Source organism: Musa acuminata, chromosome BXJ1-8 (assembly GCF_036884655.1).
Source record: "Musa acuminata AAA Group cultivar baxijiao chromosome BXJ1-8, Cavendish_Baxijiao_AAA, whole genome shotgun sequence".
NCBI classification, from domain to species: domain Eukaryota; kingdom Viridiplantae; phylum Streptophyta; class Magnoliopsida; order Zingiberales; family Musaceae; genus Musa; species Musa acuminata.
Window position 1 is genome coordinate 34,884,699 of NC_088334.1, and position 67,631 is coordinate 34,952,329.

Genomic DNA, 67,631 nt, shown 5'->3' on the forward strand with positions numbered 1-67,631 from the left:
GGAAGAGGAATCGGCGGAGTGGATGTAAGTCATGATGACCGAACCACTAAAAAATCTGGTTTGCATTTACTTATTGCAATTTACATTAACTGTAAATTGTTTTCAATACGTTTACGAACACAGCTTCAATCTAAGCATCTTTCCGAGATCGGTTTTAATCGTATGAAGTATTTTTCAAAATCGACGTTTTTACCACTACACTAATTCACTCCTCCCCCCCTCTCTTAGTGCCACTCTTGATCCTAACAATTGGTATCAGAGCCTCGTTTTCTCATTTAGTTTAACACCCAAAGGAAAATGACTCTTTTCGACTTTCAAGAGGGTCACTCTCTTATTCATCCTCCCTTTTTCAATGGGACGAACTACACTTATTGGAAAACTCGAATGAGAGTTTTCTTGCTTTCATTGAATCTCGATTTATGGCACATAGTCGAATTTGGTTTTCAAAGGTCTTCTCTTTCAATGAACCATTAGAATGATTTGGAGAAGAAGACTTTTTCTCTAAATACAAAGGCTATGAATGCCTTATTTTGCGCCTTAGACAAAAAGGAATTTAATCAAGTTTCTACATGTGAAACAACATTCGATATATGGCACATTCTTGAAACTACACATGAAGGCACTAGTAGATTAAAAGTTTCTAAAATAAATATTTTAATACATGATTTTGAATTTTTTCGAATGAAGCCGAGCAAAACCATTGTTGACATGTACACCCGTTTTACGGATATTGTTAATGGTTTAAAAGCTCTTGGCAAATGCTTTTCTAATTTTGAACTCATTAACAAGATTTTACGATCGCTTTCTAAGAATTGGGATTCGAAAATAACGGTTATACAAGAATAAAAAAATTTGAATACTTTTTTGATTGAAGAACTTATTGGGTCTCTAATGTCCTATGAAATGACGTGCAATGCACGTAAAGAATTTGAGAACAACCTTCCAAAGAACAGGAAGGATTTCGGACTAAGAACAATCAAAGATCACTCGAGCATAAGCTCAAGTGATGGTGGACATGAACTCCTCACTATGAAATTTAGAAAGTTCATGAAATAAGAGTTAAAGAACAAAAATAAACTTAAAAAGAACGCAACTACTTGCTATGAACGCAAGAAGAAGGAAGCTATTTGGGACGAATCAAGCTCATTCGAAGACGAGGAGAAAATCAATAAAGGCGAGGTGGCAAACTACACCTTAACGGCTTTTGACGATGAGGTAATCAAAATGCCCTTAGTTTACTTTGAAATTACATAATGCTTTTCATGAGTTATTTTTAATTTATTTTAGAATAATTATTTTTCTTGAAAATTACATGTTTAATGATGTAATGAAAATGTTAAAAGTTTTAGGATCATGCTTATCTTTCTAGTAATTTTGAAAATGATCATGAAAATTACATGTTTTATGATAAATGAACAAAAATGTTAGACTTAAATCTAATACTTAAGATAAATCCTATGTATGTTCTTAAGAAGCAATAATGTGTATCTTTATGATTTCTATGTAGCTTTTTATTTTGATTGAAAATGCTCTATGTTTAATGAAATCATGTTTAATGATTTAATGATATATAATACAAATGTTAAAAGTCTTGGTACCATGCTTGATGATTTTATACTATGCATGAGAATTTAAAACAATGATGATTTGAGATCATGCTTAAAGAGTTTATAGTTTGAAATTGTGCATGTTATACCTCAAAAACTTTGAAACTATGTTTTGATGTCATGCATAATGATCATGCTTAATAAGTTCATATTTCAAAATTATGCATGATGATTTCTGTGATTCATGGCTTATTGATCTTTGTTATAATGAAAGTTGCTCTTTCGATTTTAAATGATGATGCATGTTTTTATTTGACATAAAAAAGAAAATATATTATCATTGGAATTAAAATAATGAATCAATTTATGTTATGAATTTTGTGAACCATGAAATTGATTTTGATGGTTTGAATTTAATGGGTTTTATCCCCATCACGATCTTGATTTCTCAAGATTTATAAATTGAAATCTTTTTCTCCTATGTTTCCTTTTACAATTTACTAAAGAGAATATCTTTTTCAAAATTCATGACTTAAAATTTCATTTGAATATCTTTTGATCTCCTAAGATCTCTCTTTGAATATTTAAAGAGAATTTTCTAGATGAATCATGATTTTGATGATTAAAAATTTTATATGAATGAATTGAGATCTTGTTCTCCTACAAGATTAAATGAATTTTATCTATATCATGATCTCCTAAGAATTATTTTCATTAATTATTTAAGAGGAGATTTGTTAAAATGAATCATAGTTTCTCTTGATTTCTAAAACTTTAGACTTGATCTTTCTTTTTTGATGATTGAAATAATGATTGGAATATTGATACAATTATGAATGATGATTTGGTATTATGCATACTATACTTCAACTTATGATAATGATACTTGCAATACTTATACTTTTTATTATGATGATGTATGTGATGTGTTGCATATGATGATTGAAATTGCTTTGATTTGAATTCAAGGTTTATCTCAATTATGAAATTTTGAAAGAAGAATGAATTCTTTACCTTTGTCATGATTTGAAAATTATTGTAAAGGGAAAAGAATTACAACATTGTATTCTTCCACATTGCAAAAGAAGCAAACTTGCTAGCTTGCTCATCTCAAAAGAGAAGCAAGAAGTGCTATCTTGCAAATCTCAAGACACACAAATGCAAACTTTCAAATTTTGTAATTTTGCACATCTTTAAAATTTATGATGATTTGGTGATTATGTAGGTTCTAAAATGTTGTAAGATTCACTAGCTTGCATGATGTAGAACTTGCTATCTTGAACATCATCAAGAAGTGCTATCTTGCCTATCTCAAGAAGCAAAAAATGTTAACTTGCACATCTAGCAAAATTTACAAACTTGTATATTTTAAGAAGCAAGAGTTGCTTTCTTGAACATCTCAAAATTGCTATCTTGCATGTTTTAAAATGTTATGAAATTATTGCTAGCTTATATGATGATAAAACTAAAAATTATGTTTATTATGCAATAATTTGAACTTGTATTTCCAAATATTTGAAAATTACACTTCTCCTTTTTGTTGATTAACAAAGGAGGAAAAGTATGATCATGTTATGCATGATGACATGTTGCAAATATTCATGATGAAATTTAAAATGACTTGAATTCAGCTTGAATTCAAGGTTCTATCAATATGACATATTGATAGGGGGAGTTAAGGTTAACTCCGTCATTAATTGGTTGTTATCATCAAAAAGGGAGAGATTGTTGAATCTTGTATTTTGATGATAAAACCAATTGATAAGTGTTTATGATTTGATCTGCATTTTTAGTGATGCAAGATGCTTCGATCAGGATGAGACAATTAAAGCAGGAAGAATCATGTTAGGTCGATTGAACATGTCAGAAGATTGGATGTCGGGCTGGAGGATCGGTCGACGTATCGATAGAAGGCTTCAGGTCATGGATTTGGGCATCGGGCCAAGAAGAGCGAATATTGACCCAAGGATATCAGAGTTGCAGAGTCAACTGGACGATTGAGCAATACGCCGCAAGAGAGGACGATGCGCCGAAGAATCGGACAAAGCGTCGATGGACCAATGACATACCGAACAACATGATTCATGCTTAGTAATAATTGTTTAGATCGAAGTATATTTTATATGTGCATGATTAACTACGATAGCAAGGCATGAAGCAAAATGAAGTCCTAGAGTCAAGGATGTGATTTCGTTGGGAGTTCGAGAGTTCGTCGGAAGTCCAAACGTTCGTCGGAATTTCTACAAGAACCAGCCGAGAAGTCCAGGAGCTTACCGGAAGAAGCTCGTCGGAACTCGCCAAGAAGATCATCGTGAAGTCCAGGAGCTTGTCGAAGTCTGTCGGAACATTGCCGGGAGATCATCGGAAGTTCGCCGGAAGCTCACCGGAAGAAACCAAGACCTAGGGACTTGTTTAGCTTAAGTATGCTTTAGATTTCGTAGTTAGTATGTAATTGGGAATGGATTTGGGCTAACCCAATTAGGGGCCAATTGGGCCCATGTAAAGACTGTGTTGGGCCCAATGAAAGGCCAAAATAGTGACCCAAGAGGTGGCACCATCGTGGCATAATCTCTGAGACTATGTCAGGCAGTGGTACTACCCAGACACAGCCTCCGAGAGGCTATAGGCGATGGTCCCACCAGTCTGGGCAGTGATGCCACCCAGCATAGCCTCCCAAGTGGTGGTACCGCCAGACTAGGTGATGGTACCACCCAGTGTAGTGTCAGTGTCAGACTGACACAAGCGGTGGTACCACCTGAATCCAAGAAACCCAAGATGAGATATTTTTATGCTCCAAGTTTGAATCAACTTGAGGCTTATAAATACCCCTCTCATCCCTGGTTAAGATACACAAGCACAGAGAATTTAAAGAGGGAAAAACACTATTATAATCTCTTGCAAGAATCCTCCTCTTCTAATCTAAGTGTTAGAATAGTTTGAGAGAGGAGTGAGTGCTTGTAAGGTTGTCTCCTAAACCTGGTAAAAGGAGAAGAGGGGTGTAAGAAGGAGATTGATCTTCACCTATTAAAGGAAGATCGATAGTGGATGCTGGTGGCCTTAACGGAAGAGGAATCGGCGGAGTGGATGAAGTCACGATGACTGAACCACTATAAAATCTAGTTTGCATTTGCTTATTGCAATTTACATTAACTGCAAACTGTCTTCAATACATTTACAAACACGCTTTCAACCTAAGCATCTTTTCAAGATCGTTTTTAATTGTACGAAGTATTTTTCAGAACCGACGTTTTTACCGCTACACTAATTCACCCCCCCTCTTAGTGCCGCTCTTGATCCTAACAATTATAATATTTGAAAAAGTAGATAAAAAATTTATTGTTGACTTAGATTTTGGTTGTTGAATTTCATATTTTGATGATGAAATTAATTGATAAGTTTGTGATTTAATATGTGTTTTTGAGTAACGCGGGAGTAACTTCGATCATGGAGAGATAATTTGATTAAAGTATGAAGAATCAATGTTTAGCCATAGTGGAACATGTCAGAAGATTGTACATTGAGTCGAAGGATCGGTCGATGTGTCGGCAAAAGGCTTCATGCCATGAGTTCGGGCATCGAGCTAAGAAGATCAAACATTGCGCTAAGGAGATCGAATGTTACAGGAAGACAATATGCTAATTGGGCAATATGTCAAAGGAAAGGAAAATGCTCTGAAGGGTCGGACGAAGTGCTGGATAAACCAATAATATGTCGGACAACATGTGATTAATGCTTTATAATAATTATCTGGATTGAAGTAGTTTTGGATCTAATTAGATTGGTTTAGAATGTAATTAGGCCAACTCAATTAGAGGCCAACTAGGCCCGAATTGAGGCTATTTTGGGCCAAGTAGAAGGCTCTTTCAGTGACCTATAGCTGGTCTAAGCAGTGGTACCGCTAGACTGGATGTACTACCCAATGTTAGTGCTGTAGGTGATAGTACCGCCTAGTACAAGTAGTGGTTTCGCTGAGACTTGAGAAACCTGAGATGAGACTTTTTCTAGCTCTATTTTTGAAGTCATTTGGGGTCTATAAATACCCCACTCTTCCCTACTTGGGTAAGAAAAAAATAGTAGAAAGGAGGAAAAAATCCTTGACGAAAAAGAGTTAAAAAAGTGTCGAGTGTTCCCTCTACCTCTTAGAGTTTAGAGTTCATTCTAAGAGACTTGTGAAACTTATAAAGGTTCTCTCCTGAGCTTGTAAAAAGAAAAAAGATTTGTAAGTATAGTTGATCTTCGTCTGTTAGAAAGAAGATCGGTGGTGGAAGTGCTTCGAATGAAGAGGAATCGAGAGTGAACATAGGTCACAACGACCGAACCACTATAAATCGATTTGCTATTTCTATTATACTTTTCATTCTTATATTACTAACTGATTTACTTGTTCACTACTTTACGAATGTTTTAAGTTCAACTCTTTTCCAATATCGATTTTCATCGAATGAGAATTTTTAAACTAAGATTTTTACGTAAGTACTAATTCATCCCCCCTCTTAGTGTCAAAATGTTCCTAACATTTCCATAGCCCGAGAGAGATAATTAAGTTTGTACAAGATTTATTGTTCCCTCTAATAGATATGATGATATCATTTATAAATATGAGGTATGTGATTATTACTTCTCTAAAGTCAAAAGGAGTAATCTTATTTTAGGAGGATAATTTTTCAAGAAAAAAAGAAAGAAAGAACCTATTGGATCACGATGAAAGGTAGGGGATCTTTCATTGCCTAATACCCCCTCTATCCTTTGAACAAATAGAGAGTGACATCATTGATAAAACAAGAGGAGAGTTAATTTAAATAAACTTGAATCTAACATATGAATTTATAAGAGAAATTCATGAAGGTGATAACTTTGATGATGACTTTTCTTGAAATATGTTCAAAAGCTTTCTGAAAATTGATTTTGATTATAACGAGATGTTTTTTACATTTAGATTTATAAGGGCTGTGGACTTATTTATTAACAATCATATAAGTTTTGTCCTCAACAAAAGCAAATTGTATAGGTTGAATAAATTTGTCCAATAAAAGTCTTATAAATCACGTTGCATAATGATATGAGACAAAAATCAATTATCAAATGAGGATTCGGGTATTGGAGATAAAAACTAGGAACTTCACCCCAAGAATCTAGGAGTCAAGAGTAGTGATGAAACAAGATGAAAATTTTCATAGTATGACCTTTGACTATATCCCAATAACTAATGTAAAACTCAACAGAGAAGATGAAAACTTTCATAATGTGATATTTGACTATATCTCAATAGCTAATGTAAAACTCAATAGAGAATTCATCAAGCCTTGGGCTTTTACCCCAAGATATTGAGTTAAGAGTATTATGAATTCTCATAAGGGAGAAGTATTTGATCAACTTGCTATGGTTGTTGTCGATGAGGGAAGGCAAATCAGGTAAGAGGGGTAAGGAAGAGCCAACATAGTGATCCTTAGACTAAAGACTATAGTACCAAGCAGCAAAGGACTCAAGGATCAATAATAGTGTTATTATTATGCATCTTAAGGAATTTAACATTATTGTTCCATTCTCTTAAGGTTAACAAGTTTGTGAAAGTATCTTGTATTTTTGTCACTCTCTACTCTCTACCGACCATTGGGTTTTTACTATATTTTATAGTTTTTAGTGTTTTATCTATCTAATATGATAACCTTATGACAATCATGATCAAACAAAGCACCCAAGTCCTTTTTGGATTCAACTTTCTCAAGGTAATTCAGTAGGCATGTCAATAGTGGAATGAATCATATACTTGGTTTCAGGATAATTGTTCCAAAATGCTTCAAACTAAAAAGAGGGGTTTTTATTGCGAGATCTTGATAAGTAATCTAATGTGATGAAAAGAGGGCATCATCCAAAGTAACTTTAGAGAGATGTTTAACATAGGTATTGTGATGGTAGGAGACAAAATATTCATTGATTAAAACTAAAACATTTATTAGTCCAAGTAAAATTATTTTTATGAAAGCCCAAATACATTAGATGAATTGAAAAGATAAAATCATAAAAATATTATATAGCATATAGATAGGGGAGTTAATGTTAACTCCACCATCAATTGATTGTCATCATCAAGGAGATAATTGAATCTCGGATTTTGATGATGAAATCAATTGGTAAATTGTTTGATCTAATCTATATGTAGAGAAAAGTGTACAGAAAAAACAACCATAGTGGTAAGACATAAAGCAAATGTTGTGCCGAAGTCAAGATTGAGACTTCGTTGGGAGTTCGAAAGTTCGTCGGAAGTCCGGACGTTCGTCGGAAGTTCTGTCAGAATTAACTAAGAAGTCCAAGAGCTTGCCAAAGAAGCTCATTGGAACTCGCCAAGAAGATCGTCGTGAAGTCTAAGGGCTTACCGGAAGTCCGCCGAAACATTGCCGAGAGATCGTCGGAAGTTCACCGAAAGAACAATTGACGAACTGGAACAAGAATGCTTTGTTAAATATCTTAATTATTGTAGTTAGACCTTAAGTTGAGTTAGGATTGGGAGAAAATCTCACTAACTCAATTAGGGGCCAACTGGCCCTTAATAGGATTAAATTGGGCCGGATTGAACAGCTCATTCAACACTTGAAGTCACGGTCGGCGGTGGTACCACCGATAGTTAATGCTGCCAGGGGTGGTACTGCCCCTATCAAGCGGTGGTACCGCTAGAGCTCTGTCAGGTGGTGGTATTGCCAGACTAGGTGGTGGTACCACCTAGTGTCAGTCTATAGGCGGTGATACCGCTAGTACCCCGAAATTACGGAATTTGACACTTTTTGACTCTAATTATGAAGCCATTGGGGTCTATAAATACTCCACCTTTTTCTGCATGAAAGGGCATGAAAGTGTTAACATAATCTTGAATTCTTGGGGTGTTAAAGTGTTGTAAAAAAGCAAGAGTCCTCCTCCCCCCTTTCTAAGTGTTGAGATCATTCAAGAGAGGTGTGAGGCTTGTAAGGGTTATCTCCTAAACTTGTGAAAAGGAGAAAGTGCTATAAAGAGGTGATTAGTCTTTGCCTATTGAAGGAGGACCATTAGTGGATGCTGGTGACCTTGATAGAGGAGGAATCGGAAGTGGATGTAGGTCACAATGATCAAACCACTATAAATTCCAGTGTGTTCTTTCCTTACTGCAAATTCTCTTTACTGCATTCAACTTTACTACATTGCAAACTACCTAACCTTTTCTTCTCTACTTATTCAAAGTGAAACAAATGATTTGAGTCGAAACCGATTTTTATCGTATGAAGTTTCTCGAATCAATGAAATTTTTCTGCTATACCAATTCACCCCACCACCTCCCCCCCCCCCTCTTAGTATCGCTTTTGATCCTAACAATTAGTATCAGAGCAAGATCACTCTCATTTGGTTTGAAACTCAAGAGAGATGGTATTTGTCAATAACCAAAAGGGTCATTCAATTACACATCCACCAATGTTCAATGGGACGGATTATACATATTAGAAGACTAGAATGAGGATTTTTCTAATTTCAATAGATTTTAAGTTGTGGAATCTTATAGAAAATGGCTTTCAAAAGTCTTCTCTTCCAGTAAGCGAATGGAATAAGTTGGAGAAGAAGACTTTCGCTTTAAATGCCAAGGCTATGAATGCCTTGTTTTACGCTTTAGATAAAAATGAGTTCAATCGAGTGTCTATTTATGAAACGACTATTGATATTTAACACACACTTGAAATTACTCATAAAGGCACTAGTAGAGTAAAGGAGTCGAAGATAAATATTTTAGTTCATACTTATGAATTGTTTCGGATGAAGCCAAGTGAGACTATTGTCGATATGTATACCTATTTTACGAATGTCGTCAATAGTTTAAAAGCTCTTGGCAAGTATTTTTTGAACTTTGAACTTGTTAATAAAATCTTGAGATTCCTTCCAAAGAATTGAGACCCTAAAGTAACGACCATTCAAGAGACTAAGGATTTAAACAATTGTCCTCTCGAAGAACTAACCGGGTCACTAATGACATATGAGATGACTTGCAATGCTCATAAAGAGCTTAAGAACAACCTTCCAAAGAACATGAATGATATGACACTAAAAACTCAAGAAGACCACTTGAAAGAAAATTCAAGTGATGAGGACTATGATGATGACTTAGCACTCTTGACAAAAAAATTTAAAAAATTCATAAAAAGAAATAAATTTAAAATTAATACTAAAAATAAATTTGAACCCAAGAAAAAACAAGTTATATGTTATGAAAATAAGAAGCTGGGACATTTCAAAAGCGAATGTCCCCAAGCAAAGAAGAAGAAGGCTCTTAAAGCAACTTGGGACAACTCAAGTGCATCCAAAGAAGAGGAGCCAACCAACACAAAGCAAGTTGCTCACTACGCACTAATGGCTATCGGAGATGAGGTAAGCAATTCATTAGATATAAATTTATCTTTTGATGAACTTTTAAGTGCTTTTCATGAATTGTTTGATGAATATAGATCTTTGAGTAAAAAATATAACTCTTTGAAAAAGGATCATGCCATTTTAAATATTGAATTTAAAAAACTTAAGCATGATAATCCTTTTTTACCTCCATGTACTAAGTGTGAATACTTAGAGGCACTTGAGAAGGAAAACTTGCTACTCAAAGAAACCTTAGAAAAGTTTAAGATTGGTAGCAAGTCCTTGAACATGATCTTTGCCAATAAGAGTTAAGTTCATAGAAGATGAGGAATCGAATTTGTGAGTAGCTCTCATCAAAATCTAACCACCTTTGTTAAAAGCCCTACCTTGCATGTATATCCCCACACTAAATGTAACTTTTGTTGCAAACTAGGACATATTGTCTATAAATATCCACTTAAAAGATATAGTATACACAAATTGATTTGGGTTCCTAAAGGAACCATAAAGGACTATATGCAAAACGATAAGTTGAGTAGATCAATTTTTGAGGTACCCAAGGTCAATGACTACCTAAAAATCACTCTCTTTTGTAGAAATATTTACCATCAGAAGCTAGGAGCAAGGATGTTAGTTTGATAGTAGATGCTAAGGCTTATGACCGGAGATCCAAAATATTTCATAAAGCTCTCTAGCCAAAACAATAAAGGAAATATCATTGGAAGTAGAACTATTCGTAATAAAATAAATTTAAATGAAGATATTTTACATTCAATGAAATCATGCTTGATGATGTGATTTAAAATCATATGTTTTGAAATTATGTGCTGCTCATTTGACTTTTGTTTGGTTTTCGGATTTAAATGATGATGCACGATTCTTTTTAATACTGAAGCATACTTAGGAAACCATCTACATTGCCTCCATTGGGTTTCACAAAAAGTGATGGTGACTTTGGATTTGTTAAGACATGTCGAATGTATAAAATATTAAATAATCTACTTATTTTTCGAAGATATTCTTCAAAATTTGATTTTTTTCACCTTATTCTACCGTACTTTAACCAAGGAAAGGAGTTATACGAATAAACTATTTTTTTTATGTTTGTTTTTCGATATTTATGGTTTGTATGATTAAATCATTAATACACATGGATAGAAAAGTATTGGCATGCAAAAGTACTACAAAGCTTACACTTTCCTTAAGCACAAAATGATGATTGAAATACTAATTATAGCTGCTGCGTTGAAGGGTAAAAATTATAACTTGAAAATGGGCTGAAAATTATGCACCAGCAGTAGCACCGTTGGACTGGCGATGGCACCACCAGAGCACACTGCTAGTTGGCAGTAGCACCGCCCATAGCTCTACCCTATAAAAGGGCTTTTTAGGGTCGGTGGTAGAACCGCCCCTAAGCCTTCTTAGACCTCTTTCCCATACCTTAAAACCCTTCTCCACGTCTCATTCTCTTTGCTCATCCTCTAGAAACTCAAGAAAAACTTCGTCTCTTGTGAATCTAAAGATCAATCTCAACCTTTCAAGAGATCACTACAAATGTAATCCTAAAATATCTTTCTCTCAAGTTTTAGATCTTGCTTCTTATAGTTTTCTCATTAATAATATATGTAGTTCTATGACATTTAGAAGATCCTTAAGAGACAAGGGTAAAAGGAGAGTAGATGAAACCTATGACTCCACACTCTTTGATTCCCCCCAACATGCCCTTAAATATTTGAATATAGAAGTGTTCATAAGGGAAAATATGTAGATTTAGAAGAATTAGATAATTTAGAACCAAGTCAGTGGTTTGCCAATTTAGATGTCATTCCAATCCTCCAAATAAGTGAACCCATTTATCATGGACTTGTTCGGTTGTTTTACAATAACTTACAAGTAGATGAAAATGATAGGGTGTCCACTTCTCTATTAGGGCATCACATACCCATCACGGATAGTATAATTTGTAATTTTATAGAAATTCTTGAGAAAAGAAGATGTTGTTACTTTAGAAGGCTATGAGATGAAAAATCCATTGGGGTTATGTATTCTGAGGCATTAAGAACTATCTTTGGTAACCTAAATCTTTCCATTGTTCAAAAAAGTTATGAACATTTGCTACCCTTTAACACAAAATTGCTACATCATATAGTGATAAGTATCCTACTTCCAAAACAACACCATCGTGATGAAATTAGTCAAATGAAATTAAAAATGATATACTGGATTATGAAAGGACATGACAATTGTTTTGGTTACTTGATACAACAAAACATGATTAAACTACTGAAAAAAGATATGATGCTTCCATATGGTGGCTTGATCACTAGACTAATCCATACATATGACATAGTCATTCCACCTGACGAAGAAATCTTAAAATTAGATAGGTTTAATATCATAAATAGGAACCTGCTAAGGAGATTAAGATGCATAGTAAGAAATGGAATCTGGATTAGATTACCTAGGAGAACTGAACTTTCCCCATCAAAACCAGAACCAGAAACACCTATCTATAGGGAAAGTCATTCTCCTCCTACCAGTCCCCTTGAGGTAGCACCTCCAACAGAGCAAGCACCCTTTGTCGATCCAATAGTGACTCGACCGAATCAAATTGAACTACGTCAAGAGTAAATTGAACTACGTCAAGATTAAATCTTAACCGAGACGTCAGCAACTGAATACTTTGTTTAGGCATTTTGATTTACTACCCCTCTGAATAAGTTATGTATTTTTTTTTACTGATAAAAGGGGGTAGAGAACTAAAAGGTACCATGATGAGTTGTACTTTTTGATACACTATGCTTCTTATGACATACCCTTTGATGTTATGAATTTCTTGATGATGGCTCAATGCATGCATCACTCTAAGAATTAGACTTGATAAATCTTTTGAATGGATAATTTCCTTGATACATTCTTTGAACTTCTCAGTTTTCTTTTTTGAATCAAGAACGTTTTTCTTTTGATATTTACAAAAGAAAAGATTCGACTTTTGGTATTTATAACTTGATGTATTTACAGAGTTAGGGATGCTAAATTGTCCGAATGCATGAGTTTACTGTATTTCTTTTCCAAACTATCTTTCTCTTAATGTATTTCATGAATGGAGTTTTCATGAGTTTATTTCGTTTTTATCTTCCTTGATATCAAGTTTACTTCATATCCTTGCTTCATCACTTAATGATTTTTGATCCTTGAAAGATGAATTTTAGTATGCAATGATTACTAGCAAGAATGGCGATTTGATTTCACATATTTTGATTTAAATCACTTCATAAATTCAGTTCTTAATGAATTCCCTCCTTACCTTCCTTCCTCTTCTTCATGCAAAGTTTTGATGACAGGAGGGAGAATCTCTCGTTAATGTTAATAACTTTTTTATGTTAAGAACTTTTGAATGTTACCCCTGCAACAATGCAAAATAGATTGGATAAATTAGTGTGAAACTTGCTTGAATTTTTACCACACTTGCATTGTTGAATTATTCTCCTTTTTGTTGATGACAAAGGGGGAGAAATGATACCAAAATATGACAAAGTTGATGACCAATTGACATTGGCATTGTAATATATGTAATGTATCTTATCGTAAATGCTTGTATCTTATCATAAATGCTTAAAACATGATTGGTATCGTCAAATACAAATACTTGAAAAATATCAAATGTTTGCTTGAAATATACCGTAATGTGGCATGATTACTTATAAATATTTTATTCCTAGTATCATGCTTGATTTCGTATCAAAATGATAAATGTCTATCATTATGGTGAAAATTTGAAATTACCATGCTTTATTTCGTATTGGAATCATGCCTCAGAATGATGAATCGTCATTTTTTGTAATTTGAATCTTAGAAAGCTTCATCTATGAAATTTCTATCATATGAAAAAATGATGATTATTTATCATCTTTTTATATTGAACTTGAAAATGGATGCCATGCCTTGATATCATTTTTATTGATAAATGCATGGTATCGTATTTTAAAATCGATAAATCATGATAAGTATCATGATGTGCATGTTGATAAGTTTAAATGAATATAACTTATCGGTTTGATGCTTGAATTCAAAGGTATTGAATTTAAGAATGTCTTTTCTCAAGTATGGTATATAGATAGGAAGAGTTAAGGTTAACTCCGTCATCAATTGATTGTCATCATCAAAAAAGGAGAGATTGTTGAATCTCAGATTTTGATGATGAAATCAATTGGTAAATTATTTGATCTAATCTATATGTTGAGAAAAGTATGCAGGAATAACTACGATAGCGATAAGACATAAAGCAAATGTTATGCCAAAGTCAAGATCGAGACTTCGTTGGGAACTTAAGAGTTCGTCGGAAGTCTGGACGTTCATCAAAAGTTCTGTCGGAATTAACCAGGAAGTCCAGAAGTTTACCAAAGAAACTTATCGAAACTCGCCAAGAAGATCGTCATGAAGTCTAGAAGCTTGCTGAAAGTCCACCAGAACATTGCCGAGAGATCATCGGAAGTTTGCCGGAAGCTCACCGGAAGAATAATTGATGAACCAAAACAAGAATGCTTTATTAAATGTCTTAATTATTGTAGTTAGACCTTAAGTTGAGTTAGGATTGGGGGGAAATCTCACTATCTCATTTAAGGGCCAATTAGGCCCTTAACAAGACTAAATTGGGTCGAATTGAATAGCCCATTCAACATCTAAAGTCTTGGTCGACGGTGGCATCGCTTGATGACTCAGTCTCCCAAGTGGTTTGGGCGGTGGTACCGTCGGCAGTTAATGTTGCTAGTAATGGTACCGCCCCTATCAAGCAGTGGTATCACTAGAACTCAATCTTCGAGAGCTCTGTTAGGTGGTGGTACCGCTAGACTGGGTGGTGCTACCACCCAGTGTCAGTCTGCAAGCGGTAGTATTGTCCAATAATGACGGTGGTACCATTAGTACCCCAAAATCTAGGGATGTGACACTTTTTAGTTCCAATTTTGAAGCCATTAGGGCCTATAAATACCCCACCCTTTTCTACATAAAAGGGCATAAAAGTGTTAACAAATCTTGAATTCTTGGGGTGTTAAAGTGTTGTAAAAAAGCAAGAGTCCTCCTCCCTTTCTAAGTGTTGAAATCATTTAAGAGAGATGAGACTTGTAAGGGTTATCTTCTAAACCCGTAAAAAGTAAAAAGCGCTGTAAAGAGGTGGTTGGTCTTTACCTATTGAAGAATGACTATTAATGGATGCCGGTGATCTTGACGGAAGAGAAATCAGAAGTGGATGTAGGTCACAATGATCGAACCACTATAAATTCCGATGTGTTTTTCCCTTACTGCAAATTCTCTTTACTGTATTCAACATTATTATTTTGCAAATTGCCCAATCTTTTCTTTTCTACTTATTCAAAGTGAAACAAATAATTTGAGTCTAAATCGATTTTTATCATACAAAGTTGCTCAAATCAACAAAATTTTTTCGCTGCACTAATTCACCCCACTCTTAGTGTCGCTCTTGATCCTACCAAATATAAACTCTTGCAAACTTACCTTTTGCTATCTTTAAAAGTTTTAAAATAATTATTGCTATTTGGAATGATATATGAACTCAAGCGGGAGATGAAAATTATACCCAAGATTTAAAATAATTATTGCTATTTGGAATGATATATGGACTGAAGGGGGAGATGAAAATTATACCCAAGATTTAAAAAATTATACCCAAGATAAAAGTTTTAAAATAATTATTGCTAAAAATTGAAATTCCCAAAGATTATAGTTAAGGCCATCCCCTCAAAACTGTGCTTGTCAAATTAATGATAAGAACTTATCTTCTTCCTCCGATGAAAATTCAAAGTAAAATAATTAAAATGTTAGATAAATGATCTGGTAGTCAGAGTTTAAGCTTTATTTATTTAGTAGTTTTGTCGTCAAGAAATCAAGTCACAAAGAACACCCTAAATATTTACAATGAGGAGCAAATTGTCATTGTTCCTTAGCATCAACAATGTCTTAGGATTCTAACTTTAGCACATTTACGGAATAAATTTTAGATTCTTTGAACTTTTTCATATTCTTTAAAGCTTTCTAAGTCATAGTGATGTGCACTATGGAAGAGGCTTGCCTACATACTTAGGCCTTCATGAGATTCTCTCTACAGGATAATATATTTAAAAAATATAAGTCCAATGATATTATCGGCGAAAAATAAAATCACGACGAGAGCAAAAATGATAGAAGTTGGAGGGTTTACAAGTAAAAGGAGAAGAGTCACTTAAGGAGAGAGGAAGAGTTGATGAAGCCATCTCTTCAAAGAGGATATTTTATGATACGCTAGGAACTTATTTAATTTTTATTCTTAAATATCAAAATCAAATCGATCCAAATTTGATTTTCAAATCAAACTCTTATAAAAATCTGAATTAAAGGTCCAAACGTCCAAAAACAAAATGCTCGCTCATAAAATGTCAAAAAAAAAATCAATATCGGATAAATTCCTCGAATTTCTGAATTTTCTTTATCAATCTGCCGTTTACAATGACAATATTTTAATTATTTCGCCAGAGAAATCGTGGTCAAAGTCCGGTTGACAAGGATCGGTCGGTATTCTTTTGTCCGTCGATGACGTGTGCAGGTAACGATGACGGGCGTACTACCTCCGGTTGAATCCCACAGACGCTTGCTTCATCTTTTATCTCCATAAAATATCTCTCCCTCCGTCTCTGTTAGTCTCGTCCACAGAAGGCCTCATACTATCCACAGATGTAAACACCTTTAAACCTCCACAAAACCCTCTCTATCTCCCTCGGTAATGGCGAATCCGTCTTCTTCTCCATGCTTCTGAGCGCTGCTTAGCCGAGCCCCGTCAGTTGATTCATGGCTGCAGCGAGCGCCCCTCCGCCTCCAATCTCGACGCCGAAGCGCCTCTCCCTCCGCTACCCCTCTCGTTCCAGACTGGGATGGCTTCCGGCCCCCAAGTGCCCTCTCACAAGAGGGAATCCGCGATTGATCTTCTCGCTCAGGAACACCGCCTTCTACACCGAGGGGGCCGTTGCCCCCCGGTTAGAGAGGCCTGAGGCCGAGCCGGACGACATTGCTATCCTCAACGAGAGGATCCGAAGGGAACATAAGCGCAGGGAGGGAGCCAACAACGGAAGCTCGATGGACTCCGTCGAGGCCGATAAGTACATCAAGCTGGTGAAGGAGCAGCAGCAGAGGGGCTTGCAGAAGCTCAAGGGGGATAAACATGGCAATGTGGGCGGGTTCGGGTACCAGGTTGATCCCTACACGCTTCGGCCTGGGGATTATGTTGTGCATAAGAAGGTTGGGATTGGGAAGTTCGTCGCCATCAAGTTCGACGCGCCAAAGGACTCATCCTCGGGCCCCATTGAGTATGTCTTCATCGAGTATGCTGATGGTATGGCTAAGCTTCCTGTCAAGCAGGCATGCCGGATGCTGTACCGCTACAATCTGTGAGAATTTTCTCATCACATCAATATTATCTGGTTCTCTTTCACATTCTTAGTTGAGTTAATATCTTCCAGAATTTGAATTTATAACATTTGATATTTAAAAGAAAATTGAAGTAATGGAAGATAGAGATGAAAAGATTATGCACATCGAACCTCAGCGGCCGTTTGATACATATATAAGGGTTAAGGGAATAGGTGATGCTATCCCATAACTAAGTGCATTGTAATGACACATACCTTGTTGGGTTTGAAAATGCATCAAACTGTATCCTTATTTTCTTTCACCTAGACAACAAATGGTGCAAACAAAGGGAATAAGTTCTCTGATCGCTGGAATTGCATGTTCCACTAAAAAATGCATCCTTTGATTGTAGTAAGTAGGAAAGAGAGAAAGAGTAGTGGGACTATGATGGATGAGATATAAGATAATATTTGATCCTCACATAATTACAATTTTTCTCTACAATTTCTACACCATGAAGTTCCATTTATTTGTAGGGATTAGGAGACAAATCCTTTAAATTTGCAATCATTATCATGAACCTATGATAAGGTTCATGTACCTTTTCATAATGACCCTATTCAATATGACCTTCCATTTTCATATGCCTTTTGTTGGTGTCTCATCTCGACAAAAGACATAAGATAAATAGAATAAATTTATTTTCCAACATAATTCCTTAGTTTTCTTCAAACATGTATTCACAACAAGCTCTTTAATTTGAAAATTAATTTTGAACTAAGGGGCTTCTGAAAATATCGACATCCAGTTTGATGTAACTCGATATTGTCTCTTCTTTCTTAAATAACATCTTCTTTTATCTTTCTTCTTCTACATTCATCTTTTATTTCTTCATTTTATTCTCATCCAGTTTGACCACGTTTGTCAACCACTTCCTTGGCCTCTTCCATGTCCTTGACTTCTATCAAGACCACAATTATAAAGCCTTCATTTTTTTCTCATCCGCTTTGACCATGTTTGTAAACCACTTCTATGGCATCTACCATGCCCTTGATTTCTATCACGACCACAATTATAAAGCCTTCATCTTTCTCCTTTAAGGATGTTTAAAGAATTTGTTTCTTCATATCTGGACTCTTTTCAAGGTGTTTATAAGAGTTTGGAAGATACCTTTGAAAAGGTGTCATGACCTTATGATACCCTTTACGTAGGTCTTTTGGACATGCATCGAACCTTGCTCGTATGGAGAGAGCATTTTTCTAGCTGATGATGAGTTAGGAAGCATAGGAGTATGTGCAGATATGCGTCACATGTCAATATGACAAGGTGGAGGGACAAAAGCTAGTGGGTCAATTGGAGCCTTTGCTATCACATCCTTAGCCTAGCTTAGCTGGGATTGCCTAAGGCGTGTGACACTCAAGTGATATTCGTCCGCAAGGGTTAGCTTAGACCTTAACCTTGTACAATCCACAAAAACTATGCATAGAGAAGAAAAGTTTAGAAAGACGAACACACATATAATATGCTACTATCGTACATAAAGACAAAATAATTGGGATTGCAAGCAACACAAAGCAACTAGTTTTTATTAAGCACAAAAAACTCACTCAAATGGGCTGAATGATCATGTACAAAGGGGCTCGGAAGGTAGGTATAGGCCCAATATTTGCTTAATCTATCAGTTGAACATAAAACGAACATGCTAAAGATGTTGCACCATTCCTTAGACATATAACCAAGGTGCCATCCACAGGGTTTCAGGGTGCCGAGACAACTAACATTTCATGCCCATTCAGCCATAACACACAAGAATGTGGTTGTTTTGTCTGTTTCCCTTGTGTGCGAAGCTGCATAGCCAGAAGCGTTTCCAAGTTTTCTCAAGAAAAACAAAAAACAAAACACTTCCAATAAAGCAAAATAGGACTGGCAATGCTTCATGCCTGTACAATCTGCCTAAGAAAACACTTCAAAACACTTGGTGAAGTGGCAGAACCTTCCCACTTTAGAAATAAGTTGGGAGCTAGATAATGCTTTGAGGCATGAAGAATATATTATATTAACATTCAAGCACATGTCAACAAGGACATTGACAGTGTAAGTGGGAGGACATATCATGGATTGTAGCCACATCCTTTACTGCAGCAATAACAACTTTGGTTGCATGAGCAGTTTGCCACTTTCATTTTTGTTATGTTTTTTATACAGCATAAACTTGAGAGGCATACGGTAGGCTAGTATTGTCAATTTTGCTTGTATTTGAGTCCTTATAATAGAAAAGATTGTTGCGAGCTGAAACTTAATGAACAGGGTGCAACTGGGCCAATATAGCCCGCTTCCAAGACCGTCATAGGAGGTTTTTGGTGAGCAGAGCATTTAGCAAAATGTTAGCCTTCTCAGCCCCAAGGAACTCTCTAGGTGGAATAAGGGTTTGATGTGCTACTCAAGGGGCAAGAAGACATATTAAGTGAGCCTTACATGTTGCTTTGTTTGATCACCATGTGTGTTTGGCATTCATTTTGCTCCTCTCTACCTTTGGGCCCTTCACAGCATTCATTCAAGCTTGTCGACTGTCCCTTGTTGCTTGATAAAACTTTTCTTTGCCTTTTGTTGCTTGTTCAATCTATATCGAGTGCCTTGTAAATAGCTGTGCATGCACTTATTGATTTACTTTCTGTTTTCTCTCTTCCAAGTGCTGCCTTGCCATGCAAGGTTAAAAGTTGGCTGGCTCCTTGCTAATAGGTCCAGCACAAGAGTTCAGCACAAGTTAAGGCAAATCATTAAGTTAGTTCCAAGTGCCAAGCATATCAGGTGGTGAGCTTGGTATTGGACTAGACGTTGCAGAATTGTCTTGTCCATGTATCGATCAGTTGTTAGACCAGTCAATACCAGACCATATGAGTGGTATGGTTGAGATTTGAATCGATTTCTGAGAGTAAATATTTGTTGCATGTGGACTTGCATATGCAATTAGGTTTCATATCATGGAAGTCTATCGTAGAATATACTCAAGTTTGCTTCAAATATTCATAATTTTCCTTGCATTTCTGAAGAAAAGAACTACATGCTTCTATCTACCAATCCTTTCTGTAGCATATGATGTAATTTTCTCTGTAGCATACAGGGTATTCCTAAATTTATTTGTTAAGTTTGCATCACACTCACCTATTATCAAATATTCTTTTGAATCCTCACTGTACCTTTTTGATAGTCATTTTTAGTTTTTACATTGCATGTCTCATTCCATCAGATCATGCTGCAGTTGATTTAGGATATACATTTATGAGCATTAACTTGACCCTGAGATCAACTGAGTATTTTGTTCTTAGGGATATATATTAAACATTTCTTCAGCTTATTCCTTTTGCAGTCCAAATGAAACAAAAAAGCCACGAGCATTGAGCAAGCTGAGTGACCCTACTACATGGCAAAGGAGAAGGATAAAAGGGAAGATTGCTGTTCAGAAAATGATTGTTGACTTGATGGAACTATACTTGCATAGGCTGAAACAGAAAAGGCCACCATATCCAAAGAGCCCATCCATGGCTGAATTTGCAGCTCACTTTCCTTATAAGCCTACCCCAGACCAAAAACAGGTTCGTCTATTCTCACTACAGTTATGAATCTCGTAGCACTGGTTTTGGGGATTCCTATTTGTGGTGCCATATCCTGAGCCTCAATTGTAGTGCTTTACAGTTTATGATCTACTAGGTGAGCAGATTTTGCTAACTTCTGATGGTTCAACCTTCTTTTCGTGTTTAGAGCAATAAAAAATGCTATAGAACTAGTCTGCAGAGTCATGTGATAGATGTCTTCAAAATAAGTGTTCATAGATTATAACTGAAGATTTCAGGCAACAAAACCAGATAGGTTCATAACAAAATTTTGTTCTATTAGGCTATTAGTGCCCATCATCTTGGTGATGTTTGACACATCACATGCTGTTTGCACAGTCCATATGCCTTTGCACTGACATGGGCTTTTTAGTGACAACAAATAGGAGAAAAAAAAGAACAAAGAAACAAAGAGAGGCAAGTAAAGACTCATTCAATGTAGGGAATAACAATAGCTGCAATACCATGTGCATTTCTTTCGTATTGCTGTTCAATAATGGGTCATGGGAGAAGCAGGCATCACTGGTCAAAGTACCGAGTGATCAGGTAGGTAAAAGAGCAGTATTGTTATGAAACCACAGCAAAACCCATGAGCCTTTTAAGATTAGATAACTCAGGCTTTCTTAGGCTGACTTGAGTGAGTCTTTGGTTTGGTGTTTAGGCCTGCAGTATAACTAAATCCATAAGCTGGCTTATTAATGAATAATGATGATAACATCCTTCTGAATCCAGAGCCAAATAATGCTCCATCTCTTTGACTTATTTCTATTTTTCATCTGAGGGAGCACCAACCTGGAAGACTTTAAAAGGTATCATGCGTGTGCCTGTTGTTCATTGACTTGCTTTTCTGTTTTGGTTAAGATTGAGTGGCATTATAATGCTTGCTTCCTTATCCTTTTTCTTTAACTTTTTTTTGAATTGTGGAGTGTATCTAGTGTGGAAAGGTGGATGATTTCTTTCTTCTATTTCATCTGTGCACTTAATCTAGCTGAAATCTAGCATGCTTTTTTTTTTTTTGTCATTACAGCATGGAAATAGACTTGAGCTTTCTTGGATGACTCTGTGCATTTTTATTACTTACAGGCATTTATTGATGTTGAAAGAGATTTGACAGAAAGAGAAACTCCAATGGACAGGTTGATCTGTGGAGATGTTGGCTTTGGTAAAACAGAAGTAGCATTGCGTGCTATTTTCTGTGTTGTCTCTGCCGGAAAACAAGCTATGGTTCTCACACCAACTATTGTTTTAGCCAAACAACACTTTGTTGTAATTTCTGAGAGGTTTTCTCCGTATCCTCATATAAAGGTTGGGCTGCTGAGCAGATTTCAGGTATGCTAGTCTTTAGGAGGTTTAAATGTGTTCTATATCAATTTTACTGTTTATCTTTTTCTTTTTCTTTTTTTCAAAATCTTGATTTACTGTTCTACACCTTCAGTTATTTTCTTGTCTTTATTGTTGTGTATGCATGAAGGAAGGACTGTCGGTCTGATTTTAATAGTGAAAACTTCTACTTGTTGAGATCATTTGAAGAGTACATTATGAAGATTGTTGAATTCTATGGTGCTGAGAACATGGAAAACATACCTAAATATTGGTTTACAGGTGTACCAGACCCACTTACCAATTTGACAAGTTTTTGAAGATGTCAACTCGAGTAGCTGGGAAAAATCTTGACCGTTGATAGCAAGGTCGTAAGATCAGATTCTGTGTTCACTACTTACCTTCTGCTATATGATTTGGCAATAACTGAAAATTGACACAAATCTGAGATCTAGTTTGTAATTACCAGCTTAAGGTTTTCTTGTTAGAACTTGCATATACATCTCAATTTTGCCCCCTTTGAAGCTTAAGGGCATCTCCTTGATGTAGGCCATATAGTCCAAGGCTTGTACCACTACATAATATAGCTTGTAGGAAAATTTCGAGAAGAAATCTCTGAAGTTGGAGATCTGAGTCCAATAAATCTTAGATAAGAAGACAGATCTTTGTAGTTGATAATCTGATGGCTTGTTCACTTTCGAACTCAAACCGATACATATCTGAAATAGCACATATGTGCATGACCTTATAACTAATCTGAAAAGAACCTTCACAATAATGATGAAAAATAGCCCTTGGCACTATAATAAGATTTGAGTAGTGGAAGAGTCTGCATCTAGCAGAAGGGTTGTGTGTGCCTGAACCATACACTTGATTTTAGATAGAATATTAGGGATCAATATTAAGCCAATATGAGTCTTCCCAAGGAACCCAGAGTGGCTGTAGCTGAAGGACTACATCAGTTTAGTTCATTCTCTTCCTTGTGAGCTTCTAATTGTTCTTCAAGTGTTTGATCAGCTATTGGAACCTCAGGATCTATTTACTTGAACTAATTCTGACTTTTGCTTGATCTTCACTAATTTGCAACTTTGATGATTTTTTTCCAGCTACCTTTATATGATGGATCTTGGTTGGAAGAGTTTGCATCCTTGAATTTATAAACTTGGGAAGAAAAACATAGCCGGTAAATCATGGTTGTTATGTACCCATCAGGTGTATCCTTGAACCATGATTTTCAGCATACCATTAATGTATTTTATGGATTACCCTAGAATACTTCAAGTCCTAGAAAGATTAGGCGTTTTTCCACTAATAACCCTAAAAATAGAAAATGGATATAAGCCTCTATGACTATGTCTTGAACTTTGGTTACCTTTTGTGCACTGATTTTAGTATAATTAAGACCTTTCTCTCGTTTTCATTCTTGGAGAATTTATTCTCAAATTTCCTGAGTTGGAGATTACCCTGATAGGAGAGTCATATCCTATCTATCAGTATGTTGGTCTACAAGACTTAATGGTTATCATCAATAATTTGGGAGGTCATGTATTACGACCTGTTATATCCAAGTTATTGAGCAGTGGTGTGCCAAACTAGGTATTGACATTTATTATTTATTCCTTGACTTGTCTCTTCACCAACATCATTTTTAAGTTGTAATCCTTTAGCATTGGAACTTTGGAAATAACATGGCTTTTTGGTTTTTCTCTTATAGTAGAATTTAACTGATAGTGATCTCCAACTGTATGCTTTAGTTTATTATGATGCCAATTCTCATGACTCCTAATCCTTCATACAGTTCACACTTTGTCTTGCATTCTTTGTCACCATCAGTGAGGGTTGGTTCTATCAATGTTATGAATACCGTACGATGTATCGGTGTACTGAGCTTTGCTCAGTATGGTACAACATACCAAACGATATGCCTAAATTAGGCGTAAATCTCTCCGAAAATATCTGAAAAATAGAAAAAAAGTTAGGATAGGATTTTTAAGTTATAAATAAATATATATTAAGTATAGTTTTAGTAAAAATAATGTAAATTAAGAATAGTGCCATATATCTTTTTCGGGCTTTGAAGAGTAGCCTTGTGTAAGGTTCGTAATTTTGGATTGTCCTTCCGTTAATATTGAATTATCAGAAAAAATATTTAAATTGTTAGATTATTTTTTATACAACTTAAATTTTAAGATTCAAATGAACTAACTAGTCACATGTGTAGATATACCTGATTCTACCATCAAAACGAAAAATGGGCCTCCACGGGTGGTGGATCAGGGTCCTTGATTCTATGTATATATATATCAATATGATATGTTTGTCGGACCCAATCCTGAAATTGATCTTATGACATAGTGTATTGATACACTTTATGTCATTGGTACATCAATGTGGTGATGGTCGTAGGTTGATCGTCATGAATCAGGTGTTCGAGGCGGCTCCTAAGGCATGTATTGGTGAATGTCAGAACTTCTACTTTCACTACTGATCTGTTGCTCCATATCATACTATTGATCGGAGAAGTATAACTAATTATCACCATACTATTGTTGGCCATAAGATTCTCCATAATACGATGACTGTGAATACGTTGAGCTTCGTTCTGTTTCTACGTCGTGTAGGCTCTCTGGCATCTGCTCAAAATCAACCATTATTTTTCCCTTCTCCTTCCGTGCATAAACTTGACTAGTATCTCGTCGATTTTCATGATTTGAATCTTCGATGACATGTGTAAAATGTTGTTGCTCAGTCCATGCACCACCCTCAAATTATGTAGACGGGACCAACGACTCCTCGACGTCGCCACCATCATGGGTCGAGGCATTGCTGCCCACGTCGCTGCCATGTTTATGGACCGAGTGAGTTGCTGAATGTGTCTCGTCGCTTGACTCGATTCTTTCCAACGGTGCAGTTGATGCTACTGCTTTTCCATTTGCCTTTGCCTTTGTATGTTGGGCGGACGACTGTGACAATTGGGTGTTTATAATTCCTAGAGTAGTTTGACTCGATCTTGTTTGGCTCCTTCCGCCACGTTTTGACCGAGGGGGATTTTCTTCTTGCTAGGGATGTGCTTCCTCTTCTTCTATTGCTTGGGTGATAAAACGCGAAGGATATTAAGGATCTCCCACCTCATTAAGTAGAGGATCCTCTTGGTTCTCTGTCACTTCGACCCACTCTAACATCGACTTTGAATCTTCGTTGTAGAAATGGAGGTCGATGGTATCAATCTCTGGTTCCTCTGGCTCCTTGTTTAGCTCGACACACCACAATCTTAGCTGCATGTTATAGTGGACATATATCAGCTTCTCCAATCGTCTATACGGTAGTCTGTTGCGGACCTTCGTGTGAATCAATGCGAACATTGACCAATTATGTTCGCAGCCACAAGATGTTATCGTCTGTGAAAGCACACGAACAACAATCTTCCTTAAATTTGGTGCATCCCCTTCAAATTGTAGTCACCACTTGACTGCAAAAAGATATAAATAACACTTTATTAGCATAACAAATAATTAATATCATATATAGTTGATAATCAATATGTGTAACTTTTTCTCACTAGGATCCATAGTGTAACGACACGATACAACTACAACATCGGAGAATGAACCAATTGTAGCTCGGAAGAATCGACCCTCCATAGTAGCATCAGCTGCATCAACAGTGTTTAACAAGAGTCGATATATAATCAACTATATATGATATTAATTATTGTGTCATTAGTAAATCATTTTGCATTCCAAGAGTATACTGATATTGAATTGTCGAGTTTAGATAATTAGCTGCAAGACATAATTTTGTTAGCAAAAATTTTTTATATAATAAAAAAATTATGAATTAAATTAAACTGAATATAAATTTACCTGCATTATGGATATCTTGATCTATATGAACTTCAGTCCTACGATCAATGATTTGCAAGTATTGGTCAACCTTAAAATCATCTTTGAATACTTTCCAGACCTTTTCTCTTGCTGTAATCAGCATATGTTTAAGATAAGACATCTGTGGATGCTTATCCATATCGACCTTATGGAGGACAACATAAAGTGGTTCCACACTTTCTATGATTTCAATCACGGTCTCCCAAAATCTAAAGGAAAGAATGGCCTTTTCCATCTTCTTTTGATCGCTCAATCTCGAATGCCTGGAATTAGACCATTCCTGTGAGGTGACCATTGCCTTGAGGCCCTGCCTCTTTTGTTGTAATGACTTTAATGCAATGAAATTGATAACAAATTGAGTGACTCCAGGTCAGAGTATCTCACACCATTTACATACGTTTACATTAAAGAGTGGATCCAATGATGATTATATATAAACTGTAATTGACTGTGCTCGAGCTGCACACTTGCTGATAACTGAAAGCTCGCCAATATCCTTCAATATTAGATCTATGCAATGAGCTGCACATGGAGTCCAAAACAATATTTTTCTTTTTCCATTAATTGTAAACCGACCTTCTTGAAATTTGGTCCATTGTCGGTGACTATTTGGATAATGTATTGTGGTCCAATCTCCTCTATTACAGTGTCCATCAAGCTCTCAATATAGATTGCATCTTGGATCTTGTCAAAAGCATTAACTAACTTATGAAACACCACCCGTCTATTGCAATAAACAAGAAAGTTGATGATACTCATTCTTGTTGGCCCTGTCCAATTGCCACACATCAATATCACCCCATATTCTTCCCATTGCCTCTTGAAGGATTTGATCCAATCCTTCAGTTCTACTACCTCCTAATTTAAATACACATCGTGAATCTCCCTCAGTGTTGGAGGTTAGATCCTCGTGCCAAACTTAGAGGTGACTATGCTTTGATAATATGGACCTTGGGCTGTGTTTGCTAGAATCTTATAGAAGTTAAACTATTTTGAAATTGTCTTCTTAATATCTCGCTTTTCTTTTATATGTGTATCGTCAATCCGTGTATGTTTTACTGTTTGTGGAGGATAGACTTGTAAATCAATATCAACAATATCTGGTGCGGACCTCCTGCTAAGACCTCTCATAAAACCACGGAGTCCACCATGCCTCATGCTACTAGTTCGGCCTAACTGAGGAGGGGCAATTGGTTACCTCATCCTAGTCGACCTCTGGATTTCATTGCCACCACCGTGCTCCCATTGTGAGTCAGGTTATCGATGCCTCAATGCTTCGTCGTACATATACTGATGCTCCAGTGATGAACGAATATCAGTTGTGAAATTCAGGTCGATTTCATCGCCGGGGCCCTCATACTTGTCATAAACTGGTTCTTGCGTAGTCCTACAATATTCTTCCTCAGCTCTTGCCTTCTTTTTTATTGTATCTTCTCTTGTTTATTGTAACTTGTTTTGAAATGATTTACGAACCTCGGTCGGAACCTCCTTGCATTTTGCAACATCGGGATATCCACCAGTCAAATACATCTTTACCTAATAATTCCTCTAACCTTGCCAATGTAGTCACAATAAATATATTGCCAATAATGACGGTTCCCCTCCATCTTTCGGGCATGAGCCCATGCGTCATCATATGACTGTTCTTTTGGTGTTATATTCTTACCAAATTTAAATCAAATAAGCTATACACACGTAAAGCACGTTAATAGGTATTAAAGACATTGAATTGACCCAATATCGATCAAATTTTGATTAAATCATCATTAAATTCACTAATCGAAGTATTAAATAACTTTATTAAAACCTAATTAAACCTATTTTGCCATCATAAATATGTTAAACACATAAAAGAAATATTAAATACATAATTTTGATGGTCAAATTACGATGAAATCATCATTAGATATATTAATCACACTATTTACATAGTTAATTGCCCACTAATTACTTCTTTTTCAACATTTTAAAATGTCGAACACCCTAATAGATATTAAAGGCATTTAATTTACCAAATATCATTCAAATTATAATTAAATCATTTATTAAAATCACTAATCATAGTATTAAATAACTTTATTTAAACCTAATTAAATATATTTTACTACCATAAATATGTTAAACACATAAAAGAAGAATTAAATATGCAATTTTGATCCAATATAGGTCGAATTACGATGAAATCATCATTAGATACACTAATCACACTAGTAACATAGTTAATTACTCACTAATTATTTCTCTTTTAACACTCTAAAAATGTCAAACACCTTAATAGGTATTAAAGACATTTAATTTATCCAGTATCGATCAAATTTCGATTGAAGCATTATTAAATTCACTAATCGTAGCATTAAATAATTTTGTTAAAATCTAATTAAACTTATTTTACCATCGTAAATATGTTAAACACATAAAAGAAGCATTAAATACATAATTTTGATCCAATATAAGTCAAATTATGATGAAATCATCATTAGATTCACTACTCACACTATTAACATTGTTAATTACCCACTAATTACTTCTCTTTCAACACTCTAAACATGTCAAACATCCTAATAGGTATTAAAGACATTGAATTGACCTAATATCGATCAAATTTTGATTAAATCACCATTAAAATCACTAATCACAACATTAAATAACTTTATTAAAACCTAATTAAACCTATTATACCATCACAAACACATGATCCAATACTTAATATGCATGAAATATAAACATTTGACCTATTAACAGTCTAATTTTGAATAAATCAATATTAAACAGACTAATCACAATATTAAAGATCTTAATTACTCTATAATTAATATTATTCTTCCATCAAAAACATGTCAAACAATATATTAGACAATAAATCATATATCATTTAAAATAAGCTTAATCATCTCATAAATAAAAAAAAATCTAGAAAGAGAATACATACCTCTTGATTAAAAGGTTCTTCCTTTTAATCCTTTCAAATTAGCCTCATAAATTTGATTCAATCCATAAATCGTTGCTTTGTTGAGTTTAGGAGAGTGAAAATGTGAGAAAAAATAAGTTTAAGAGAGTGTGAAAGTGAAATAGATTGAAATAGAGGGGAGAAAAAGGTTTAAAAACCTTTAAGGAATGCGCCAGCGGTTAAATTGACCATTGGAGCACTGTTACCATTCGGTAATGGTTGATTTCAACTGGGCGGTAACGGTCGAAATCGACCAGTACCAGCCAATACAGGTTGGTAACGGTCAAAATTTTGACCGTTACTACCCGGTACAGCCCTGTATCGCCCGATACGGGGCCAAATGCCTGATACTGCCCGGTAGCGGGCGGTCTGTGTGCTAGTCTGCTGGCTAACCAGTATGTACCACCCGTACCGAGCGGTACGGTACGATAATGCAAACATTGGGTTCTATGGTGTTATTGCTTTTGTATCTTGTCCTAACTTCACACTGGGTGCAGCTGGCTTCAGTTGAGATCAATTAGAGATTTAACTAAAACTTGTGGTGTGGGCAATCAGATATTCTGGTACTTGTGATCAAATTCCACAAGTAAAATATAGGTGGACTTAATGAGATAGGAGAGAGAATTACTTGTTCCTCTTATCGCATATAAGTTCATTCTTCCAATTGTCAGTTTCAAATTGTGAAACTGAGAATATGAAAGACATTAATTCCATTAGGACTGATATAACAGAAAAAAATTCATTAATTCCTTTCAAATTGTGAAATTAGAAGCAAGATTATCTAGGAATAATGATGAAAATCTGAGAATATGAAAGACTTATCTAGACATGCAGTTCTTATTCCTAAACCTGGTGTGACTTCATCTGGGCCTAACTATACCTGATTGACAATTAGATTGTTTCGTTGATTACAATAGTTTGCTCTGAATCTATTGAATGGTACATTAAAAAGAGCATCAAACTCAACCATAATATATTATTCAGCAGCTTATCAATATATCTATTGTTCTTTGATTTTTTTTTCATCAACTTTCACAGGTTTTTCTAATTCACTTTTAAATGCCCACAGAGAATCTCTTCTTTCAGTCTATTTAGACTTATCTACGATGGTGTAAGATTGTTTGTGTAATACAAGAAAAAAAATTTAATAGTTAGAATTATTCTTAAATGCTCTCTTGGATTGCTTAGCTAAATCACTTTGGCTGTAGAAAATTATCACATTTTAAGGCTGTTAGTTTCAGATGCATTTTTTCTGACTTGAAGTTTAATTAACTTCTAGTGGTTCATTGAAGACATTTCAAAGTTTGCTTTTCCTAGGTTGCACTAATTATGAAGTTTTGATTAATTGTGCAGACTAAGGCAGAGAAAGAAGAGTATATTTCAATGATTAAAAGTGGACATTTGGATATTATTGTTGGAACCCATGCACTTCTCGGGAACCGTGTGGTCTACAACAATCTGGGCCTGCTTGTTGTTGATGAGGAACAGGTGAAATCCCTATCTTTGTGTAAATTTGATTGGATATTGTCTCTTCTAAGTTATAAGAATATCTTGTATTATACTTTGGACTAGAGAATATATGGGTGGCAAGAACATGATATCTTGCTTCCTTGTCTTGGGCCTTTGCAGTATATTGGTTATTGGTTCTGCATCGAAGTCGAGAAAATTAATGTTCTAGCATTTGTTTAGATTAAAAAATTCATAGAATACCTTTTCTTTTTTATCGTAACGAAATGCTAAAAACAACAATGATTCATGAATTTGCAGCCAAGGTTTTCAAATCTTGGTTGAGTGCCAACATTGATCTTCCATTGGGTTGGTAAAATACTGACATCATACCAAACTGACACTCTATATAGGTTGGTACTAGTTGACATTGGCCGGACTTTCTGTGCCTACTTCCAAACCCATCCAGACCATCTTAAACATAGTTTTGCATATATATTTGCCTCAATAAATGAATAGAAAACCTGTTATGTAATATATATCAAAATACATAAGTAAAAGAACTTCAGAAACTGTTAAAATTAATGCACGATATAGGGATCTAGGCTATCTTTGCATTGATATAACCTAGATCTAGATAGAGATAGCCTAGATATGCATCAATCTTGGCTGGCTCTGTGTGGATGTAGCCTAGATCTATGCAAATCTAGGTAGAATTTGATCATATTTAGCATATATTTATGCTAGATTAGTCTATATTTGCTTGAATGTAGACTGTATGACACAATTCCTACTTGGATCCCATGGATCTGAGTTGGATTTTCATGAATCTAACAGGGATCTATGCTGCATATATCTGCATAGACCTGGTGTAGCTTTCGATAGATCTACAATGCATCATATGAATATAAAATGCAAGGAAAATGATATACTAATCTAGAGAAAAAGATAAATAAGCATGAGTTTGAGCACAAATAGACATAAATCAAGGCATTCATAAGTCAAATAAGCAAAATACCTTGATTATTGATTGGGGATAATCTCAACATCACTCAACCAGACTGGCCAACCCTTATTAATGGGCCTCTTAAAGCCTCAAAGCCCTATTTGGCCAAGCAAAGCCCATATCACAACAGCTTAAGTACCTCAATCCAAGTCATACTAGGACTAGGATTAGGGTAGCCCTCACCCAAATAGGGGCAGCCACAAGGAAGGAGTGGCACCAAGGATTAGGACTTTCTAAGTTTTAAAAAGTATTAGGACTCTCTAAGTCCTAACTATATTAGGACCAAGGATTTTAATTTCGAATGATACCGCCCTTACCGGGCAGTACCTACCGGTCCGCTAACAGATTGGTACATGGACTGCTCGCTATCGGGCGGTATCAATTTGCCTATAGCCTGGTTGCGACGAGGGAAAAAGATACGTCGAGGGAGAAGAGGGAGAAGGCGCTCTAAGAAGAGGGAGAATTAGGAGAACCTTGACGCTTCCCGATCCGGCGTCGCCTTCCCTTGACGATCCCGATCCGAGAGGTAACGGAGAGGCGGTAGCTCGGCTTCTTTGCTGCGTTCTTCGCCGAAGGCTGGAGATGCCTGCGACCTTCGCCGCGTTCTTCGCCGAAGGTTGAAGACGTCTGTGGCCTTCGATCTCTTCGCCAAACGCTACAGATGAGGAGAAGAAAAGGGAAGTGACGTCGCCGAGGCAACGTACGCCTCTTTTTTTATTATATATATATATATATATATATATATATATATATATATATATATATATATATATATATATATATATATATATATATATATATATATATACCGAATGATACACCCTGGCATACCGCTTGGTATGCCTGTACTGTATCGTATCAAGCAAAGCTCGAAACTCCGGTACGGTACGAAATTACGAACCTTGATTAGGACTCTCCGAGTCCTAACCTAGTTAAGACTCCACACCTTCTTTAGCTATAAAAGGAGGAGGAGAGCCCATCTAAAGCATCCCAAAGCAATCTAAGTCGTGTCCCCTCTCAACAAGCCAATCGGCCCTAAGCTGAGAAGAGATGAGAGAAGAGAAAGAGGACCACAACAACACCCTTCTTCCTTCTATCCAACCTGCCACCCGATCTAGGACAGCTTCCTAGCCGAGAGTAGCAGCAGAAGAAAAAGAGAAGAGGAAGAAAGCCTCAACAACTCATCTCTAATAGCAGTCGAAATCAGCAAGCAAGGAATCCTCTTCTTTTAGATTGCAGTAGAATTCTGTAGCAGAGAACTGTCGCAAAACCTGCAGCTTCATCTTCATCCTCGACATCCAAAGATGCAGCAATAGCTACAACATATTCTGCCCCTTTCATGGTGCCAAAGAGAGGTGCATTCGATTGGTGAGAGGAGGGAAGAAGGGGAGAATTGATGAAGCAACCTATGTTCTGCTGAGAGCAATCTGTCCATGCTTGTCGCGCGAGAACTTCTGAGCGATCTGTCACGGACTTAGCTGGAATTACCTAAGCCATGAGGCACCCTTGCGGCCAAGTCGCGAACTTATCTTGAGTTGCCTAAGTCGCGAAGTATCCTTGCGCCAACTTCTCGGACTTAGCTGGGATTGCCTAAGTCGTGATGCGCCCTTGCGTTATGCGTCCGCAAAGGGTCAGCCAGTTTGCAACCTCACTCGGGTTCCGAAGGACCTGTAAAAGAGAAAGTTGATTAGTTCGAAGAACGAGCGGCGTACAAGTCCCGACGTCTCGCGGAAAGGGGAAGCTTTACAAGCAATTCAGCAAGCAAGTTGAGTGCAAGAGAGAAAAGAGAGGAAGGAGAAAACAAGGACTTTAGAAGGTAGAACGAACAGTTGCAAGTCCACAAACAACTGCTCACCGGGTGCCGCGCGCGAAGGCAAGTTCCCATCAAGTTAACATGCGAACTTGTGAAGATTTTTCAACGCCCGACGATATACCGAAGCCCCATCCAACCCTGTGCCACCCGGGGGGTTCCAGGTTGCTGAGATGGCTGACGTTTTGAGTGCTGTAGCGGGCTGCAGAAAATAGCCCGCGACATACGAAAACGGAGCCATTTTGGGGCTTTTTGGCTCGGCGCGATGAGCGATCGCATTGTAGCGTTGTAACCTGTTCGAACATGCATTTCTACAAGCAAAAGCACACAAAACCAAGGCAAAACTGGCTACCATGTCTCTGTACAAGCATGCAAAAGCGACGAACGGTTCGTTGAACAAAGTTGTTGCGAGTGCGCGATGATCGTTCGTGACAGATCGTCGCTTGAGAACTCTTTGCTTTTCCCTATTTGAAGCACTTTTAATTCACAACAAGAGTAGATTAATTCCTTTTTTAACTTGTGTTTATTGTAGCAAAAGTGCAACTCCTCCGCCAAAATTTTCATCCGAAAATTGGTATTGAGTCGATGGATCGTTGAGCTCGAACCCCATACTGTCACAGATTGTTGGCATTCACACGCAACACTTTCATCAATGAATTGTTCGTCACTTTAGTTTGCTTGTACAAATGCTTGGTAGCGTGTTTTGCCTTGTTTTTGTGTGTTTTTGCTTGAAACTATGAGCAAGAACAGTTTGCTGTATTGCAGAGCGATCACTCACCAGAATGAGCAAATCTGTCTCAAAATGGCTTAGTTTCGCTTGTCATGGCCTATTTTCTACAGGTTGCGGTGCGGAACAAAACGTTAGCCATATTAGCACCCTAGAACCACTCAGGTGGCACAAGGCTGATTGTGAGTTTGGGGTAGTGTTGGAGTTGATTGGATTTATAAGTTCGCACGTTAAGCCTACGGGAACTTGCCAATGCGCCTGACACCCGATGAGCAGTTGTTTGTGGACTTGCTACTGTTCATTTTCCTTCTAAAGTCCTTGTTTTCTCTCTCCTCTCTTGCACACCAAACGTTTGCTGAATTGCTTGTAAAGCTGCTCTCTTTGCAAGATGTCGGAACTTGGCCACCGCTTGTTTTCAGAACTAATCAATTTGCTCTTTTACAAGTCCTTCAGGACTTGAGCAAGGTTGCAACTAGGCTGACTATTTGTGGATGAATAACATAAGGATGCCTCATAACTTAGGCAATTCCAGCTAAGTTCGTGATAATACGGATAAATTATAAGCTCATATTACCTTGGTTACGTAGAAAAGCCTCTTTTCCTTGAGATTGAGGCATTATTCGTATCAGATCTTGAGAAAGAAAGTTAGAAGTAGTTGTTATTGAAACGGTTTGCTAGTGCTTGAATGAAAGATATAATCGAGAAGGGGTTGCTTACCATCTTGTCACGGACTTAGCTGGTTTTGCCTAAGTCGTGCGGCACCTATGCGTGTCTGTACGCAAAGGTCAACCTCCCCGAAACCTCCTATGGTCCCTTAGGACCTACAAAAGAGAAAACGGGTTAGAGAAAGCGCCTCACTCGGGATCCACAAGCAAACCCTTCAGGAAACACTTCATAAACAATGCAAATTACAAACAGACTTTACAAGTTCTGAACGGTTGCACAACAAAGGGTCAAAATGGTCCACTACAGACCGATTATCTCTCACAAGTGTCCACATGATATAACATTTATTTACAAGCCTTAGAAGGCCACCAAACCCAACTAAAATAGGGTTGTTAAGCCTTCGACCATTCCTTTACATGCTGTGCAAAGCATGAACAAACAGAAAGACACGGACATACATAAGTATTACATCAAACATCCTATTTAGAACTTTGTCCATGACATTCTCCCCCACTTATTCCTTCGAGGTCCTCGTCGAAGCCTTTGTCGACACTGCAACTCATCGCCTTTGTTGAGTCTTCAATCTTCTACTTCAGTTGCAATGCGCCTCTTGGCTCCCAGTTGCTCTCCGCTGCTGTTTTTGAGTAGTCGAACCTTTGATCCGCCATGCCGCTTCAACTCGCCAATGACTTTGACTCTAGTGTGGGGTTGGTTGAGTTGTGTTGATCCCTGTTGGTTCCTGCGGATCCTCTAGGTGAAGGAAAAGATCATCCTTATTATGCGCCAATCTCTCAAATGCCTCATGTTGCTTGAACTGGGTAGATGCTTGTTGGAGTTTTAACGAGCATCGCTTCACAAACTTCTAAAGTTTTGGGTCCTTCCTCCACAAAATTTGTCCATCGACTTTTCTTTCACTTAGTTATCACTTCCAAGTATATTCGCATCACTTCCGCTTTCGAGTAGCATTCTGTTGGGAAATAAAGCGGATAATCTACTCTCAGTAGCACTGATCACCATTTGTGAGGATTTGACAACTATTGTCTTCTAATATCTTCGAAAGGTCTTTGAACCTGTGCAGAGCTCCTCTGCTGGATAGATAAGAGAATTGGGGTACTCGATTTCGCCCATTCTCTTAAGAGTTGAGAAGGCAATGGTTAGTTGACTTCGCTCGCCTCCTCAAGGGTTGTACTCCATGCATCAAGCTGGTTACTAACCTTCGCCTGCTCTTTGCTCACACTTCTGAAGCACTCGAAGTGTTTGCACTCCTAGCATTGAGTTAGTTACTGTGATTCACCTTTTCAATGCCATCGAACTTCTGGAATGCAATAAGTTTTCACCCCAACTTAGGGTAAGTCTCTAATAGTTTTGGTCGCTTTTGGGATTGTACCGTCTTCTCCATCAACCCGACTGCCTACTCCACTGAGTAGCAAAGGTATAGGCGTACTACTTGCTTCGTTCCTTGGTCGTGCACTCTTGTATGATCTGAAGTCCTTCACTTTCGGCTATCTTGATGAGAAGCTTGTTGACACCGATCTTACTGTAATTCACCTTTTCAATGCCATCGAATTTTTGGAATGCAGGAAGTTTTCACCCCAACTTAGAGTAAGTCTAATAGTTTTGGTCGCTTTTGGGATTGTACCGTCTTCTCCATCAACCCGACTGCCTACTCCACTGAGTAGCAAAAGTATAGGTGTACTGCTTGCTTCGTTCCTTGGTCGTGCACTCTTGCATGACCCAAAGTCCTTCACTTTCGGCTATCTTGATAAGAAGCTCATTGACACCGGTCTTACGAAGTTCTTTGGCCTCTACCCTTCAGCCTTGTCTCGATACTTGGAGTTTGCCTCTGCATGCTCTACCTCTTTGGCCCCTTTCACGACCAAGTGCTCTCCCTTCATGAGAGCAAGGGATCAATGACTTTCGTGGAAATCCCGCCTCTATGGTACCATAGCGCTGCCATGTCTATGGCCCTACTATCCGTCGCCTCGCATCTGCATCCCTTTTCTTTACGATCAGTAGATATGTCTCTGTGGCACTCCTCCGAGTCCACCTCCATTCTGACCGATACTTGATTTTGGTTAGCTAAGTCCCTCTAGACTCGTCGTCACTTCCTCGCCCCTTTCGACCCCTTACTTCAACACCTCTATGTTCTCTAAGCAGCTCCCTTTGGTCGATGGAAAGACAGACTGCAAATTCCTTCAGCCTTGTCTCGATACTTGGAGTTTGCCTCTGCATGCTCTACCTCTTCGGCCCCTTTCATGACTAAGTGCTCTCCCTTCATGAGAGCAAGGGATCAATGACTTTCGCGGAAGTCCCGCCTCTACGGTACCATAGCGCTGCCATGTTCATGGCCCTACTATCCGTCGCCTCGCATCTGCATCCCTTTTCTTTACGATCAGTAGATATGTCTCTGTGGCACTCCTCCGAGTCCACCTTCATTCTAACCGATACTTGATTTTGGGTAGCTAAGTCCCTCTAGACTCGTCGTCGCTTCCTCGACCCTTTCGACCCCCTACTTCAATACCTCTATGTTCTCTAAGCAGCTCCCTTTGGTCGATGGAAAGACAGATTGCAAATTCCATGTATGGCCTCTGCCATCATGTTGTAGGGTTTGGACCGATTCTGTTCTCCTTAGCTTCCTTGGTAGCAATGTTCGCTTACTCGACCTTGTCCTCTGACTTGCCGAGCTCCCTTAAGCGAATATGGGCTCTAGAGCAATCCAACTCTCCAGTTGCTTCGATCATACCTCTGCTTGATCAAGTCCCTCCCATGGGTCTCACTAGTACTTGCATTCGAACTTTTCCCTCGGTGGTACACAACCCCCATATGCTAATGACCAAGGCTTTCATCCGATGCAAAATTCAATGCACGCACGGAAGACCCGCCTCTACGGTACCATGGCCTTCACTCCTTAAATCGATAGCCCTTCTTGCTGTCGTGTTGTTCACCGAAGTGGAGCTCCCAATAGCTCCTAATCATACCTCCATATGATATAGTCCCTCACGGGACAATGTCGTGTGTATCGCATTTCCACGAACTGTTCCACCATGATCCGCTGCACCATGTTGCCTCCTAGTGACATCTTTATTGCATTCTGATCCTTGTGGGATGAACTCGAATTGTGATCCCTCCATGTGTGGCCTCTGCCAATACATTGCAGGGTCTCTTCCACCTTCGATTTTGTTCGCTCCTTTGGCAATCGACCTTCATCCACCCACTCTTGGGTCACACCTAGATGAAGCACCGCTCTAGGATAGTCCGTCACCTAGTAGCTCCCGAAGTCCACCGACGTCGCTGCAATTAGTGTACCATTGTCTGGATCCTGGGCCTCTGCCCCTACTAGCACAATCTCCGTTGCGCACCGCTTCCTTCATGGCAACTTGAATGGCAACACTGTGGCATATTCTTCAAGAGTACCCGCCTTCGCGTCCTCTTGCCCCATGCCAAGGCCTTCTGAACCTAACTTCGCCTCCGCAAGTTGAGTCGCCTTAGTTCCTTCATCAAATGCTTCTCCGAGATAAGGTGCATGTAAGCTCCCTTCGTCTTTGGCACCATGCAAGATAAGTCCGCTCCATCCGAATGAAGGACCCATGAAACGACATGATCCCGCTCTTGCCTCTGCAAGAGTTCATGTCCTTGACCCTTGTCCAAGGAAAGCTCTGTGTCTCCACTCCATGTTCCATCTTCTATGTCGGCTCTCTTCATGCGGCTTGGGTACTTCGTCAAGTTACACCCAAGTTGCTCTGCTCCTTGTTTTGCATTGAGTTGATGGTGGCCCTCGCGCCCACCATTCCACGGGTCAGCCCTTCCTTGAGTCTGATCTCTATATCGACTCCAAGTGTGCCTTCATTTGTTTGTGTTGCTTTAGGTCGCTCCCCCACCTGATCTCGCAATGCATCCACCAATACATTCTCTCAAGCAAGATCATACGACGACTCCTCGTCGCTCGTTCGGTCTATTGAGCTTCGTGGAGTTGTTGTTTTTGAGGTACTCCTCCTCAACATGTGCGATCTGTTGCACATGATTCTCCCTCTGGAGAACCGGGACCTATCCCTCCTGGATATCTGTCTCGTTGGAGCAACATCTCTCTTTGCTTCTCTCTCTGAAAGTTTCAGAGACCACCATCCCCTTTGGACTACTCCGATTTGCTGAACAAACTATGTATTGTTCTGCCTCCTGCAAACGCACTTGCTAGATTGCGACTCCACGTCAATACAGCCCCCGCTACACCACTCAAGGCCTAGAAACATGCTGAACTCGCTGCACACTTCAGCCTCCTACAAACGTATTTTTCACATACCGAAGAGAAAGTTTCAATGCTCAATGGCGTCGAGTTTCGGTCGCTTTGGAATGGTCGCGAACATTCCATCGTCCGCATACAAGCCCATGCATGAGTACCAAATTCTTCGAGTTAGCAATTCCCCTCACCTCTATGAGTTTTGCACAACTCTTTTAGTCGCTGAGCAACTCATACCACCTCACATGGTCTCATCCTTTACCAAGCGCCTCGCTTGCCTTAAGCACCATCAAGTGTTGTTATCAACGTCAAGCCGTAGCTCGAACTCAACCATTCCAATCTTTGTGCGCTACGCATTCTTCCAAGCTTGTTTGTTCTCGTAGTGCCTCTTGCGCGAAGGGTTGGCCATTCCTCTGAATGCCAATCTCAGATGCCTGCTCCTCCGAGCGACTCCTTTTCCCTACATCTCCATGCCCATTTTTCCCCCAAACGGTCGTGCGTGCTGACTGCTCTCAACGCAGTCTCGCTAGGTCCCCTACGTTTGCACGTCAAGTGTTTCTATGAGTGCTTGTCCCGCTTTGATACTATCTGTCACGGACTTAGCTGGTTTTGCCTAAGTCGTGTGGCACTTATGCGCGTCCGTCCGCAAATGTCAGCCTCCCCGAAACCTCCCATGGTCCTTTAGGACCTACAAAAGAGAAAACGAATTAGAGAAAGCATCTCACTCGGCATCCACAAGCAAACATTTCAGAAAACACTTCATAGACAATGCAAATTACAAACAGACTTTACAAGTTCTGAACGGTTGCACAACAAAGGGTCAAAATGGTCCACTACAGACCGATTATCTCTCACAAGTGTCCACATAACACAACATTTATTTACAAGCCTTAGAAGACCATCAAACCCAACTAAAATGGGGCTGTTAAGCCTTCGACCGTTCCTCTACATACTGTGCAAAGCATGAACAAACAAAAAGACACGGATATACATAAGTATTATGTCAAACATCCTGTTTAGAACTTTGTCCGTGACAATCTAGTACCTGAAGTTTATTGGACAAAAGCCTCATTCATGCCTTATTGGGCAGCATGCCTAGTATAAACTGATACCACCAGGTAAGGGCTGGTCTGTGTGTCAATTTAGGCTCATACCAGTAAACATCAATTGGCATAGACATTTAGCAATGGTATTTTAAACTTTGGTTGCAGCTAGTTGAGTGGTTACATGGATCTTTTCCCACCATCTCTTAAGGCCAATATAACTAGTCACAGAAAGAGCTAATGAATCTATTCCAATGTTTTCTAATACAGTTTTCTTAGATGTTCCTTGCTGCTTCTCTTGCCACTAATTAACAGCAACTCACCTTGGTCTAACCAGTGAATCTCCTTTGGAAATGCACAAACCACCTTAAATAATATTTCCTCATTTTTTCTTAATTGGAACTTAATTGTTCGTGTATATATTTTTTATTGTACTCTTTTAGTACCCTTATCATCACATCTTAGGTGTACTAAATTATTGGTTATATTATTCCCTAATCATCCAACAATTTGATCCATATTTATATTGAGCATAAAATTGTTACATAAAAATTTGGAACTTTTGATTAAGTGCATGCTAGAAGTTAATGTTTGATCCAAGGTATACAATACCGTACTATACCAGTGTTTCGAGGTTGGCTCGGTACGGTACGGTACCAACATACTGAGCGGTACATCAGGGTGTACCGAACGGTACACCAGAGCTTACCGAACGATTTTCTCTTACCGTAGCAACTGTAGCACTGTCCGTCCGGTAACAGGCGGAGTGCTACAGTGTATTACTGTAGCACGGTCCGTCCGGTAGCGGGCAGTCCGCATATCGGTATACAGTTGGACTGGTACATATCACCCGTATCGGGCGGTACCATTCGAAATTGCATACCATGGTTTGATCTATAGTATACTTGTTTTATCCACTTATTGTAAGCTTGACTTGTATGGTTTGATATGGTTTCTATCATAGATTGAACACTCAGTATTTATTTGTCCAACAAAATTTAAGTCATGGACTGTGCAAAATCATCTTGTAGGTAACTTCCCAGTTCAGTTCGATATTGCACATATTGCTCGGAGAGGTAACCGGTACCGAGCTATACTAGCATGGGTATCAATTCTACATTATATGCTTATAAACGTAAGCCCTTGAGGAGTCTATCAACAGTCCCCATTATCATTCAACATTGTAGACATTTATGAACCCTCAAACCCCAAGCAATTATTTTGCAGCTTCTCTTCTCCTCTCTCTCCTTAGCCTCCGCTGTCGCCATAGCCTTCTTCACCTCTGCCCCTACCTCTGCATGTGCTTCCTCTGTTGCTGTTGCCTTCTGTTCCTTTGGTATAAGTTAATGTGGCCATTGCCTCATATTGCTGTCTCCAAATGTCATTATCACTTTAGTGTCATGGACTTACCTAGAATTGCAGGAGTCGTGAGGGACCGAAGTGAAAATCCAACAAGGTTAGCCTAAGTTTCAATTTTGTGTAGTGCTAAATGACCTGCAAAGAAGAAAAGGGTTAGTCAAAGAAGTAATGACAAAAAAAATGCCACTATTGCCTATAAAGCACACGAAACAAAAAATTAAAAGCAATGGGGAAGTTAATTAGCCTAAAAGAAGACAAGTGCAGTTTCGAACACTAATCAGAGAACTTGATGGAGTCTCATGCTGAGACGGCTGATGTTTTCTCCACCAACTAGTACACTGAAAACCAGCTGTGGCACGCACAAAAAAGTCTTTTTTGGCTGCTTTAGCCTCGGATTGCTAATGATCGACAAAATAGTCTATAAACTGCATATACAACAAAAAAAGTAAATTACAAGCCCAAATGAGGATGTTGGTCTACCACATGCCTTGTTATTTATAATTGTACATGGAAAAGGGTAACAGCAAACAGAAGATGGATTGCACGGTTGCGGGCTTGCTATGGTTGTCCATGATCTTCTTCTCCATTTAATTCATTGACCCCCTCGTCAATGTTCTTTGGAAGCATCTGATGATCTGTTCTTCATGGGGTAGAGCATCTTCTAATTGACAATTGGCCTTTATCTTGGGAGGCACTTCAACAAGTCAATTTGGTTCGTTCCCGAGGGAATTTTATGCCTACAATATGCCAATATGGCTTCAACTCAACGTTTGTATAACATATGTGAGGGGATGACGAGTGAGATGCTTCTTGATGGGTTCTAAAGAAGTTTTGCATTTTAAACCATGTTGAGAGTTGTGCTCCATATAAGACATTGCCTGTCCTTCCTGTGATTCAAAGTAGTTCAAACTCGGTAAAGTAATTGAAGATCTAGTTGACCATCCATATCGGGAATCAATTCCGAAGTGGGAGAATCTCTTAGACCTCTCAAATAATTTGTTGGATGACAGATTGTTTCAGACCTTGTTTTTTGTAACCTGGTTCTTCCGAGGTGTCACGAACGGTCGTCGCTCACCCGCAACAACTCCGTTCAACGAACCGTTCGTCGCTCACACCTGCATGTACAGCTGCTTGACAGCATGTTTTCTCTTGGTTTTGGGTCATTTTGCTTGTAAAAATGTAAGTTCGAACAAGCTGCAGCGTTGCAAAGTGACCGCTCACCGAACCGAGCAAAACAGCCCCAAAACAGCTTCGTTTTCGCGTGCCGTGGGAGGGTTGCGGTAATCTGCCTCCGCTCACCAAAATGTCAGCCATCTCAGCCCCTTTGAACCCCCCGGGTGGCACAGGGCTGGATGGGGCTTCGGTTATATACCGGGCGTTGAACTCTCTTTCGCAAGTTCGCACGTGGCCTTTACGGGAACTTGTCTTCGCGCTCGGGACTAGGTGAGCGGTTGTTTGTGGGCTTGCAGCTGTTCGTTCATCCTTCTAAAACCTTGTTTTCTCCCTCTCCCTCTTTTCTCTTGTGCACGCAAGGTGCTCGCTGAATTGCTTGTAAAGCTTCCCCTTTTCGCGAGACTTCGGGACTTGTCCGTTGCTCGTTCTTTCGAACTAACCAACTTTCTCTTTTACAGGTCCTTCGGGACCTACGAGAGGTTACAAGTGGGCTGATTCTTACGGAGCAATATCGCAAGGGCAAAGCGCGACTTAGGCAACGCAAGCTAAGTTCGCGTCTTTGCCGCAAGGGTGACTCGCGACTTAGGCAACGCAAGCTAAGTTCGCGCCTTTGGCCGCAAGGGTGCCTCACGCCTTAGGCAATTCCAGCTAAGGCCGTGACATTGTGGTATCAGAGCGGGAAAGCACTTCGAGCGAGCAGCGAACGAACTTCGCAACTTCGCCATGGCAAAGCATCGTGGCGAATCAAGCAAGACGGGGCAAGCTGGACCCTTGCCCCAAGCAGCCGCAGGTGGGCTGCATGTGCACACTCGCTCTCATGCTGTTGGAGCCGCTCAAGAGGAGCGCGGCAGTGAACAGGATGAGCGAGAAGTTGGCTACTCTCCGCGAGCGGAGGAAGCGCAATCTGGAGCGCTAACTGGGAAAAAGAGTCACAAGGAGAGACTCACAACGGCGGAAACCCGCCTGGATGTTCTTGAAGCGAGCATGGAGGAACTCTACCATGGCCAACAAAGGCTTGTTGGGGTAGAGAGCTCGCAAGAGGAAGCGGAGTCCAGGATCGACAAGGTCGAGGCCCTAGTCGACCGACTGTCTGATGACACCAAAGACTCCGTGCAACACTTACAGGATGTTGTGGCGGAACTCACTGCAAAGGTGGCCATGCTCACAAGAACACTAAATGCGGGAGGAAGCAACACCCGTGTTGCACCGCCACAAAATTTGAGGGCACCTGAGCCTCATTGATATGGAGGGGCCAGAGATGCCAAAGAGCTCGAGAACTTTCTGTTCGACATGGAACAATACTTCCGAGCTACGAGGCCCGATTCTGAAGATACCAAAGTTTCTATAGCAACAGTGTATCTGAACGGAGATGCGAAACTTTGGTGGCGATCTCGTTGGGAGGAGATCCAACAAGGTCGGTGTCGAGTCGACACATGGGAGGACTTGAAGCGGGAGTTGAGAACTTAGTTCCTACCGGAGAACACTGAGTTCGTCGCAAGAAGGAAGTTGAGACAACTCCGCCAAAGTACCACCATCAGAGACTATGTGAAACAATTTTCTGCACTAATGCTGGACATACAGGACATGTCCAAGAAGGACAAGTTGTTCAGCTTCCTCGATGGTTTGAAACCATGGGCTCAACAGGAGCTAAATCGAAGGAATGTTACCGATGTGGTCGGGGCAATTGCTGCTGCAGAAAGGCTCACCGACTTTGTTTCCTCTGAAGACCCAGCAAGAAGGAAACAATCTTCAAGCAATCGCCCTCCAAAACATTCTCGAGGGAAGGAGCTCGGGGGCGAACAAAAGAAGAAGAGCTCCCACAAAGGGCCGAACCCGAAAGGCAAGGCCTCAAAACCTGGAGGATGCTTCTTGTGTGGAGGACCGCACATGGTAAGGGAGTGCCCACAAAATCAGGCACTCAATGCTCTAACGGCTTCCATCCACCCCCCCCCCCCCCCCCCCCCCCCCCTTATCGGACAAGGGCAAAGCTGTTGCTCTTAGTTCGAGCAGTTTTGAATCCAGCAGCGACGACGAGGAGTCGCAAGGACCCCGAATGGGAGCAATGCGTTTGTTGAACGCTATTCGGGGTCAAGTGGGGGAGAACATGAAGACAAAGGTACAAAAAGCAGGGAGTAGTGAGCTAATGTATGTGGACATCAAGCTAAATGGCCAAACGACCCGTGCAATGGTGGACACGGGCGCTACCCACAACTTCATAGCCGATCGTGAAGCACAGCGACTTGGGTTGACCTTGGAGAAGAGCCCAAGCCGAATGAAGGTGGTGAACTTGGAGGCCAGGCGAATCTCCGGGTTGGGAAGGGAGTTCCCATCAAAATCGGGACTTGGAGCGGAAACACCAACATGATGGTCGTGCCACTGGACGACTTCCAAGTGATTCTTGGAATGGAGTTTATGCACGCGACGAAGTTGGTGCCGATGCCGTTCTTGAACTCCCTATGTATGATGGGAGGCAATGACCCCCGCGTGGTTCCCGTCTCTCGGAGAGGAACGAAGGAGCCCCAACACATTTCGGCATTACAACTGAAGAAAGGGGTGCGAAAAGGCGAATTGACATTCGTGGCTGCTATGAAGCTAGAGCCACTCAATAAGGAGGCCATTCAAGAACCTGCTGTGGTGGCGAACGTCCTAAAAGAGTTCAAAGACGTTATGCCACCCGAGTTGCCGAAGACTCTTCCACCACGCAGAGGCGTGGATCACAGCATCGAGCTGGAGCCAGGAGTGAAGCCTCCAGCGAGACCACCCTACCGCATGCCCCTGCCAGAGTTGGCAGAACTCAGGAAGCAGTTAGGTGAACTACTAAGCGGTGGTCTCATCCGCAACTCTAAAGCACCTTTCGGAGCTCTAGTTCTCTTCCAGAAGAAACAAGATGGGAGCCTCCGATTATGCGTCGACTACCGAGCCCTCAACAAAGTAACAGTGAAGAACAGGTATCCCATCCCGCTCATTGCGGACTTGTTCGACCAATTGGGCAAGGCCAAGTATTTCTCAAAACTCGACCTTCGGTCGGGGTATTGGCAGGTGCGCATTGCTGAAGGCGACAAAGCGAAGACTACCTGTGTGACCAGGTATGGAGCGTTTGAGTTCTTGGTGATGCCTTTCGGCTTAACCAACGCTCCAGCCACATTCTGCACTCTCATGAACCAGCTATTCAAGGAGTATTTTGATAAGTTCGTGGTCGTCTACCTGGACGATATCGTCGTCTACAGTCAAACGCTCGAGGAGCACGTCAAGCACCTTCGGACGATTTTCAAGGTTCTCAGGGAGAACACTTTGTTCGTGAAAAGGGAGAAATGCTACTTTGCTCAAACTGAGATCTTATTCTTGGGGCATCGAATCGGTGATGGCTCTATTCAGATGGATAAGTCGAAGGTGCAAGCAGTTGCGGAATGGCGAACTCCAAAGAAGGTGCCAGAGTTGAGATCCTTCCTTGGTTTCGTCAACTACTATCGACGCTTCATAGCGGGATATTCGAAGCGGGTAACCCCACTAACGGAGTTGCTGAAGAAGGAGCAGCCTTGGAAGTGGTCTGACAAATGTGAGATAGCATTCCAAGATCTGAAGGCTGCTGTTCTAGAAGAACCGGTGCTCAAATTGTCGAACTATGGAGAGCCCTTTGAAGTCCATACAGATGCTTCGGACTTCGCTATTGGGGGGTACTCATGCAGGAAGGTCATCGGTGGCCTACGAGAGTCGCAAACTCAACGAGACCGAGCGGCGGTATCCAGTGCATGAGAAGGAGATGACAACAGTGATCCACTGTTTACGAGTTTGGCGACACTACCTCCTTAGGACGCGATTTGTGCTGAGGACGGACAACATCGCCCTGAGCTATTTCCAAACTCAGAAGAAGCTCTCCCCAAAGCAGGCGCGATGGCAGGACTTCCTGGTTGAATTTGATATGGCAATGGAGTACAAGCCCGGGAAGGCGAATGTCATGGCCGATGCGCTGAGTCGGAAAGTGGAATGCGTGAATGCTGCACAACTGGAGGGCAGAGGCCAAGCAAGTCGGTTGCACTCCAACTTCCTTTCCCGAATCAGGGATGGACTGTATAGTGATCCCCAGGCAGTTATCCTGATGCAGCTCATCAAAGAAGGCAAGGCACGACGATTTTGGGTCCAGGAGGGACTTGTTTACACAAAAGGGAATAGGGTTTATGTTCCCCGAGTGGACAATTTAAGGCGTGAGCTCTTAAAAGAGTGTCACGATTCCCTTTGGGCTGGACACCCAAGCATTCACAGAACGTTGGCTCTCGTGGAGAGGGTCTTCTACTGGTCGAAGATGGGGATTGATGTGGAGGAATATGTTCGAACATGCCTTACTTGCCAACAAGACAAGGTGGAGCAACGGAAGCCGGTGGGACTTTTGGAGTCGTTGCCCGTACCAGAAAGGCCGTGGGAGAGCATTTCCTTGGATTTCATATCAAGCTTGCCACCTGTAGGGGGACTCGGATCGATACTCGTGGTGGTCGATCGGTTTTCAAAGTATGCAACTTTCATTGCTGCTCCCCTACACTGTTCAGTAGAGGAGGCGGCCAAGCTGATGATGAAGAATGTAGTGAAGTATTGGGGAGTCCCGCACAATATCATTAGCGATCGAGACGCTCGGTTTCTGGGACGATTCTGGACCGAGCTGTTCAAATTGTTGGGGTCGAAGTTATACTTCTCTACAAGCCTCCACCCCCAGACGGATGGCCAGACTGAAAGGATAAACTCGCTCTTGGAGCAATATCTCCGGCACTACGTGAGTGCCAATCAACGAGATTGGGTGAAGCTGTTGGACATTGTCCAATTCTCCTACAACTTGCAGCGGAGCTCTGCATCCAACAAGAGCCCCTTCGAGATTATCACAGGACAACAACTGTCGACTCCGCACACCATGGCAATTGGGTATACTGGGAGTAGTCCATCAGCCTATCATTTCGCAAAGGAGTGGCATCGAAATGCAGATATTGCGCGGGCTTACTCGGAGAAGGCAGCAAAAAGGATGAAGAAGTGGGCAGACTTGGGAAGGCGACCGCAAGAGTTCAAAGTTGGCGATTTGGTGTTGGTAAAGCTCCAACCAGCATCACTCCAATTCTTTAGGAACAGAGTCCACAAAGGATTGGTGCGCAAGTATGAAGGGCCCTTCCCAATTATCAGCAGGGTAGGCAATGTCTCTTACAAGTTGCAGCTGCCGGCGTGGTTCAAAATTCACAACGTTCTTCACGCCAGCAACCTAAAAGCCTACCACTCGGATCCGCGAGATGCTTCCCGAAGTGTTCCAACTCGGCTACCTCCCATCACAGCCTCCTACGAGAAGCGAGTGGAAACCATTCTGGCGGACCGCAAGATAAAGCTACCCAACGGAGCTAAGCAGACAGAGTACTTGGTGAAGTGGCGAAAGCTTTCCCGAACTGAAGCCAGTTGGGAGCCTGAAGACGCCCTGCGACATGAAGAAGAAGTCATCAACAACTACCAACAAGCGTCGACGAGGGCATCGACAGTTTAAGTGGGGGAGAATGTCACGAACGGTCGTCGCGCACCCGCAACAACTCCGTTCAACGAACCGTTCGTCGCTCACACTTGCATGTACAGCTACTTGACATCATGTTTTCTCTTGGTTTTGGGTCATTTTGCTTGTAAAAATGTAAGTTCGAACAAGCTGTAGCGTTGCAAAGCGACCGCTCACCGAACCGAGCAAAACAGCCCCAAAACAGCCCAAAACAACTCCGTTTTCGCGTGCCGCGGGAGGGTTGCGGTAATCTGCCTCCGCTCACCAAAACGTCGGCCATCTCAGCCCCTTTGAACCCCCCGGGTGGCACAGGGCTGGATGGGGCTTCGGTTATATACCGGGCGTTGAACTCTCTTTCGCAAGTTCGCACATGGCCTTTACGGGAACTTGTCTTCGCGCCCGGGACCAGGTGAGCGACTGTTTGTGGGCTTGCAGTTGTTCGTTCATCCTTCTAAAGCCTTGTTTTCTCCCTCTCCCTCTTTTCTCTTGTGCACGCAAGGTGCTCGCTGAATTGCTTGTAAAGCTTCCCCTTTTCGCGAGACTTCGGGACTTGTCCGTTGCTTGTTCTTTCGAACTAACCAACTTTCTCTTTTACAGGTCCTTCGGGACCTGCGAGAGGTTACAAGTGGGCTGATTCTTGCGGAGCAATATCGTAAGGGCGAAGCGCGACTTAGGCAACGCAAGCTAAGTTCGCGTCTTTGGCCGCAAGGGTGCCTCACGCCTTAGGCAATTCCAGCTAAGGCCGTGACAGAGGGGCAAGACTAGGCAAGCAGATGTCAGTGCCAATCAGATGACCGAAAAATCAGAGTTGGTAGGGTCTTACAACAAGCTAATGGTGGTGGCCACACTGAAAAGTCATAGTATGATTGGCAGAAGATCAAATGCTTCATAAGACTAAGGCAATTTATAGAAGCAATTTATCAGAAGAGGTAAGACATTGCAACTACATTGATTCTAGGAAGGACTCGACTAGCTAAGAAGAACTTGGTCGAGAAAGCATCAACAGAAGGCCATGAACATTAGAGGAAAAGGAAGGGCATGGTACTATAGCAGCTGGTCTTTTGAGTGTTGACCAAATTTGTGCTCCTGAGGGGAGAGCATAAGGTGTTTGACATACATCCATGACCCTTTTTGGTGTTGTTTTTCATTGTTTTTCAGTGTTTCAAATGTACGCAGCTTGTATGGGGCATGAAGTATTATTGTCAACCCCATTTTGCTTTATTGATGATGTTTTTGTTTTCTTTTTCTGTCTTGTAAAATTTGAAGATGTTTTCGGTTGTGCAGTGTCACGCAGAGGTAATATTACCAAAACAACCCTATATTTGACACCCATAGGCTGATTTCTAGTTGACGGTCTTGTGTTATGAAATGTCACTGTCGTGGCACACAGGAACTTAGGTGGAACTAGGTTGGATGGGATTTTTGTTGTGTTTGGGGGGTGGTGCAACATTTTTAGTATGCTTGTTTTTGTTCGACGAAAGTGCCAAATGAACATTGGGCTTGCACCTATCTTCGAAACCCCTTTACATGTGTGACTGTATAACCTGTTTCTCAGTGCTTTTGCGCATAATAAAAACTAATCGCTTTGGCCTTTGTGTTGCTTGCGATCCCAACAATCTTTTAATTCATGTTAAGGTCTAGGCTGACTCTTGTGTAAGTAATGAATCAAGATTATAATTCATGATATGTGTTCTCTCTGCCATATCATCATTCCAAATCTTTTTTCCTCTCCAATAACATTGTTTTGTATCCATCTCTTTTTTGTTGATTTTGGAGTAGCCCATGATCACAGAACTATTCTCTCCTTGGACAGCTCTAAGCTACATAAGTTTGCTTGTGAAATAATGTGTTCAAATCTCTAGTAATGGACTTATTAAAGAAAAGTTATTTTCCATAACCATCTGATACATTTTGCTACTCCAAGAGACGAGCCTTTCTTTTTTTAAAAAAATGCTAAATGTAGTAACTTGCTTGTTTCCATACTGAATTCTGTCAAGTTCGATTAATTTATAATGTCCTAATGTCTAATTTCTCAGAGATTTGGAGTCAAACAGAAGGAGAAGATTGCATCATTCAAGACTTCAGTTGATGTTCTCACACTGTCTGCAACTCCTATTCCACGTACTCTTTACCTGGCATTGACTGGATTCCGTGATGCTAGGTAACAGATCTTTAGGAATATCACATCTGTGTTTATGTTTTCTAATATGGTTTAGTCTAGCAACTAATGTATCTCAGACGAGTTTTGAGTTGATTTAAATATGACTCTGATTCTCTTTATCAAGCACAAGGTCATTGTGCATATAGAACACAAAAAACTGCAGGGTTTAGTTCTCTATCTAATAGGTCCATCTGGAACATGGACCTATGGTTTTTATCATTCTGATTCATCATCCCTGAAACTCGTAAGTGATATTGGTGGATTCATCATCCTGATTCATTGATGCATCCCTTTAATGTCTTCTTTTCATTGTACTATGATGATAACAACCATGACTATCGTTCGAAGAACAGTTAGTAGAAAGGGCTTCTGGAGTTCAAGAAGGGTTAGAATTTATCATGGAGAAATATATTTAGCTATTCATTTTTTTCTTTTTAGCTGATTCACTTCTTGTCATATTTGACCATTGAACTTAATGATACATTTTTTTTCCATTACAGTTTAATTTCAACACCACCTCCAGAAAGGGTTCGTATAAAGACCCACTTGTCATCTTATAGTAAAGAGAAGGTCTTATCAGCAATTAAGTTTGAGCTGGATCGAGGTGGTCAAGTTTTCTATGTTTTACCCCGAATTAGAGGTATTTTTTGCTCTAATTTACTTCTTCTATTAAAATAAATAATTAAATATTTATCTTATTTTCATGTAGATCTCTTACTTACAAAGATTAGATAATGTACTTTGTATTTCACAGTACCGGTGATGCACAAAAATACACTTGTATTATATATTATTCAATAATCTGAATACATTTGCATACATTACATGCATGACAAAAAAGATATAGTTAGTGCAGAAAAGGTAATAGATGAAATCAATCATCACCGTATTCAAGAAATGATAACATACTAAGCCTAATGTATTCTTACTCTTCTTAGTGACATCATGAAACATCAGGCATTTGCAGTACATGCATGACCTCAGGATGTTTCTTATTGCAGCAACAACATTGATATCACTGTAAATGCAGAAAAACAAAGTAAAAGGTTTTTTGAGTGTAAGGATAAACTGGAAAGGGACCCAATTATCAGATGAATTCATTTGGTTTCATTTAGAGCTGCAACCAAACTATATCATGCCTAATTAGATGAATTCATGTCACAAGGTCTAGCTTAAAGGCAATACATAATAAGTCATTATATTCATTCAAAATTAGTGATTTTTATATTTGTCCTCTAAAATTATGTTTGACATAAATACCCTGCAAATCTAAAAGCTTGCATATGTGCCCTTATAGTTAATCTGTTGGTCAATTGCCATTTGATTGCTAGTAGAAACTCTAAATTATATTAATACCTTTGGAAACTCCTGCTGTTTTATTATTATGATGGCAACAAGTTAATGATATTTTATGTATTTTATATTTTTATTCTCTTAAACTCAGACTAGCTAATAGTAACCATACATATTAGTCGTTAACGAGGTCTTCTGAATGGGTGCTGATGTGAGGTATGTGGAGGATGTTAATGAGTGGAGGAACTTGTATACTATATCAAAATTTGTTAAGGAAAATAAGCTAATTTTAAACTTTTCAAGGTCAGATATGTACAAACCACAATCATAATTGACTGAGTAAAATCTGTTAGACCCAAATTAAGCCCAATAAAATCAAGTTAATATCTCATTTTATAGCTTATGAAACTTGTAATCTTTTTTTCTTTCCCATGGGTTTTGACATTGTTTTGTTGCAAATTTTTGGTTACAGGATTGGAAGAAGTAAAAGATTTTCTTGAGGATTCATTCCCCAATGCTACAGTTGCAATTGCTCATGGAAAGGTTGGTTATTTTATTCTGATACAAATTTGCGTAAGTTTTGGCTGAATTTCTTGTCTTCATTTGCATTATGGAAAACTTGAAAAATAGCTTTTCTTAGGGAGCTTATTAGTTGTTAGTGTTTTTTCTTTGTGATCTTAGCTTGTGTTCGGTTATCCATTTTCCAAAGGGGATGTGCCTCTGGTTCTATCTATTCTGCCAGCTCTTTTAATATTATACATTGAAAATAAGTCTTTAGTGCTCCAAAGCAGCACGTTACTATATCTGGATGACTAAGTCTATGATAATTTTTTAGATAAATTTGAAATGGGAATTGTTCTTTCTAATGTTAATTTTACTAGTTACAAAATTTTATGCTATAACTGATAAGCCTGCTGTAATTCACTAGCCTTGTTTCAGACCTGAACTTTGGTAAATAATTCCAGTAAATGTAATTCTATAAAACATGTTCAATATTTATGTTTTAGAACAAACATACTGCATCTACTAGGCTTTTGACAAGCTCGATTTCAGGTCTCGTTTATTGAAAATTTGAAATATAAATAATTTATGTTGGATGTGTAATGAATAAAATTATTCATACCAAGGTTCGCAATACCATACCGTATCGGTATTTCGATTTGGGCTCGGTACCGGTACGGTACGGTGTATCGAGCGGTACACCCAGGTATACCGAGCGGTACACTCAGGTGCACCGAGCACTGTAGCACTGCTATAGCATTGCTATAGTGTACTGGTGCACTGTACTGCTGCTGTAACATTGCACTGCAACAGTGCAGTGCTACAGTGCACTGTTGCAGTGCTACAGTACGGACCGGTACCGGGTGGTCCGCGTACCGCTGGCCTGTCGGACCGGTATGTACCGCCTATACCGAGCGGTACGATTCGGTATGATAGACCTTTTCATACTCATACTTTATGTCATATTACAACAGCAACAACAATAACACAATCGTAAGTCCCAACTATTTGGAGTCGGCTACATAAATATTTTGTCGCTATTGAGATCTGTAAAAAGTCATATGCTTTATTAAGTTCAAAGTACTCAAATTTTTATTTATAGTTTCTATATAGTTTTTATTAAAGTCTTTTTGGTTTTCCTCTACCTCTCATTGTACCACTAACATTAATTACTTCACCTCTTCTGACCACCGCATCTGAAGGTCTCCTCAGCACGTACTCATATCATCCTAAATGATTTTATCGTATCTTTTTTTCTCTATCGAAGCTATACCTAGTTATTCACAAATAAAAGTATTTCTTTTCCTATCTTTCCTAGTAACTCGATATATCCATCTTAACATTCTCATCTTAGTAATACAAACATTTTATATATTTTTTTCTTAAATACTCAACACTCAAATTCATAAAGTATCATTGGTCTCACAATTGTCTTATAAAATTTTCTTTTTAATCTCAAAGGTACCCGATGATCACACAAGACTCCTGATGCCCATCGTCATTTTAACTATTCCGTTTTTACTTTATAAATAATATTTTTATCAATTTCTATCTTGTTGAATAATTGATTTAAGATACCTAAAGCTCTTATTTAAAGGGATTTCTTGTCCATTCGTTTAACTATATTCTCTTGTTTATTTCTAAAATCACTAAAATTATATTTTATATATTTGGTTTTAGTCCTACTTAATCTAAAATATTTAGTTTCTGAAGCTTGCCTCCGTAGCTCAAGCTTATAATTAATTCCACTTAGACTCTCATCAACTAAGATAATAATATCATCAGCAAATAACATACACCATGGAAGTCTATCCTATAAGTGACTAATAAATTTATCCATTATCAATGTGAAAATATAGGGATTTAATGTGGATCCTTAGTATAATCTTGTACCAATAAGAAACTCACTAGACACATTCTCTGTAGTTCTAATACTAGTAACTACATTATTATATGTATCTTTAATAACATCAATATAATTAGTGGATCTATCTTTCTTTGTTAAAACCCACAATGATAAATCTCTAGGAACCCTATCATAGGCTTTCTCTAAGTCAATAAAAACTTAATTTGTATTGAAGAAAGAAAAACCTAATCTAGGTAAGTTGAATATCAGCTGTTAGTTCGTTAAATGTAAAATATTAAATTCTTATGTTGATTTTTTTGTTAAACTCTTATTCTCTTATTCTGAAGAAAGAATTCTTTGTTAAATTGTCAGCAATACTCAAAGCAGCTGGAAAAAACAATGGAGAAGTTCTCTCTTGGAGAAATCAAGATTCTTATTTGCACCAATATAGTTGAAAGTGGACTAGATATCCAAAATGCAAACACCATAGTAGTTCAGGACGTTCACCAATTTGGCCTGGCTCAATTGTATCAGGTTCTTATTTCTGTTTCTCTTGTGCAAAAGCAAAATGATATCATGCATTAATTAGTTTAACATTGACAACCAAGTGTATTCCTGTTAGTATGAAGCTATCCACAAAGCAAAAATCAAGTTGGAAAGCTCCAATCTTTCCATTGTTTTCAGAAAAATAGTACAATAAAATAAAAAAAATTCTGATTTTGTTGTAGGGAAGTAGTACACCAAGAATTCATTAAAATGTCTTTGGTACTTAAGTGTACAAGCAGATGCTGCAGAAGATGACTTGTTTATAATTACTCTGAAAGCACCAACCATTTATGACACCTTTCTTATTAGGATTTAATGGGTGTTGTTGCTTGTCCACCACATAAATCCCTGAAGGCTCATTACTTATGTCATTTTGCTTCTGATCTTCTAACATCTTTTAATAGCTTCGAGGAAGGGTTGGACGAGCGGATAAAGAAGCTTATGCATATTTATTCTATCCTGACAAATCGTTGTTATCCGACCAAGCTACGGTGGGTATTCTTGAGACTTCGGTTCCTACAAAAGAATTTTATATGCAATGGTAAATTAGGCTTGAACATTATTCTCACATGATAATAGCAATGGATGTTCTGAGCTTTTGTACTTGGTTTGTGTTTCTGTAAGTTGGTTCTGTTTCTTAAAGAACAATATTTGAAAATTCCTTTTCTCCACTTACAATTGATTGTTCCTTTATTACAGGAAAGACTTGCTGCTATTGAGGAGTATGGGGATCTAGGGCAAGGCTTTCATCTTGCAGAGAGAGATATGGGAATAAGAGGATTTGGGAATATATTTGGCGAACAACAGACTGGTGATATTGGGAATGTTGGTATTGACCTTTTCTTTGAGATGCTCTTTGAGAGCTTATCTAAGGTTTTATCCTGTTCTCTATGATCTTTTATTTAACATGTAAATACTTGCTTTCAACATTTGCAATTATAACACCTGGACTATAATAGTGTAACTCCAGAAAACTCAGAAGTTGCTAATTTTTCTCCCAGGTTGAAGAGAATAGACTCCTTTCAGTTCCTTATAACAGAGTTCAGGTACCAGTAACATATTTTTATCAAAATTAAACATTTGTGAGTATTTTGAGATCAGATTTTAAGGTATTTGAGACCCTTGCTTCCTCTTTGGCAGCTTGATATAAATATAAAACCACACCTCTCCTCTGAGTACATAACTTATCTTGATAATCCTTTGGAACTTATCAAAGAGGGTGAGAGGGCTGCAGAAAATGACATGTGGAGTTTAATACAATTTACTGAGCAATTGCGACAACAATATGGAAAAGAACCTCATTCCATGGAGGTAGTTATATTTATTAAAAATTTAGTTCTAAATAAACTTCATGATTCTTTCTGAAATTGGGTACTTCCCTTTTTTTATATGCAGTTATTGCTTAAGAAACTTTATGTGAGGCGAATGGCAGCAGATCTTGGTATTAGTAAGATATATACAGGTGGGAAGACGGTTATTATGGACACAAAAATGAGCAAGAAGGTCTTCAAGCTTATGACAGAATCGATGACCTCTGATATATATCGTAATTGTCTTAATTTCACTGGGAACGAAATTAAGGTGTGTTTGTGATATTACTTTTGTTCAATGAAGCAGAGTCATCCTGGAATGATCATTATATTATTAATTTCATTATTCAGTTTGTATGACATAAATGATAGTATATATGTTCTTCAAAATCTTGGCTTAACAGATGTCAAAGACAATTTTGAACCAATCTCTAAGTAGGTTAATCATATAATTAAGAACATAATATGCATGTTATTATCACTTTATTTTTGAGATCGCTCATTAAGAAATTGCCACAAATTATGACAGTAAGGGTAACTGATGGCTGGTAGATTGCAGTTTGTGAGATGGAACGGTGAGAATTTATTGGGGTTGGCTACAAAAGTACCACCAGAAAACAGGGACATTTGACCATTTGATTTAGCTATATAGTTGTATACATTGTCAATCTCCAGAAGTTCTCACCTGGTTTAATTTTTGACAGAATTCTGTTTCTCCTGTTGAGAAACATAAAATATAATGGCTAAATAAATAAATTTTATGAGATTGAAGAATATAAGTTGATTAATTAATCTTGGTCTGTCCAAATTGGATTATGTGTATCATAAGTTTGTCTGATTGTTCAATTGCGGCATGCCAGTTTGTTTTAGCTGTATGCTATCACATTGTTTTTCTACCACATTCTTAAATTGGAAGTCATTGCCAATTGGAGCTTGATGGTGGAAAATTATTCATCCAATTGACTATAAGGAGTTGAAAATAACATCATCTTGTAGTCGTAGCCCAGTATTTGGTTTTGTGTTGTTTCCTGTAGGTTTTGATCTTTGCTATTTTGTGTCATCTTGGATCACTGTTGTAACTTGACATTGTTATCTGTATGAAATGGATGGCCTGCATCCTCAACAATATATTGAACTTACACTTGCAACTGCTAGTCCAATCTACTTACAATACGTTTGAATTTCATTGTTATTATCCTTTAATTTTGTTGAAGTATGCACATCATCAACTAATTCTGCTTGATTGAAATTCTCTTGCCCCTCTGCAAGAATATAGATTTTATTTTTGTACATTATTTTTGTAATGCAAACCTACAAATCTATACCATATAATAAAAGTTGGGTTTCCTGAAACTGGTCTACCTGTGTTTTTACTATGTTGTAGTATTCCCACGTGTCCTTAAGCTGTGCCACAAAGTTACCAATTAACTTCATTCCATGCTGTTCCCAAAATTTGTCATGTGTTTTCTTTTTTCTGTTCAAAATGAGAGGATTGATTATAAATTACGAAATAAATCTTGCATTGCATGAATCATTATTTATAATGCATAAATAAGATATGCTATCCTCAGAATAAACATATTCCTAATGACATGTCATGTGAAAATTACTAACATCATTCATGTCTTTTTGCATGGTGACGGTGCTTCATGTGTGAAATTTAGAACCTTTACCTCCAACAGAATGTGAAGAATTTAAATCATCATGAAACTCTACAGAAATAGGAAACTTGTGATTTACATGAACCCTCGTTGGCCCAGCTGAATTGTTCTTGCTGGGAGGCTTTGAACTTCCATAACAAGAAAATATTGGTTTCTCATCAGTGACACCTCAGTATTCTCATTAATGTGGATTGGTTGTATTCTTGGTCACCCATGGTTGCTTGTAGTTTAGATCTTACAAACATATTAATCCCTAAGTCTATATATGTGCCACTCTTTCTTGATTTTCACAAAATATTTATTTCAAGGTCAAATAAAACAGGAGTTTTAGTATCAACTTTTGCACTTCCCTAGGAGTTATTGCAGGTCCATTTCGCCAATCTACCTCCTGGCAGATACATTGTCAGAAAAGAGGAAAAGTGCTGCAGATTACTTCTTTTTCCTCAAACTTTGTACTTAGTGATGATTTTTTTAGTTTGTCTGAAAACTTATCTAATAAAACTGTACTACAATCACTAAAATCATTCAAATATTCTTGTAGCATCTTTAATTAATTTACTGAAATTTTCTGTTGTATCATTTTACACGACCCCAATGTTGGATATATCAATACATAGGATTTGGTTTCTAGTTTCTAGTTTTTTATTAAAGTGAGCAGCTATACCCACATATCCTAGACTTTTGGGAAAACTTAAAAAGTCACATGATAGGGACCTTTATTCTACAGTTAATTGCCCTAAATGTATGGCTTGACAATAATCATCTGGTGAATTAAAATTTTGTTCCTGATATGCAGGCTGAGCTTCTTTTGGAGCTACCAAAGGAGCAACTTCTTAACTGGATTTTCCAGTGCCTGGCAGAGTTTTATGCAGTGTTGCCTGCTCTTGTGAAATACTAGTATCTCATATCATAAATAGAGACAAATCTTAGACCTTGCACTGTGATTGCATTGTCGTGGAAATTTATATATAACAAAAAGGATGCCCAACTTGTCCATGAAGATAACATGGTAGCCTGCTGCATTTTACATTTCTGGAGTTCATCACATTGCAAACAAGTTTCTACCGAGAGTTGATGCCAGTTGTACAGTTCATTATACCCCAGAAGCTCATAGCTACATTGTCAGGAATCCTGATACAAGTTCTCTGTGGTCAGAGAATCAAAACAGCTGCCCTGATACATGGACACTGGTAGATGATGCTTTGTTGCTTTAAATTTCTGTAATATCTGGTTTCATCTTTTACTGAGTTCTGATTGTTATTTTTGCAGGAACTTACTGAGTTTGATTAAACTCTAATGCTGCTCCCTGTAATCCAGAGTTTACCACTGAAAGCTGTTTTTGGATGCTAATTCTTTATGGCGATGAGTACCATATGGATATACACTGGAAACTAGTGATGCTACGTCTTTTTTCTCAATTCTCTGGTACCTCTGCTGAACAAGATCCTCAAGTATTCTCTCATTGTAAGTGCTGTTATATTAACTTGTATTATGCCTAGTGGGTATCAATCAACATCTTCGAAACAGCTATTGTATATTCATTCTTATTAACACGAGGTACTGCAAGTACACTGATATTCTTGTTATAGAAAGATTTTTTGGATTTTACTTATACCTAATAGTACTATGTTTAGATCCATGCTACTATGCAATCAGAATTCAATGGAAATTCATATTAAAAAATTCTCATTCTTATTGCTAAATGTCAGTTGAGGATTAAATCTATGCAGTTTGTGTTTTGGAACTTTTATTTGAATGTTTTTTAGCAACCCTCATAGGATGCATAAAAGACAATTACCCTTTCAATGATTTTTCACATGAAAGGTCATCCTTCATGCACTGACATTTTCTTTTATTGCTGCAAAACTAGGATCCCCGCACTTAGTACATGTCTAATTTGCAGTTCTTTCCTTGCAGAGTGGTGTTTGTATTATTATTATATTGTTATTATTTTACAATTTGAACAGCACCATGCAGTAGATTTGGAGTTCGAATTACTTTTGACCATCATGATCTGCATTAGGAAGGCCTACAAGTGACAATCTTTCAAATTTAGATTGATTCATTCGAAAGAGCCCTTAGCTATGGGCTTTGAATGTAAAGTTCCTTAATTTGAGGTTTTATTACTTTTAATTTGTGTGTTTTTGGTAAATGTTATTGCTGAAAATCAGGTTGAGAAAAATTCAAATAAAAGTTACATTAAATCCTCAAATAAGGTTACAGGTTAAAACTTAGCTAGCCATTCATCAGAATATTAGTGTAAGTTGTATTTGTTACTTAGGTAAAGCATTTATTTTGAAGTTATATTTATTGCTAACATAAACATTTAGTATAGACTAGTTAAGAATATAAATAAATAACATTAAATTAAAAAAAATAAATCTACATTGTATTAGAAACTAGTGTAAACATTGTACAGAACTAGTTTAATTGTCCTCAAAACAATTTAGATTTCATTATTTTGAACTTAAATAGTTTATAAATAAATGATGTGTGATATTTTTATAAGTTAGTAAAGTTGATGATTGTTTTTGAAGGATCTGATTCTCTTTGAATTATTTATGCTGAAAATAGATCTGTTACTAACATAAGCAGTTAGTAGAGATTAATGTCGATGATCAAAGAATACAAACCAATTACTTCAAAAGATTAAACACTATTTTTGAAGGATTCTGTTTTACTGTTACCTTATATTTGTGAGAATTTTTCAAGAATTTTCTAGATTTTTTTCACCAAAAGACCAAATCTACTCGAACAAGATTTGGCAAAAATTATAATGATTTAGAGGATTATTTTGGTTTTGAAAAGAAGATTTCACACATTTAGAATGATCCGACATCTAGAAATAGCGGTCACCTCCAAGCTTTGTAGATGGAAGATCTCATTGAGCTAAGATTTGTGTATCTTACATGAGACAAAGAAAAGAGGAGGAAAGCTACAACTGTATATTCTTAAGAGAAAGCTCCAAACTTGTTTTTTTCTTGAGAGCTAAAGAAAGAAGCATTTGTTCCTCGCTTCTAAAGTCTTCAGAGATCTTTCCTCCTCCTGTAAGCTAGTCTTATTCTTGTACGTTTACTGTTAGTCTAGCATGCCTTGCTTATAGACCTCTATAATTGTGAGGTTTAGACTGCCAATTAGAAACTTGTAAAGGTATAGAGCTCGGAGAGGAGACTTGTTTTTCTCTAAACTTGTTCTTGAGCTTGGAAGTGGAAGAAGTGTGAGTTTGTGCTCGAGTATACTTGATTTGGATTTTACTAATGGAAGGAGATAACAGTAATCTGGATTACCTTCAGAACGTAAAGGTACCTAAGAGTCAATGGAACCTTAAGAACTTCTTGCTCTTTGATTTTTATTTTTTTTTCAATTTTCTTTTATTTGTCCATTTACTTGTTCATAATCTTTTTTTATACATATTAATTGTTTATATCGTTTTTATATCCTAGTTTATACAGTAAGTCTCGTAGTGTCTAAATCATCCTTTATTTTTTGTCATTGTTTATTGAAATTGTAAACATAAGTATAATAGGCTGTGAAATCTTTGTTATAGAAGGATTTTATGGGTTGATAAAATTAGATCATCTCATAACATCTATCAATAAGGGGTCATGTATTTCCCGAGGCATAATTTGAAAGTGTAGCTTATTTATCTCTCTCTCTCTCTCTCTCTCTCTCTCTTAGCTTTCTTTTTACCTATCCTCAATTCTTGTCTCACTCTTGGAGGATACCTTTTTCAGTCAAAGAAAGAAATCACTCCATGGTAGACTCAACACCAAGAAGGTTATGTTAGGATCGAGAGCACTAAGAGGGGGGGGGGGGGTGAATTAGTGCAGCGGAAATCTTTCAGCAATTAAAAAAGAAAGCTGCGTTCGTTCGATAAAAACTATTTTGATGCAAAAGCCGATTCTAAGATTACTTATGATTAAGTGCAGTTTACGTCTAAACACAGTTTGCGTCTAAGCGCAGTTTACGCAGTTTGCGTCTAAATGCAGTTTGCGTCTAAATGCAGATTGCGTCTAAGCGCAGTTTGCATCTAAGCACAGTTTGCGTCTAAGCTCAGATTGCGTCTAAGCGCAGTTTACGTCTAAGCGCAGTTTGCGTCTAAGCGCAGATTGCGTCTAAGCGCAGTTTGCAATTATAAATGGAATCAAAACGTAAACGTAAATTGCAAAGAAACTCGTTCGTAAAAGCGCAGAAGACAGTTTGCAGTTATAAATAGAATCAAAACGTAAATGTAAACTGCAATGTAAAGATCGTACGAAAACACCGATTTACGTCTGAATGCATATTCGGAAAGATCAGAACTTAGAAACTTGTTCGTAAAAGCGCAGAGAGCAGTAGCTATGTAGGAGGTTTGCAGTAATGATAAAGTGCTCAAAATAAACGCAAACCAGAGATTTAGAGTGGTTCGGTCAGTCTTGACCTACTCCACTTTTGGCTTCCTCCACCGACGAGGTTACCGACGTCAACTAGAGGCCTTCCTTCAATAGGCGAAGGCCAACTGCCCTTTTACAGTTTCACTCCTTTTGACGGGCTCAGGAGACAACCCTTACAGAACCTTTCTCTCCTCTCTTTACAACTCAAGACTTGAAGAATAGAAAGAGGAGAACTAGCAGTTTTGAGCTCTAAGAAACACAGAAAGACAGCAAGATTTCGAGTGTGTGTTCTATGCTTTCAGTGCTGAATTGGTGGGGTATTTATAGGCCCCAACCCAGTTCAAATTTGGAGCTCAAATCTGTCAATTCCTTGAATTCCGGGATCAGGCGGTTGCACCTCCTGACTGGGGCGGTTGCACCACCTGGCAGAGCTCGAAGACTGAGCCTTTGGGCGATGCCACCTCTGTCAGGGGCGGTTGCACCTCTCTGCCAGAGCTCGAAGACCGAGCTCAGGCGGTTGCACCGCCTGACTGGAGAGGTTGCACCGCCTGGCAAAGCTCGAAACTTGAGCTCTAGCGGTGCTACCTCTTGACAGAAGAGGTTGCACCGCCTAGTCTCGCTCGGAGACTGAGCCCGGGGCGGTGCTACCTCTTGGCTGGGGCGGTTGCACCTCCCAGTCTCGCTGGGAGACATAGCCTGGGCGGTGCTACCTCCCTGCCTGGGCGGTTGCACCTCCCACAACAACCTGGGTCCGAATGGGTTAATCCATTCGGCCCAATTTGATTCTTTCAGGGGCCCAATTGCCCCAAGATTAAGCTAATGGGATCACCTCCCATTTCTAACTTAATCAATATGCTAACTACGATTATTTCCTAAGACATATTCTGCAGCTTGCTCCGGTGCGTCAATCGCTTCTTCCGGCGAGTTTCCAGCGAACTTCCGTCGATCATCCGACGAACCCTCGGTGATCCTCCTGCGGACTTCTGGCAAACTCCTGGACTTGCGACGATCCACTTGGCAAGTTCCGATGAGCTCCTTTGGCAAGCTTCTGGACTTCTCGGATTTGTTCCCGCAGAACCTCCGACGACTGTCCGAACTTCCGTCGAGCTCTCGAACTCCCAACGTGATTATTGTCTTGACTCCGGCGCAACTCCTGCTGCATGTCTTTCTTCCATCGTAGTTAATCCTGCACACTCAAACAAAAACTTCGATCGAGACAATTAATCCTAAGCAATTAACCAAGTTGTCCGGCATGTCATTGGTCCCTCGACGCTTCGTCCGATTCTTCGGCGCATCGTCCTTTCCTGCGACCTATTGCCCAATCGGCCGGTTGGCTCCGCAACACTAATATCCTTGGCATAATACCCGCTCTTCTTGGTCCGATGCCCGAGTCCACAACCCGAAGCTTTCTGTCGATACGTCGACCGATCCACCGGCCCGACGTCCAATCTTCTGACATGTTCCTCCGGTACAACATGATTTTTCTACTTTAATTATCTCATCTAGATCGAAGCATCCTGCGTCACTCAAAACGCAGATTAAATCATAAACATATATCAAGTAGTTTCATCATCAAAATACGAGATTCAACAGGTTCATCGGAGATGGAAAAGTATTTCCTAAGTAAATTTTGTCATACCTACACGGATTCTAGTTTTCCAAACAATTGGCTGCATAGGCTTGAAATTCTAATCATAGTTGGATCAATTTATATATCATTATTTGCTGATACTTTTGGAGTATCTATGTTAGGGGATAGATTTTTTTTCTTTCTTTTGTACAATACTAATGCAAAATTTGCTGTGTCTGGGCAAGAGCAGCGAAAGAGGTTTTGCTTAGACCGATACAAAACGGAAAGTACTTACTGGTTCAGGTGTGAATCGATATGTGAACTATCCCTGTTTCGGATGGTCCAATCCAATCTAGTAAAATAGTAAAAGAACAAAAACATAGTTTTTCTTGTTGATTAGGGTTTGTGAATGTGAATCCTTTTGCATGGGGAACATGATTTTTGCCTCAAGCATGATTTTGCTTCCTCTTCTTTATTTGTCTCCCTCCTTCTTTGCCTTGTCTTCTTCCTTGTATGTTTCATCCATTGCCTCTTGTTCCTTCATCTTTGTTCGTCATCCTTCTTTTTCTATTTCTCTATTGTCATATGTTCTTTACTCATTCTTCTCTCTTCAAAACATCCATATATATCGAGTCGACCAGAGAATAATACAAGTCTGACACCTTAAACAAGGTTCGTTGGGTAAGAGTAATAATTAAGAGACAAATCTAGTTAACTCAAGAGATCTTATTAACCAAGTTAGCTTAGGCAAGAGAAATCATTTTATAAGGTTAAAATATAGTATGATCAGAATTTCCTTCCCATAGTTAAAATAAGACACATTAATATGAATGTATGATCATAATTTACTATTAAGACAAGATTTTCTTATCAACAATCAAGACATTCACTAATCATATGAATTAACAAAAATTGCACGGAAAAATACAAGGAATAGTTAATAATCAATCTTAGGTGAGCAAGGGGCATAGTATCGTAGATCTTTTACAAGCACATATTCCTTCGAATGTTGATTAGGATGCAGGCATAAGCATGTTCATGATACAATGAATGATTCACTTCATTTTCGACTAGCTCTTGCTCTATCCTCTTCGGGGATTATTACTTTCTTAATAGTTCAACATTCTAAGCACAAGACTATAGTATTGAAGTTCGGTTAAATACTCGAGAATGTTAGACCATAAAGAAGTTAAAAACTTAACATTTATGTCAACTAAATTAATTTGTACTTTAAAATTTTAGTAAAATTTAAAATAATTATTTAAACAAAAAAGTTAATTACAAGGGCATACTTTTTTTATTTTTTTTTATGGTGGGGGAGAAGGGAAAAGTGTTGAACTCTTTCCATCACAGAAATAGAAAGGATTACGAGCCTCCTTCCACTCTACCCTACCCTGCCCTGCCATGCCATGCCATGCCCTACCCCACCCCACCCCACCAGCCCGTGGGACCGCGCGGCGACAGGCTTCTCCCGCTGGTCCTCTCTCCCCACCCAAAAGAATTCTGCTGTCGGTATCATTATTATTGTTTTCCGTGAGGCAGTTCAGACTGCAATCGCCAGAAAGGCTACGACAGCACCAGCGTCCCCCACCCCCCCCCCCTCCCCTCCCCACGCTTTCCATTCCCGGCCGGTTTGGCGCGGTCAAGGACCGATGCCTTGCGCCGAAGCAAGCCCGTTTCGGCCCGGAAAAGGGGGTTGAAAACGAGAGCACACTGCGTCCCACCGCACTCCACCCTTCTCACTTTAGGGGTTCCAACGAAGCAACTCCCCCCGGATAGGGAAAGCCTCGGGAGAGGACTCCGGAGCGGTCATTGGCGTGCAGACCTCACTCACGGGCAGTGAATTGGGGGACATCTTTTCCCGAGAATTTTAATCAAGGGAGTTTCTTGAAAGTTGGAGATGCTCTTACTCCGGTGTGTGTCTATTTACCCATTGGGACCACCGTGGGGATGAGTAAATGCCATAGCTTAACTGTTCGGAGTAGATGGATGGAGAGTTGTCCTTCAACGTATCATCTTCTTGCCCCCCACCTAAAAAGAATAGATGCACCACATTTTTTTCTTCTATACAGAAATTCCAACAGTGCTTTTCCTCGTTCAATGTGAAATCTAACCCGGATATCAGGATTTTATATTTATTGAATCCTTTCCTTGTTAAGTTTTTAGGGTTACCACTCACTCAATTATGTGTATAAATAGAGTTTAAGTTTTGAGGTTACTGATCACCCAATAAATAGTTTTCTATCTATTAAAATTTTTTATTATCATTGTTGTTCTGTCTGAAGCATAGATTAGAGACATCTACTCTTCTGAGTCTCTCCTTATGGTTCTTCTTTCCAATTGACGCTCAAGATTGTACCTCCTCCGCTCGCGGAGAATAGCCAACTTCTCGTTCATCATGTTAGCTACCACGGTCCTCCAACGCGATTCCACCAACATGAGAGAGAGTTTGCACTTACAGTCCACTTGCGACTGCTTGGAGCAATGGTCCGGCTTGCCCCGCCTTGCTCGATTCACCACGGTGCTTGACCATGGCAAGATTACGAAGTTTCTTCGCTGCTTGCTCGAATTACTTATCTACTCTAATATTACAATGTCACAGACTTAGTTGGAATTGCCTAAGTCGTGAAGCACCCCTTGCGGCAAAGTCACGAACTTAGCTGCGGTTGCCTAAGTCTTGAAGCACCTTTGCACCAACTCCTCGGACTTAGTTGGGATTGCCTAAGTCATGAGGCGCCCTTGTGACATATGCGTCCGTAAAGGTTCAACCTAGTTGCAATCTCATACAAGTCCCGAATGACCTGTAAAACAAAAAGTTGATTAGATTGAAAACGAGTGACGGACAAGTCCTGATGTCTCGTAAAGAGGGAAGCTTTACAAGCAATTCAGCAAGCACCTTGAGTGCAAGAGAAAAAAGAGAGAAAGGAGAAAACAAAGACTTTAGAAGGTAGACGAACAGTTGCAAGTCCACAAACAACTGCTCACTGGGTGCCGAGCGTGAAGGCAAGTTCCCGTTAAGGGGAACTTGTGAAGATTTTTCAACACCCGACAATATACCGAAGCCCTATCCAGCCCTGTGCCACCCAGGGGGTTCCAAGGTGCTGAGATGGCTGACGTTTTGGTGTGCTGTTGTAGCTTGTAGAAAATAAGCCGTGGCACGCAAAAATGAAGCCATTTTGGGGCATTTCGGCCTGGCGCGATGAGCGGTCGTACTGTAGCATTGTAACCTGTTCGAACATACCTTTTTACAAGCAAAAATATAAAACCAAGGCAAAACAGGCTGCCATGTCTCTGTACAAGCATGCAAAAGTGACGAACGGTTCGTTGAACGAAGTTGTTGCGAGTGCGCGACGACCGTTCGTGACAATACGCCATCGACTGCAACATCTTCCTTTGGCTTATGCCTTTGATTACAAGCCTCCTCTGCCCTCCGCTGTTGTGTGCAGCGTCTTCCTTCGGCTTATGTCGTTTACCATGAGCCTTCTTTGCCCTATACCGTCATGTGTAGTGCCTTCATTTGGCTTACGTTGTCGATCATAGGCCTTCTCCGTCCTATGCTGTTGCGTAAAGCTTCGTTTCTCCACCTTGTGTAGCTTATAGCATCGATCAGCTTTATTCCTCCATCGGTTACCACCTTCCTCCGCCCTAAGCACCACCGCAATCAAGTGAACCCTACTTGAGTCGAAGAATATAACTATCCTCCAACACGCATTATCGCCTTCCTAATGCCATACTCGATAGTCTTTTGCAAACTGGTTACTTCTCCATCTCCTGTCTTTTGCAATCACGTGAACCCTGCTCGCTTGTGCATTTTGTTTAACGATCTCTAATTTCCTGGACTTTGTTAAAATGTTAGGAACTTATGAACACTACTAGATGGGTACACTATTAAGAGTTAGGATATGTAGTACACTGTTTAGGTAGATAAACATAGGGTTTGCTGTACCGATGCGTATTGCTTAGTATGAACGATACATATCAGTCTGATAGAATACCAATACTCAAACTATCTTCTATCGGGCGGTTTCGATCACTTGACCTCTACTCTTAAATTAGAGACATCTACTCTTAAATTTTTTATTAATATCATTGCATCTAAAAGCTTCGACCTATATGGTATATCATTTTATATGCTCAAATTTAAAAATTAATCGAGAATTTTTTTTTTTTTTTGTTGGGAAGCATAGTATGATGGGTTTAGAACATAAAAACCTTCTACGATATCATCTTAATATGTTTTTATCATTATTATTTTAATCCATATTAAGAATAGTATCATATTCATTTGTTGCTTATATTTACGGGGTGGAAAAAAAAAAAACC

At 39.0% G+C, this 67,631-nt stretch overlaps 1 protein-coding gene across 2 annotated transcripts; it reads left to right on the forward strand.

Annotated features, from left to right (window-relative positions):
- Positions 1 to 16,615: 16,615 nt before the first annotated feature.
- LOC103994938 (ATP-dependent DNA helicase At3g02060, chloroplastic) lies at positions 16,616 to 58,977 on the forward strand. 2 transcript variants are annotated; one of them, XM_009415400.3, is made up of 15 exons: positions 16,616 to 17,347; positions 20,677 to 20,902; positions 22,004 to 22,249; positions 30,425 to 30,559; positions 50,084 to 50,208; positions 50,709 to 50,848; positions 51,974 to 52,044; positions 54,221 to 54,382; positions 54,799 to 54,885; positions 55,094 to 55,267; positions 55,396 to 55,440; positions 55,535 to 55,705; positions 55,790 to 55,975; positions 58,162 to 58,555; positions 58,635 to 58,977. In XM_009415400.3, the coding sequence occupies exons 1-14, from the start codon at positions 16,752 to 16,754 to the stop codon at positions 58,261 to 58,263; spliced, it is 2,466 nt and encodes an 821-aa protein (XP_009413675.2). In that variant the 5' UTR covers positions 16,616 to 16,751; the 3' UTR covers positions 58,264 to 58,555; positions 58,635 to 58,977. The 2 variants fall into 2 exon arrangements, with proteins under 2 accessions (XP_009413675.2, XP_064935543.1); XM_065079471.1 differs by having other exon boundaries at positions 16,985 to 17,347; positions 20,661 to 20,902.
- The last annotated feature ends 8,654 nt before the right edge of the window (positions 58,978 to 67,631 follow it).

Bases quoted from the DNA above. Each gene is read 5' to 3' on its own strand.
- LOC103994938 (XM_009415400.3), top strand. From the start codon at position 16,752: ATGGCTGCAGCGAGCGCCCCTCCGCCTCCAATCTCGACGCCGAAGCGC. The intron at 54,383-54,798 runs GTTCTTATTTCT...ATCTTTTAATAG, and splicing joins GCCTGGCTCAATTGTATCAG to CTTCGAGGAAGGGTTGGACG. The intron at 55,268-55,395 runs GTTTTATCCTGT...TTTTTCTCCCAG, and splicing joins TCTTTGAGAGCTTATCTAAG to GTTGAAGAGAATAGACTCCT.